Source organism: Mycetomoellerius zeteki, unplaced genomic scaffold (assembly GCF_001594055.1).
Source record: "Mycetomoellerius zeteki isolate Tzet28-1 unplaced genomic scaffold, Tzet1.0 scaffold85, whole genome shotgun sequence".
NCBI classification, from domain to species: Eukaryota; Metazoa; Arthropoda; class Insecta; order Hymenoptera; family Formicidae; genus Mycetomoellerius; species Mycetomoellerius zeteki.
The window spans coordinates 1,644,727-1,706,162 of NW_017257883.1; the positions used below are offsets into that span (position 1 = coordinate 1,644,727).

The 61,436-nt window shown below is 36.0% G+C and overlaps 3 protein-coding genes and 1 long non-coding RNA gene across 4 annotated transcripts; 2 read left to right on the forward strand and 2 right to left on the reverse strand.

The window, feature by feature from the left end:
• Window positions 1–8,833: 8,833 nt before the first annotated feature.
• LOC108730178 (prolactin regulatory element-binding protein) lies at window positions 8,834–12,263 on the reverse strand. Its single transcript, XM_018459716.1, has 4 exons — window positions 11,946–12,263; window positions 11,168–11,550; window positions 10,049–10,743; window positions 8,834–9,966 (listed from the first exon to the last, which is right to left on the reverse strand). The coding sequence occupies exons 1-4, from the start codon at window positions 12,081–12,083 to the stop codon at window positions 9,881–9,883; spliced, it is 1,302 nt and encodes a 433-aa protein (XP_018315218.1). The 5' UTR covers window positions 12,084–12,263; the 3' UTR covers window positions 8,834–9,880.
• Window positions 12,264–12,782: 519 nt separating this feature from the next.
• Window positions 12,783–17,777, forward strand: ND-51 (NADH dehydrogenase (ubiquinone) 51 kDa subunit). The gene is made up of 6 exons (XM_018459715.1): window positions 12,783–12,878; window positions 13,057–13,124; window positions 13,823–14,491; window positions 14,768–15,000; window positions 15,066–15,269; window positions 15,482–17,777. Exons 1-6 carry the CDS (start codon window positions 12,830–12,832, stop codon window positions 15,669–15,671), a joined length of 1,413 nt encoding a protein of 470 aa, XP_018315217.1. The 5' UTR covers window positions 12,783–12,829; the 3' UTR covers window positions 15,672–17,777.
• A 3,986-nt stretch (window positions 17,778–21,763) lies between these two features.
• On the reverse strand, window positions 21,764–27,930 carry LOC108730183 (RNA pseudouridylate synthase domain-containing protein 2). Its single transcript, XM_018459734.1, has 3 exons — window positions 27,752–27,930; window positions 23,148–23,324; window positions 21,764–22,987 (listed from the first exon to the last, which is right to left on the reverse strand). The coding sequence occupies exons 1-3, from the start codon at window positions 27,920–27,922 to the stop codon at window positions 22,193–22,195; spliced, it is 1,143 nt and encodes a 380-aa protein (XP_018315236.1). The 5' UTR covers window positions 27,923–27,930; the 3' UTR covers window positions 21,764–22,192.
• Window positions 27,931–32,784: 4,854 nt separating this feature from the next.
• LOC108730184 (uncharacterized) lies at window positions 32,785–39,086 on the forward strand. Its single transcript, XR_001936967.1, has 3 exons — window positions 32,785–32,861; window positions 38,749–38,751; window positions 39,076–39,086. It is a non-coding gene; the product is annotated as an uncharacterized lncRNA (long non-coding RNA).
• Window positions 39,087–61,436: the final 22,350 nt, after the last annotated feature.

Consider the following 61,436-nt stretch of genomic DNA (forward strand, 5'->3'; position numbering starts at 1 on the left):
TCGGTGCTAGATATGGCAAGAAATGTAAACATTTTTTTTCGATTTCTCTGAAACGGAGCAAAAACGAGCATATGTCTATAGGACTTTTTTTCTTAGTTTTTTACTCCTCTACACGCTCCCGAAGTTTTGCGATTTAATTTGGAAACACCCTGTATATTTGTAGTCCTTTAAACTCAATTTAATTTAATTCGTGATATTATTCCTGTAGTTTAATTGCGTTTATAAGTCTGGAAAACCAATTCGGCGCACAGTTTGAACTACAAATATGTTATATATGCAAGTACATATATAGTATATATATATATATATATAATTCACATTGAATTATTTAAAGCATTAAAAGATCTAGCTTCGACCGGTATAAGCTGTTGAATCTCTATTATTAATTGTATATCTAAGCAGAACACAAATCATCATGACATCGAATTGATGTCAAAATGATTATTAAAAGTCAGTAGTTACGAAATTGAAAAGTAAGTTTTATTTTAACATAATTTTGACGTTATCGTAATTTTTTGTTCCACTTGGGTACTTATCACATTAATTTTATTTCTTTTAAACAACTCGAATCCATATTTTAAATTAAAGTGCCTTATTAAAGTGTGATAATTTGCATATAATAGCTTTATGGTGTCTATACAGATCGATCATTAGTGGAAAAAGAAAATGTATTACAACAAATATGCAACCAAACAAGATAAGCAAGATTGCATAAACTACAAACCAATAAAACAGCAAACGGATAGTCTTACTAATTATTACCATCGAACTCGAAACTACCAGAAACGCGATACTCATATGATGCAATAGTATTTATGACGAAACAACCGGTGTTTTTGCGACAAAAATATCAATGCAAACAGTGTACTTAAAATTTTCTTATCCCTACATTCCAAACTGAAAATCTGTCTTCGACGTTTTTTTAATTTTAAATACCAGCTTTAAATCTTTTTATGATAAATACAAATAAATATTTGATACACGCGCATATTAATTTTCCTATAAATCTATTATATATAAAATACATAATTTTAAGTAACATTAGAGATTAATTTGAATTATAAAGACTGTGAATCACAGTAATTGTGAAACTACACTGAAAAAATGTTGTAATTAAACTAACCACGTACTTTCAAAGAAATAATTATTTTTAATCTCACGTTGACATTTAAACATGATTATAACAGACATTAAAATTAACATTGAATTAAAATTTTAATTAGCATTATTACTTATTATTCCTTGTATGCTTCCTGTCATCTTGGTTGTCGATTATCTTATCCATAGAATTTATTCGTAATTTTATTCTCATATTTTTTTTAAGATAATTATCGCTTTCGGCTATTGCACTTTGAAATGTTGCGACATTGTTGTATTGTATTATCTCTTAAGTATATTTAGTGTTTGACTGGTGTGAAGAACAGTTCCGCAAGTTACCGCATTCGTTTCGGTGTATTAAGACAAATTGCTAGTTGAACCTGCTACTCTGCAAGAACCGTTGCTCTATAATAAGTTACGGTTGATTGCGGATGCATTACTCGCTTTAATGCAGCAGGGGCGAACTACTTTTTCTAGGGCGAATTACTTTTGTAACACAATTTAATCTGGCTCAATACACAATTTAACGTCCAAAGCAGTACGTACTTTTTTAATACCGTAATATTAAGCGAGAATAGCGAATTAATTCCTTCATTTGCAATTTCCTTCTGCGTGTCGTTAAAATCACTCATATATTGCTTGTGATTGTTAATTTACAATTTACGTTAATCTCTCCTAAAAGCAAATCTTGATTGCAAAATATCGAAAACTAATTGCATTTTTACTGCAGTTAGTGCAAATCATAGAAGTTAATCATAAATCATTTGTTTGTAAAAATAAAATGTTAGACAGCTTATTTAAGGATTGTAAAATGGATACAGAAAAGAGATGTCAAAGAAACACAAATTAATGAATTAAAAGACCGATTCATTAATCTTCCTTTCGAAGAGTACATCTTTTCAATATTTAAAACATGTTTATAATATATAACTTCAAGTGATTAATATAGTGGCTGAATTTTTGCAATAATATATCTTGCCATAATCTTTTAAAAAACAATTATGTCGATGCCAATGGTGAGACAATTTTTTAGGAATTATATAGTGGAGTTTTTACAAGCGATTTCAGGTTTGAGATAGTAGAGTGACTAATCTTTTCTCCCTCTACAACTACAATTATATACGCATTCTTTATTTTTTTGCATGATTAAATTAATTTGCTATTATATAGTAAACAATCATCAAAATGAATTTTACATTGAAAAATATGATGGAATTTCCTTTTTTATAATGATTATTTCGACAATGTCTTTTTTTCCATTTTTATGTTTATTTGATTTGTTAGTGTTGTTACATATATGATTTTCAATACGATATTTCTACATTTAATGTAAATTGAGGATCATGTTTATTAATAATATCGAATGCATATCACATATATAAAAAGGTATTTAAAACAATATTTTTTAATATTTTAAAAGTGTTTCACAAAATTCTCTAATAAAAGAGTTCCTAGAACTAAAGTTAACATTTCCTTAAAAGGATATGTGGCTTAAAAAATATAATAAAAAATTCTGGCTACACCATCATTGAGATGGCTTACCTTACACTACATCAGAGTTTCACTGATTCAAATATGTAAGATAACTTCATTGTGAACTTTGATTGCACATTCATTGAAATAATCGATCTTAAAACTATGTCATTGGCTGCGTTCAGCAGAAAAAGCAGCTTTGCAACTGTTGTAAAATTCTTTGATGTGATTGATCTTGCCCTTAGTTCCTTATTGGATCTAAATGTATAAACCAATCATATTAAAGAATTGTACAACAGATGCAAAGCTGCTTTTTCTGCTGAACGCAGTCATTGTTTCACCGACTTATGTTAAATTAATATTCCACCATTTAACTGTTAGCTGAAAAAGGACTGGTGGTCCCGAAACGTACCTATATTTAATTTTTATATTTAATTCATTTTTGTATGTTGATTTAATTTATAAATATTATAATTATTTAAATTGTATTAACTGTCATTAAATTGTGTCAACCGGTTCGATATCTAACCTTTGATACCTGATTGTTTTTATAATAAAAAGTAATATAGTAATATAATAAAAAAATTTAATTGCCTTCTTGATTATATTTTATAAATTTTTAACCATTTTTTTAAAAGAAATATCAATTTCATCAGTTGCTATGAAATATGTGAGCATATAATAGAAGTTGATTAAGGCTCCAGGGTATCGATTAAGTAATTTTTTATCTAGAACGGAAATCTGAGAAGTGAAAATTTTTATGTTACACGCTACATAAAAGATTTTCATTTTTCACGTTACCGTTCTAGAAAAAAAATTATACGATTGAACCCCAATTCACTCAAGAGAAAATACACAATAAAAATTGTTGCAAAATATATTAAAATAAATAAGTAAAATATTATTACAAGGCTCTAAAGCAATAAATGATACAATAAAAGAAGTCAATAACAGCCAACACTGAATGTGCGTGTGTACATTAAATTATTTATTATTAAATATTAACAATAACTTAAACGTTTCGATACTATGATTTGTGTCGCGCGCGCGCCCACACACACACACACACACACACACACACACACACACACACACAGTAAATGTAAATTATTTTATAATAGCTTAAACATTTTGACGCCACGATTTTTGTATCATTCCCAGTAAGTACAAAATAAATTATTTTAATTATGATGAAATATCGAAGTTATTGTTAATATTTAATAAATAATTTATTGTACACACGCACATCTAGTGTCGGTTCTTATTGGCTTCTTTTATTATTTTAAAAAGAAAATATGTTTCAATGAAACAACACTTACAATTGATAGAATTAACTTGTAAAATATATAAAAACGATGAAATAAACTATTTCAAAATTATAACAATTATCAAATTAATAATATATAAAAATAAATATAAATTATAATTCCCCTTCCTAAAAAAAAAAAAGATATTCTCCTCCCGATATATTTTATAAATCTATTCTATTAATTGCAAATATTGTTTTTTATTAAAAAGTATTTGAATATAATTTCCAAGAATTTTTGTATTGCGAATTTTTATCGCTTTTTACAATTTGGGAATAGTAGTGATTGAACAAGAGTCTTTGAAGACCTAATAGTTATTACATATTCATTTCCACAAATAAATGTCAATTTTTTTACGTTTTGCATTTAAATATAAATTATAAGACAAGTTCCCGACCGTATTATAAAATAATTATTTGCATATCGCATATTTCATTTCGTAGTTAATCTTGCAGATCTTTTTGTACCTTTTTCTTATACAAATGACGCAGTCAATATATATTTAAATGATTCTTACCTTTTTATTTTGAAAACGGTAATGTCTCAACTGACACTGCCGTGGCGCTACGCGAGCTACACTGAAAAAAAAAATTGGCTGCTGCAGCAAATTAGATGGTTAAATATGGCATAGCATTTTTAATTGATTGCAGCAGCCAATTAAAAATGCTATGCCATATTTTACCATCTAATTTGCTGCAGCAGTCAATCTTTTTTTCAGTGTAGGGTACGGATGATGCCGATACATATTTAAATGATTCTTAAAACTAAGTTTAAGATGCAAATTAATGCAAAAGTGTGCAAAATGTATAACATTGCAAGTGATCATTGTTCTATCGCATATCGCATGAAAAAATTAAAAGTTCAAAGATAGAAACGATCTACATTATGATAAAGACAAATCTATCTAACAATTTTTGGTTACAGCAGCCAATTTTTGGTTGTGTTAGTCTATCCGCAATGTCAGTATAGGATTTCGATAGGCTAACACAACCAAAAATTGGCTGCTGCAACTAATTAAAAGTGCTATGCCATATTTTATCATCTATTATAATATGCTGCAGTAGCCAATCTTTTTTTTCAGTGTAGTATTGTATTATGATTTCAGTTTCTTACTGTTAATATTAATGAAATTATTGTGAGTTGAATCGATTTGTGATTGTAATAAGTAGCGCCATCATAAATTATAATCTTGACATAAAATGACTGTAAGGCGCATAAAAGATTTATGGCGAATTCTGTTAGAACATTGAAATTATGTATATTGACTGCGTCATTTGTATAAGAAAAAGGTACAAAAAGATCTGCAAGATTAACTACGAAATGAAATATGCGATATGCAAATAATTATTTTATAATACGGTCGGGAACTTGTCTTATAATTTATATTTAAATGCAAAACGTAAAAAAATTGACATTTATTTGTGGAAATGAATATGTAATAACTTCAAAGGCTCTTGTTCAATCACTACTACTCCCAGATTGTAAAAAGCGACAGAAATTCAATTTTTGGTTGTATTAGCCTATCGAAATCCTATACTGAAATTGCAGATAGGCTAACGCAACCCAAAATTGGTTACTGCAACCAATTAAAAATGCTGTGTCATATTTTACCATCTAATTTGCTGCAATAGTCAATCTTTTTTTCAATCAAGCACTAATGCAAGGCCGTTGTACACTAATTTAATTTGAGTATAAAAATGAAATGCAAATATTTCGAATTATGAAATACATATTTTATCTAATAGTACAATAAAATGTATTGAGTATTTCACGATTTAATCAATTTCTATGTTTATTTATAAACATATCTTTACGTTATTTTGTGTACGACGGTTTTAATGTGCATCAGTGCGCACTGAGTGAGTCCAATCGAATTCGCTATTAGTGGTTATTTCGTGATACATAAATATAGAGGAATACTAAAGCATGTTGTATAGCAAAATACAAATGCTTTGCTCTTGTATTCTTTATTTAGTTTGTTGTCTTGTATATTCCACCTGTTTGGGATATACGATACTTTTAGCGGGCGGAATTTATGCCCAAAGCATACAAAGCAGATTGGATTCAGTGCATTAAATGCATATAAACGCATTACATGAAATATATACCTCATGTAATAACACTTATATATGTAGAAAGATTGTAATTATTATCTATTATTTCATATACATATTTATCATTCTTAATAAAACTTTGTGTAAACATATTTTATAAGTTATTATGTCTTATTTATAAGTATTATTTCTAAATTTTTCATGAGTTGTACATATATTGTGTATATATTACTGATTGAAATTGTCAACTTGATACGTATTGAAATTGTCAACTTTATCCTAAAATTTTTAAATTGATTGCGTTAGTCAGTAAAACTAATTTATTTTGAGTGCATTATGTATTACGCTTACAGCGCTTGTAAGCATCACTTGTCCTTATTTAATATTTGATTTACAACGAGGCTGAACTGATGCTTACGGCGAGTGAGCGTGAGAGCGGAACGTATATTTTATGCATCCGCCATTTTCGCAAGTTTCTTTATTATCACCCATCTAATATAAGCAGACATTATTTTAACGTCAAAATGTTATGATAAATGTTTTTTTAACCTAAAAAAAACAACAAATAATATTATTTAGGTAATTTGGCTTTAAAAAAATAGTCTATAATTAGTATAAATATATTAAATAATGACTAAAGTTCTTATCATAAAAGAAACAAAATAACCACGACAGCTTACAAATTATTAAGTCAAATATTTTTACATAATAATAGTTCAAACTTTCTAAACAACATATCCATTATTATTATATCTTCATCTTGATGTCTTTAAACTGGTTGCTTTGATGTAAAAACAAAAATAATTTTTTCTGCATTGATCACTTCCGTAAACTCCTTTCACTCTTAGAATTACCTGCAAAAAATATGTACATGCAGTATATTCTAGTTAGTATAATAAGAATAAAAATAATCAAGTAAAAACAACCAATTTATTATAAATTAGCAAAAAATATAGCAAAATATGATCCCAAATATTTTTGGAGATAATAAATTCGAAGTTCTCTCTTTATAAAATTTAATGTAGTACGTAATCACACACACAATGTATTACGTAAGTTCATGTAAATAAGTAAAAAATAAATAAATATTAGGTGTATAACTTGTAAGTTCTCGCCGTTAATTATCAAAATTCTTTTATTAATGCAAAAGGAACAATACAATTGTTTTAATCAAAATATTTTCCGTTTGCATCTACCACCTTATGCCATCTTTCAGGCAGCATACGAATGCCGTGGCGAAAGAATGTCTCGTCTCTTGACGCAATGAAGTCATCGACCCATTTTTCAACATTTGCTTCAATTTGAAAGTACGTTTCGGAGTCTGTGCTGCATCGATCGAAATAAGTAATATGCAGACGGCGCGATGTCTGGAGAGTACGATGTCTGGGTGAGGAAAGATTTCCCATTCAAGATCATACAGCGCTTGTTTCACTTTATAAGCAACATAAGGCCTTGCATTGTCGTGGAGCAAATTGACTTTGCGTCATTTTGAAGCCAGGTCACTTCTTTTGAATTGCTTCACTCAAATGAGTTTTTAATCAATTGAACGTTTGAGTCAAGCAATTGAAGAGAATGACAGTTGCATCGAAATGAAAAGGTCATTTTGCTCGATAATAATGCGAGACCTCATGTTGCTCATAAGGTCAAACAAACACTGTATCATCTTAAATGGGAAATCCTTTTCCACCCAGCATACTCTCCAGACATTGCGCCATCTAATGATCTTATTCCGGTTAAGCACACCGTCTTCAAAATACACTTACAAAATAAAGCAGATATCAAGAAATGGATCGACAACTTCATCGCATCAAAAGACGAGACATCTTTCGTCGCGGTATTCGTAATTTGTATGCTGCTTGAAAGATGGCAAAAGATGATAAATGCAAATAGTGTTCCTGTAATAGTTATAATAGTGGTCCTGTAATTATTGTAGGAACACTAACTTCGACAAGTACTGCAAAAGCAGATTACACTACTATTTATAATAAAATTTTTGCCTTTTTTAAACGTATACTGTTTTTATCGTGAATGTAATTAAAATAGACTAAATTTAGCTAAACTAACTAAATTTGGAACTTTTCTGATTAATTATTAATTTCGCGAAAACATATTAATAAAATCGTATTATTAAATAAGCAATATATCATATATCTTTTTGTTCGATTCTATGGAAAAATGCATGTCAATTATTCGATACCACCAGCAATATCTGCGCGTAATACTTAATTACGCGCAGTAATTACTATATGTTAATATACATATATTCAGAATTAATAGATCTATTATTTGTACATATATTCTAATTATTTTATCATTTATAGTTGGATGAACGCCAATTATACATATTTTGATTTATGAATTCGTTAATGTTAATTCATCGTCTAAAGCTTTTCGTGCAACTTTGAGTTTTGAAATAAAAATATAATAACTTTGGATTTTAATAGTGCAATTTGATTAACGTGTGCATAATAAGAAATTGAAGAAATTTGATTAATACGTGTTGATTAATGAATTGAAAGTTGATTAATACATGTGTAATATAGAAAATTTTATAATGTATATTAATAAATTTTACACAAATTCTATTTAATTCTTTTTTTCAATAAAAAGATGATTATTGAACTTAAAAAGGATTATTAAATTTATTCTGTATTTTAGCAATAAAATTTAGCTATATTTTAATAAAAAAAGTTTTTATGTCACTAATTTAAATATTTTTCACTTTTAAGTGACACTTTTGAATGATTAAAAACTTACATACAAATACGAAGTTATATTTAAAAAATAGGTATTAAAATTGAAATCTAATTTTATAGATATTAAGTTATATATATAGCCAATATGATAATAAAACTATGTTTAATAGGATATATTAATAATTCTTTCAATCCAGTGATGAAATATATTTAATAGTTTATTATTATTATGAAGTGATCGGGACGCTTACAAATTCATTGCACAATCTTCCGCGAGCAAAAGATTCCACATATATGATATATATATATATACATAATTTTATTCGGATAAATTTCCATTAATAGCCGGATTTGCGATAAAAATACACGTGCTCTAAAAATAAATTAAGAAACTTTAGAAAGTGCCTAAATAAGTAATGGTACTTATAAGTTCACTTCGCAAAATGTAACAATTACTGGTGATTAGTACAGCGTTGATCGTTATGAATATTTATCATTCATGTATATTACATATTTTATGAAGAAAGTAGGGAGGAATATATAATCAAGAAAAAATATACTAGTAGGTGTCAATATACATGATACAACATAAATGCGTTATGGATTTTCGTTTGTGACACGAAAGAGATAAAGAGTATCGTTCGCCGTAAGTACGAGAAACGCATGTCTCGAATTACTTGCCATAAACGAAACCATTTAAGCGTACTCATGCGGAAGAGAAATAATCGCGCTGTTAATCCCTTCTTTTTGCGCTAATAATTGATAAAACATAATATCTATATGTACATCAATGTGCTATTGGTGCAGCCCCGATTTGTTGGAAGCACTCCAACATTTATTTATCACAGTAGCACCCCGACTGACGTCACGTCTACATCTAAATCGCGCAAACGCTTTCTGAAAAAATCTGTATACTCTATCCGATAAATTCAACTATCAAGATCGAATGGTAACCGCTAAATGAACCGAGAATACCTCTTACGCTAAAACTGTGCATATTCACAGTTACGTGTACGTTGTTTCGTAAGCTAATTATATCGTATCGGACGAGATGCCGGTCAGCACCTGCTTTTACGCGAATAATCCTATGACTGTGTATGTAATGTTTTTGAGCAGCCACTGTTTATGAGTGAATCGTGCGTTACGTTTACTTTTAATCTCTCACACGCGAGGACAATTATCGACCTAATATATAATATAATTAGGAAAAGATAATGTCTTGCTTTATTAGCTCGATCGCATATTTCGTGGGTCATATACCAAGATAACTGCAAAAGATAAACGCGCCACATATACATAAGACTATTAATATGATGACAAACCAGAATGGCAGTGTGTCTGAAACGTTAAAAAAACGAAGTTTATTAGCTTTAATAGATCCCAAAGACAACTATCTATTCGTTCGCAATAAGATACTTACGTCTAAATGGTATACTATGTATACAAATCCTGTTATCCACGGAGATACTGACGACCGCGGTTTCCGTGTTACTGGTAATCGCAGGGCCATCTAGTTTCGTTGGTAAGAATTCTAGACCGGTGACGAACATGCTGTGGGCTCCAGGAACATGGAGTGCTTTCCTCAAGCTGAATGCCACGAATATATCAACACTACCGGAGAACATTGTGCCAACGGCCACGAATTTACCATCATCAGAAACGGCTAGTGCTGACAATGCTTCCTTGTAAGAAGCGGATTTGGTGATGGCTCCAGTATGGACGTCCCACAACTGAAGGAAACTAGGATTTTTCGCCGCGACGGCGTTGGAAAGCACGAACAGATCGAGCTTTGTTTTATTCTCTGCCAATTTTCTGAATCGGCATCTTTTGTACATGTACTTCACGCCATCCGGCACTGTCCAAGTGAGTTCTTTGTTCCTTGTGCCATCGTTGAGATTCCACAAGAAGGCCTTTCCGTCCTTAGCGATGCTCACCAGCAGATTACCGTCCGGACTAAAATCTAAGTCGTCTATTTCCTTCCCGTGCGCGTCAAGATCGTACAATTTGTGCAACTGCGGGAACTTCCATAATCTAACTCTACCATCTGTGCTGCCTGTGGCCATAATTGTTCCTTGCAAGCTCACCCTGACAACTCTTTGTAAAGGCTCACCGTTTCTATAAGCGAGAAAGTTCTCGTTAGAAATTAGTGTAATACTTTTCGATGTAATAAATGGGTACAACCCAAGGTTACTGAACTATAAAGGTTACCTCATTGGCAAGTTTGTGAGTAAGGGATATATTAGCAAAACGTTGACCGTGAATCTCAGTCCGTCAATTGAATGACAAAGATATCTATAGCTTTCCCTCTTGCTTTCTCTCCTCGCACAGGGTTCACGGTGACGTTATAAAAGAATGGGGATGAGGTAATCTTCATAGTTTAGTAATCTTGAGTGAATTCAATACTGTAAGTGCAACTGAGTAGCAGTAAAATGTGATTGATTTTTACCTTTAGATCCAATCAATCACATCAAATTACTACTTAGCCAGCTTAGTGATCTGTTATAATACTAAATGCATCCAATGTATCAAACTATCTTACCCAAAAGCTGTCTGCACGCTATCAGCAGGTTTGAGTATTAACTGAAGCTTCTTGCTCTTGACGTTCGAATTGTCATCTTTAATTTCCTCTATCCTTTCCATTGGTGAATGAACATCTTCCACTTTTTCACTGTTTCTTCTATGCCTAAGGCCATCTTTATTAACCACTGCTGTCGGCCCTTTGATCAATTCTCCATTCTCTGAAGTCACCACCTTGGGATTTACATTGTACAGTTGACAATGGCTCTCCTGGCCAGCAACTATCCATGTCTTCTTGCCATTATTATGTGAGGCACAATTCATGACTACGCTGGGACCTGTCTCATGTCTGGTTACTTCTTCGGCAACGAAATGTACTCCGTTATGTAACAATTCAAAAATTTCCTGCAATAACAAACTGGTCTTTAAATAGTCGCATTTAAATGACATGTTATAGTCTCGAATCAAGAAGAAAAAGGAAATTTTATGAAAAAAAACAAAAGGTAAATTTCAGATAGCCAAATAGGAAATAGAGATTACAAAAATGTCTACTGTAAACTTTTTCGGCAGAATTCCAGCAGAAATATAACAGAATCTGTTACGGAGTATGATTACATATAACAGAAATCTGCCATTAAATAATAAATTTAACAGACTTTATTAGCAGAATATGAGGAGATCAAATAGAATCTGTGAGTAAGCCATATTGTAATTACATTAAATGATACATAGTCCATTTAAATGATCACAAACTGACAGATTCAGCTGGCAATCTGCTTGCTAAGCCAGAAGAAACTCACAAATCCATTGGCAATTCCAGTCTTGGAGGAGCCGCCTCCGCCTCCCACTAGAATGTGCCTGCTGGTAAGCATCTGCAGGGTGTAAAGGGGGAAATTCACCCTGGCCAGGAGGCCGCCTTTGTTTCTTCTGGAGGACATGACGCGGCAGATCTCACCGTCTAGTAATCTTCCAGTTGCTCTTGCGTGTCAGGGATGTCAGGTGTACGAACAGCTTCGCCGAGGAATCCTGCGGGATTTGGTGATCCGGGATCAATACTGGTCGGATGAATCGCGCGTACGATGTCCGCGTTCCATCGTCACTCCGGGACGGCCTTTTAAATGAGGACACGCGGTTCACGTGTCACCACCGTAAGACGCAGACGACGACGGACGATCCATATAACTTTGCGCTTTGCGCGACAAAACAGCGGAGGTACACGTATTCACTCAGAACGGCGCGCGGTTGAGGTAGGTTGAGCGCTCCATTGTAAGATCGCGCCACTGCGCTGTTGTCGCAAGTTTTGTTTACGTCGCAGGCTCCAACTCTTACCATAGCTCCAACTCACTCTATCAAAGACTACGTTTATACCGTACGCTTAGTCCGCGACCTATACGATAGATGTCCTTGTGGCTACGTTTACATCGTGTGTTTAGTCCGCAACCTATACGATAGATGTCTTTGTTTGGCTACGTTTACACCGTGCATTTAGTCCGCGGCCTATACAATAGACGTCCTTGTTTATCCTGTATATTAAACAAAGACACCTATCGTATAGTAATTATTCAACGAATTACTATTAAAGACCTTCAATCGGTGGCCCTGATAACAGATACTGCGACCTTATCGATCGAGGAGGCTGAGAAATTTCTCAGTTGCGCCACTGAGGGAATCCGAGTTCCGCAAAATGGCGGGTGCCATAGTGCGTTGTTTTCAGATTCCGAGGAGACAATTAGGTGAGTTTTAAGTATCCCCTTATTATTGCGGCTATACGAATTGTCTTGAATCGCGAATAAATCATCCGCAACGAAACGGCGAACGAACGTTATCTCCTACGTCTTCGAAAATAGTTTCCCCTCGTTGCAATGAATCTACGAGGTTATGTAATTAAATAAAATTGCACTATATTTAAAGGTCTCCTCGGATCGAGTTTGAGCAGTCAGCAGCAGAGAACACTCGCCGATGCCGCCCCGGAAGGAAAGGTGAGTGTTTCTCAACAATCTCAACGTCTATTCATATTTTAATAACCCTCCCTCTCCTTTATTTCAAAGCTTCGACGTGTCTTCATCTTTTTCAAGTACAGTTAAAATGAACAAGATCAATAGGACTGCCTTGAGTAAAAAGAAAGCAACTGTTATAAGATAACTGTTACAAGAGTCTTATTAGAATTGGATCATACATTTACAGTCAGTGAGGAAATAAAAGCAAGAATTATGTTAAAGAATATAATCTTATAATAGTTATAATCAGGGTTGTGCTGTATATTTCAAGATTACATTTACACGGAATTTTTACGTATTATTTACCTTAAGTTTATGAATCTTTTTCATGTAGACGATACAAGCAATGTAAAATATATAAATTATAAATTGGATAATACAATATAGAAAGGAATAATTGAGTTTTATGATTATTAATATATCTGATCAGTATTTTTTAATAAATAATATATAAAATAGAAATTCTAGTGTAATACCAAAGAATGTAGGCTTCGATAATCCATAGATTGTTTATAGATGATATATGAAATAGTTTATATAGTTTACATTATATACATATAGATGTACATTATTATATTTTATGCATAAACGTACAATCCTGGTTCTAGGTGCTTTTTCTACTGAACGCAACCATTAATGCCAAGTTTCTGTATTGTTAGCTTTCTTTCTTTCTTTCTTAGAAACAAGGAAGTCCCCTGGCCGATGAAGACCGCATCTTTACGAATCTGTACGGCAGACATGACTGGCGGCTGAAGGGTGCCATAAGCCGTGGCGATTGGTATAAGACTAAGGAAATAGTAGAAAAGGGCGCCGATTGGATCATCAATGAGATTAAAATTTCCGGCCTGAGAGGCCGTGGTGGAGCCGGCTTTCCCTCTGGAATGAAGTGGTCCTTCATGAACAAACCATCCGATGGTCGGCCCAAATACCTGGTGGTTAACGGCGACGAGGGCGAGCCAGGGACGTGCAAGGATCGCGAGATCCTGCGCCACGATCCACACAAACTTGTGGAGGGCTGCCTAATTGCTGGTCGCGCTATGGGAGCCTGCGCCGCTTACATCTACATACGTGGTGAATTTTACAACGAGGCGTCCAACATGCAAGTTGCTATAGCCGAGGCTTACCAGGCCGGTTTAATCGGAAAGAACGCCTGCAACTCTGGCTACGATTTCGACATTTTTGTGCAACGAGGAGCGGGTGCATACATTTGCGGTGAGGAGACCGCTCTTATAGAATCTATTGAGGGAAAACAGGGGAAACCGAGGCTAAAACCACCATTTCCAGCTGATGTCGGCGTGTTTGGATGTCCCACAACCGTCACCAACGTCGAAACCGTAGCAGTAGCGCCTGTAGGTGTTATTAATATATTTTTTCTTCTATATTTTATTTTTTTATTTTAGTCTATCTTTTATTTTATAAGATTAAAAAGATCAAAATGTAGGAACAAATAAAAAATACAAAATTAATAAAATGTATATTTAATTAATTGTATTAAATATACGTACATTTTATAATATTATATTATATATTAATTTTTTATTTGTTTATTTATTTTAGTCTTGTATTTGTTAATTTAATACAAGGCCATTTTTTGTATTTATTTCTTATTGAAAATATTTATACAGACAATCTGTCGCCGAGGTGGAGCGTGGTTTGCCTCATTTGGACGTCCACGCAATCACGGAACCAAGCTCTATAACATCTCTGGGCATGTGAACAATCCATGTACCGTCGAAGAAGAAATGTCCATTCCTCTGAAAGAGCTGATTGAGAGGCACGCGGGAGGTGTAATCGGAGGATGGGATAATTTGTTAGGTGTTATTCCCGGTGGCTCTTCGACTCCAGTCATTCCTAAGAGGTAAATAAAGAGATTGTCGTCCAATGATTCGATTTCGTTCCAAAAGTCACAGTCAAAAATTTTAGCGCGTGCGACACCGTTTTGCTGGACTTTGATGATCTCATCAGAGTACAAAGCTCGTTTGGCACGGCCGCAGTAATCGTGATGAATAAACAGACGGATATAATCAAGGCCATCACTCGTTTGATAAGTTTCTACAAGCACGAATCCTGCGGTCAGTGCACGCCTTGCCGCGAGGGTATCAGTTGGATGTATAAAATACTAAAAAGGTAAGAATTAACATTTTATCTCGTATATAAAAAATTATTATCCGCGCGGGTAATACTTTTGAGATTTCCATGGGTACTTTTTGCATAGAAGCTATGTGGGTTATCTCCGTATATATATCCGTTCTTGGAATGCCAATGTTTAATGAACTACAATGTTCATGAAACGTTGCTTTTATATTATTATTCGGTTTTATAATAATTTTTTTTCGTAGATTTGTAGAAGGTAACGCCGAGGTACACGAGATAGACATGCTGTGGGAACTTACGAAACAAATAGAACTGCACACGATATGCGCTTTAGCGGACGGCGCCGCGTGGCCTGTACAGGGTCTGATCAGGCATTTTAGGCCAGAAATCGAAGCGCGTTTGAATGAACAGAAAAGAGCGACATCGAAAAGTTGAGATAAAACTGGAGATTAGAGAGAATATAACGGGAAGAGATATTTAGAACAATCCCTGTAAAATTTTATATTTATTTTCAGTGTATATAAATGAATATAAACACGATAGTCACGATTCCTCTGTAATAATGTTTCTTCGAACCCGGGTTGACATCCATCCTGGAAGTTCGACTAATAAAGGAAACATATAGAGAAAAACCTTATTATATACGTGCAGATTTTAAGTGTTCCTTAGAAAGATCATGCGTTAAACAAAATTAAATCGAAACTCTCGTAATGTTTAACATTTATGAAGAAAAGTAAAACCAACGAAGCAAAGTGCTTTGAAGCGAAAATTCGTCTAACGATGGCCATTCACCGCTAGAAATTAGAAGGAATAATTATATGTGGAGTACGAAAGAAAAATTGATAAAATTAAAGTTGATTCAATATGGTAGACTTCTATTATATTAAGGAATTTATAAGTTCTACATGTGTGTGCGTGAATCACACAAACGATCCTATCTTACCTTTTCAAAAATAATACTCTGGAAGAGATGGCGACATGAAAATATGCAACAAGCCACTGTGAGATTTTCAGTAAAGTAAACGACATCGGAGAGAAAGGATCGTGTGCGCGAAAAAATATGAGAAAATTCGATTTATATCCTCGAATATTGGCCGAGTTTACTTAGAGTCATGTAAGACTAATATTTACCTCCCACGTTTTCTTATGCAAATAGTATGCTCTCAGTTACGCGGTTTTCGTAGAAATTACGTTACAATTCACATTGCGGGCTCTCGAAAAGCTCGTGAATTATAGTAATGGTAACGATATCGACGATGTATTACGCGAAATAAATGAGATGGCTATTGAATGGAATATTTTTGCCGAACGTCACGGCGTTCGAAGTGAAACGAGTGTCGAACCTCTCGTTCATGAATCATGCATACGATTCAAATAACGCAAACCGTGCTACTTGCAAGCTCGAAGTGAAACGTAAGACTGGGTACATCTGAAGAGAATATTCGCCGCAGTTTTATCGAACGATACTTTGCATTTATTCGTTCATCATACAAGAGAATTCGCTAGCACTAAATGTTCCGCCGGCTACAGTACGGATAATAATGTGACTTTAGGATATACGGTACAATGTGCGTATACAATACATATATACAAAAGCACGTTCGCTCGTTCCGCAGACCGGTTGCGTCTGCTTTCCCTGTCTCTCGTTCTCTCGCACTCTTTCGTTCTCTCCCGCTCTCTCGCTCCCTTCTCTCTCTCTCTCTCTCTCTTAGCGCCACTAAAGTCGGAACTGTCTTTTTCGCGGTTTCTCGAATTATCGTTAGTTACTTAAATAATAGATTTAAGCTAGCGCCATTACATTCTCGGGGTAGTTCGCCGTAGGAGGCGAGCTGTCCCGGTTGTGTTAGTAAGCGCACACACTGTCTTTTATGATAGGTCCGTTGTGTTACGTTACCTCCATTCTCTTATTTTCATCTTATGTATACATATATTTATATTATCTATACCAAATCCACATTTCATTCCGTTGCGCATCCAATATTACATTCCTTTTTATTTTCGCTTCTCCTTTATTCTTAACTCGCGGGCAGTGATGGCAGGATCGATTCATCCCAAGTGCTCGCTCCAGATTGAAAAAATATCTAGGCACCATACTAACGACGCACATTTTTCTCGAACATTTTTAGGCACTAATATATCGCACAATATTATATAGCATTCAGCGTTAAGCCTTAAGTACTTCGAAAAAGGATAACTCTTTCAATGGTCGTATCTTGATCCCATCGAGTGTCCAGTTTGTTAAAAAGGATCTATCAAGTTAATAGCTCGCCAGTTCTAAAAGCAGTCGTTCCTAAGGCTCTCACGCTCTCGTTTCTAAACTAAAATGGGAAGCTATTCTAAAGATATACTTAGCAAACACACAATTTCCGACCGTACTAAATGTAAATTAAGTATACGTCGCGGCAGTACGAACTTAATTTAATTTAAATCTTGTTGTTACGGCATATCGTAACATAATAATCGTAGGTCGTAGCACTTGTGTCGTCGGAAATCATCCCTCGGCAAACTCCAGACACGGTCGCACGTGAATTGGCCCCGTTAGAAAAAGAGATGTATGTTGGATTATGACATTAAGAGTCAAAAAGTCGCTAATTTCATCGGAAGGCATAGTAATCTGATGCATCCGCCGCGTCTGTAACTTCGCCCAATTGTTTCTGGATCACTTCCCATCACTGCTCACGACGACTTAACGGTCTCTCGACGCTGAAATACAGGCTCTGCAGCCCGCGTAACACGCGAAACGTGTTTTTGCTACTCGCCCGTCGCTGTCCGCCGCTCTTGTGCACACGTTTGTGCCGCGCGTTATCGCGCCGAATGACGCAAAACAGACCCCGTATGCGTGTACGAGGACTTCGACATCGCACAGAACAAGCGCGTATGCAGCACGATCGTTCGGAAATAAAAAGTTCATGAAACAACAGCAACAACAATAGTTACTATCCATTTTTACGCAAGTGACACTAACAATGAGTCTAAAGTCATGTGAGTACTTTTTATTCGTATACAGATAATGACGTTTACTACATGCTTACTTCGGTGACAAAGTTATTTCAAAGTTAACAATACAAGTTATCTCATTTTTAATGTGAATTAACAAGACTCACATGTCCGTTTCTACCTATGCAGTTTAATTTTAATCTTGGTTTAATTAACTCTTCATCTTTTTCTAGTTCTTGGAATTAAAAAAAAATATAAAGAGTGAGTTGAGTCGAGATTAAAGTTGATCTACGTTGGTAGAAATGGACATCAGTAAAGAGCACACGGTTTCGAGCTTGCATAGATTGTAGGTAAAAACTCGCAATCAGTTGAACATCACTTGTTAGAACGAAAAGGAACGCGCATTCAACTAAGTTACGACGTTATAAATGAGAATTATCTGAGTTTTGATGTAAATGGAAACTAATTTCTGCGATAGCGAATGGAATAACGGCGGACAGGAGAAGCCTGCAACTTGCAAGCTGATGGAAGTTGAAAACACACACGCTTCGCGTGCTTTTCGCAGACTCTCGAAGACTCACGGAGACGAGAGAACGCGACGACTTGTAATAAAATAAAATTGTAGCACGTTTTGCTCTCGCATTTTTCACTCTCGCTCCTCGGATTGTACTTGTTGCGAAACACCTTGCACACAGAAAAATACTTACTGTACAAGCTAGTAATAATTATTTGTGTTTCAAGTATTTCAAATATTCATATATCCGCAAATCTATCATAGTTCATCACAAGCGTCAAATTTATATTCAAAATATATTCTAAGTCCTATTAAGTTTAATATTCAATCAAGATTGAATAAAGTCACTTCTTCGATCAATTTTATAATATTCTTCAAAAGAAAATAAATTCTTGTTTCGATTACATAATAATGAGAGTTTTTCTAAATTTATAAGTACATTTTTAAGTTTATTATCAAGAAAATATTCTTTGTTAGAGATAATCGTTGCTTAAAAGGAAGAAAATTAATTGTGTATATAATCACTTTTCTTAACAACAGAGTGATATTTTTCTGTGTGTGTTCTCCCCTTCGACCCGACCGCGCGGTAGGACCACGCTCATCTCGAGATATCTCGTCGACCTCGAGAAAAGGTACGTTATGCACGATATGATTGAAAGCTCGCTGGTCGCACGCTCTTTGGCATGATCATTGGCTGTCTTCCGGCAAGATCACGCTTATTGTTGGAGAAATCTGCCGCTGGACTCACGCCACCGCACATGGATTCCCCACTTTAAATATCTGCCATAAAAATAGACGCACCTCTATCGCAGTTTCCGTACGTCAGCCCCCTACCTATGCCACTTCGGAGGATACAATTCTACCTCCTTCTATTCCTCCTCTTTCTCCCTGTCGTTCTGAATTCAAGGAGTCTATTCTCGAAACAGTGCGAAACGTTTCGTGCACGTGTGAATGGAAATCGGACCACTGTCTTCAACGAGAACGCGGTCTCGTCGTCGTAGGAAATAATGCCGATTACCATACGTGGTGTCCACAGTTTCGAGAATTGCACTCGATATCCTACGAAGAACTTGGCGAACTTGGCGCGTTAGGAGACTGACGAGTAATTTCCCGTTTCTACCAATGTAGATTAACTTTAATCTCGGTTCAACTTATTCTTCATTTTTTTTTCTAATTCTTAGAACTAGAAAAAGTTGAAGAGTTAGTTGAACCGAAATTAAAATTGAACTACAGAAATAAAAACGGCCATAATAGAGACAGGGCCGGCGAAGTAAATTTTTCACATGTGTGGAATAGTCAACGGGCGAGAGGATCTGATTAGAGCTAAATTTAAATATTTTAATAATAGATTTATATATATATATATATCATCTACTCTCCTATCATCAAATGTAGCCCTTTGCCACATTTTATTGGTCGCCCAAAGGAAGGAAGATTCTGCCATGAGCCAATGGAGCGCGCAGCATTGTTCATTAAAATATCGCCAATAAAAATCCAATAAATTACTTGTTAAAAATTTATATTACATGTAGCTCGACATGTGTGAAAATTCAACACGTGCCAAATTCACATGTGTAGAGTATTTCACCACTCTATACACAGTTCGTCGGCCCTGAACAAAGATACCACATCATAGAGTTTCCTACTAGCATTGATACCGATGTATATATTTTTCTCTTTAAAGTATATTAGCGATATAACCACTATACGATAATACGGAAATCGCAGGACTTCGTTGAAATTGTTCCAAAGCCGGAGCCGTCGAGGATAAATTTATCTCCCAGTTATAGCTGACTTCTGTCAAGCCAAAGTACTGAGGTGGATTTGATGCCAAAAGCAACACTGTTGCCGAATATAATCGATATCGTCTGTTCACTTCCGTCCGATTTGAAGTCAATTTTAAAGTCAAATTCGAAGTCACGACGGTGATTTACCGAGAACGTCTCCCGAGAACGCTGATCGAGTGCGAAACGTCACATACTACCGCTACTTCGCGCGCCGTCGTTTATTCTTAGATGATAAGACATTGCTTCTGCAAAGTGCTGGAATTTTGAGAAATGGATCAAGCGGTATCTCTCGTGAATCAATGAATTCCGTAAGATTGGAGAGTAACAGTCGCGCCCGGACCGGACGACTTCTTGCGGCCATAGAAAATAGACGAGAGACGCGTGGCTTTCCACGTTTCTATGTACGTCATAAATCAAGATGAATGATACGATCCATCGGAATACCACCTCCGACAGATGCATCAATCTTCTCTAACATGTTAGGGGTACCTCGCTCCAGTGGCAGTGACTTTTTGACCGCTGCTGCTCATAAAAGCGACCGAGACTATCGCGTTTTCCAGAACATACATTTGTCTCAGTCTGCTAGAGCGTTTGCACAAATGATTTTTATATACAAATTTCTGCGCGTGAAATATCATTCGTATTACAATTGAACGAAAATTATTCAGTTAATCGTATCTTTCCACATCACAATTTAAAATAAAATTATCTTTCATCTTTGCCGCTTCGCTGTGCGGCTGCATCTTTATTGTTAAATATTTTGATCGATAAATATCGCGGTAATATAATCACAGATCGTCTATGTTTGTCACAATATATCTTTCTGATAGCAAAAAAAATCAATATTCATCATTGATTCGGAAGCTACAACGAAGTCCTGCGACTTACAAGATCCACATCGATCAACCGACCATGCAAGAACATTCTTACGGCTGTTACGCGGAGAGAAACGATTGTAGGAACAATCACATTGCATCTTATTACGACATCTCGGCGCAACTTTACTGCGTAACTGTACAAAGCGCTCCAGGTTTGCTCGAAGGAAACATGATTGAGAAAATTGCTGCGGTGAGACAAAAATAACAATAATGATAATCTGATTTATTAACTGTCTCCCGAAATCGGGACAGCTTTGCGGTAATAGGATCGGTAACAACGGTTGTCTTTTGTCGCTATGATTAATCCGCATAATAGCGTCGCGTCTCGGATCGTTTCCCGCGTAAAATCGTCGCATGAGGGATTTGTGCGAGACTTTGCCAGAAATATAACGAAACGAGAACGCACGCGACGGGCAAATTTGTCGCGAGAGAACGAGCGTGAATTTCTGCGCATAAACGGTGACCCGTCGGAATCGCTTCATTATAACGCCAAGTTGTCGCTTACGTATCGACAACGAGTTTGCAGAAATGTACATATCGAGCGACGTGAGATTGTTCCAGCAATCTCCATTTCTCTCGGATCGCAGCATCCCGGAAAGTCCGACGGCCAAGTTGTAAGGGGATGCACGTTTGTGTCTACTGTGTGTATATGTCTGCATGTATGCGTATTCGTCTACATGTACTTGTTTGCGTACGATGGTCAAGATCGCTCATTGGCGGATGGAAGGCACGGGGTAAGGATATCAAAAAAGAGGGTTGAGACTCGATGACGACAACGACAACGACGACGACTGCTCGCCAAGGAATCCGTGCGGATCGTCTTCGATCACGGTGTCTGAACTATCGATCGTCGCCGGTCCAATCGCTCGCCGCCCACGCGGGTAGCGGCGTTTCGTACTCCCATCCCGGACCGCAGTAACGCCACGCGTGCAGATACATCACCAGATCTGACGGCTTCGGGTCCCTATACTTGACTTTGCACTCGTAACAGTGCGGGTCAACAGTGACCTTGTCGTTGGCGAAAGTGGAATCTGGCGGTTCCGAGCCTGTCTGCGTTCCCACGGTGACTTTGAGGGATTCCTGTTGCGGCTGCTGCTGTTGCTGCTGCTGTTGCTGCGGTTGTTGCTGCTGTTCGTCCTCGACCAAACCCGGGGTGGATGATGGCGAGGAGCCGTTGTCCTTGTCATTGCCGGAGCCCAGCATGCGTTCCTCCAATTCCAGTTTCGGCTTGAACAGGCTCATATCAGAATCGCCGTCCATACCGAGCCAATTCTCGGCGTTATGAATGCTGATGAGATCTCGGACGAGTTCCTCATCGGTCTTGCCAATATTACCGCCCTTTCCCTTATGCGGCCCAAAGACCACGTGATTGTAAAGAGGATCGTTCACCACGGGATAGCCGAGGTACTGCAGGTGGACGCGGATCTGGTGCATGCGTCCGGTCTGTGGCTTGCACAGCACCACCGACGATTTGCCATTGTAGCTGAGACGCTTAAAGCGGGTGACGCAATCTTTGCCTTTCTCGGAGACCTTGCAGACACCGATCTTGTAGGAGACGACTTCGATTGGCTCCGAACAGATCACCTCCTCCTCAGGAAACTCACCCTCCACTCGGCACACGTACTGTTTGTGAACCTGGAATGTGAAGACATACAACATATACGAAACGATTACAGTTGTCGTATTCGTACGCCAATGTAAGCGTCTCCGTCATTTAACGATGGACGAGCGACGCCAGCTGCATCTATATGTTTTTCTTTCTCGCATACCCGAGACGTACGCTTATGCAACCAACCTGTCGATTTCTTATTTGGTGCTCCATCTGCCTTGCCTTCTTCGGCGTTCTACCGAATAGGAGAATGCCGCTGGTCAACCGGTCCAGCCTGTGAATAGTTCTGAGATTCTTCAAATTGTATTCCTTCGCCAGGATGAAAACCACGGTGTTGTGCCGATAACGACCGCATGGATGAACCTGCAAACACAGACACGATCAAATGATTTTATTTTCGCTTCTTCGCGCTTCGCTTACGTCTGATACTTGAAGTGCTAAGAGAAGATATAATCTAAGAATCCAAGAATTGTATAAATACTATGAAAAGGAAAAATCGAGACAATCTATGTAGTTTCGTCCTACTCTGAAAAAAATTTTTATATTTGTAATCAGAGTTGGCAAACGTTATTTTTCAGTTATTTTGTCGTTACTTTTTATAGTAAACAATTTGATGACGATGTTGCAATTTTTTATGACGGTAACGCTAACTAACTGAACACTAAGGTTGTATTAAGGTTAGAAAAGTCACTTTGAAAAGTAACTTGTCACTATTACGCGTTACACTGAAAAAGTATAACGAGTAACGCATAACGTTACGCGTAACGTTACTCGTTATTAAAAAGTAACGCGTTACAAATTAGGAATTATTTTTTTTTCAGTATTTTTTTCAGAGTTAGTTTTTTCAACGAATGACTTTTTCAATTCATTACAAGTAACGATTAAAACTTTTCTAACTTTGATGTTAGCATTACCATCATAAAAAATTCACAATGTCATTACCAAATCGTTATTATATACAAAGTAACGTGTTACTTGCCTCTGTGTTACAACTCTGTTTGTAACTATATTATTTGTATTGTGACTATAATTATACATGTTACTATAATTATGATTATTACTGCTGTTAGTAATAATAACTATATGTGTAATTCTATCAACAAATATGTAGAGTTAGTACCCAAAAGTATAGTTATTATTACCATAAAAATGATAATAATAAATATATGAAAAGTTTATGAAATACGAAAGTAATCCTAGATGCCTCGCAAACTTACACTGAAATTATAGTTAAACTATAATAATTGCAATTATAGTTATTATTATCATAAAAATGTAGTTATCATCATTTTTACGATAATAATAGCTGTAATTACAATTGTATTACAATTTAACTATAATTTCAGTATAAGTTCGCAAGGCATCTAAAATTACTTCTGTATTTCACGCTTTTCATAAAGTGATGTTAAACCAGAATATCTTCAGGAAATGAGATGTGAACGATAAATTTACGGAGCTTACACTACTTAATGAATGTACTCAGTGCCTATCGGCATGTGGCCAATGTAAATTCGATGTAGGCACAGAAACACACGATGTATGTCACATACACACAACACACACACTCATACGTGTACGCATTCACGCAAGAGCGATCGACCCATTTCTCCTGGCAAATTCGGGACAAAAAGCACTCAGGTCTACAAAGGAAGGTCGATTCATCGTTTTGAATCGTTATGGCAGTATGGCACAGGAACGACGAGCTTTATGCATTCCGGCCGACAATGCGGATTTGTAGGTACAACGACCGGCTGGCTGACTAGCTGGTGGATCGTATCGGACTCTTCCTGGCTCGATAAGTCCGCGCGTCTATCAGCACCAAAGTACACGTATGCACAATAATGTACGTCGGCTATCAAACGCCCCCAGCGACTCGGCGAACCGCTACAATAATCCGGGGATCGAAGGCACTTTTCTATTCGCCACCGCTAGGATTTCACACCTTCCGTGTATTCCTCTCTCTCTCTCCGCTATAAAATGAATTTCAAGAATTTCGAGCAAGCGAACGAATTCCGAATTTTTTTATAATTTTATCGTACGCACGAGTTTTCCCGGCGTAAAACTTTGTTATGTAAAATCTAAAAATGTATAACTGAATCTGTTTTCTTCGTCATTGCATTGTTAAATTCATAATATCAAATTATACTCATTTTCGCTACTACTCTTATTCAATACGCCGTTAATTTAATAACTAAAGTAGGAACTAAACAATTTTACTCAAACAAATATATTAAATCGCACTAATTATGTGCACTCAGAAAAAAATGTTTATTTGACTAAATTAATTTCGTTAATATGAATAATTTTTTCTCAGTGTGGAAAATTGGGTTCCAGTCGACTTAATGTGGCGAATGAAGATGTTAATAGATATAAGATAATGGATAGCTTTTAAGATATATCAAAGCTGCTTTGTGAGCACAAGTTTACACATTTGATACATCGTAGCTTAAAAACAATCCATTATTGTTCATGACATCTTTTATTCACCACATTATAAGCCTACATTACATGTGAAAATTAATTCCTTTTTGCCCAAACCCAATTTCCCACATAATTAGTGAGTCGTTTTAACCAGCTTTAACTCAAATTTAGTTTATTATTTACTAAATGCATTCATATATGTGAACGTTGTTTATTTCGAAATTAGCCACAGAGATGGATTGATTTACATTTTGACATACGTAGAAGTTAAAAATAATAAAATATCATATTAACTCGAAGAATTGAGTTATCATTGCTCCTTTGGTAACTAATAATGCATGGTTTTCTAATAAATATAATATTACATGAATGTAAATATATTAATGAATTATTATTATAATATTATATTACTAATATAAATATATTAATCTGAATACAATTATATTAACACAAATACATTAATGTAATTAAAATTTTATAAATTAAATCATAACATAATGCGGTACTGTTAAAGTGATCTAAATGCGATACGAAAAAGTTGAATAATTTTGCTATTGTCACAATTCACGCAGAGCGAAGAGAGAGAAACAAGGAAGCGAAAGCGACACGACAAAGTCGTGGTGCGCCACAATTGCATAACGGTTTTAACGATGTCTGCGCGCGAAAATTAATTCAATTGTCGGGCGGTCGAGATCTCTTCGCGGCAGGGCAAGGATGGAAAAAGGTACTTGAGAAAACGGGGATGGATGCGAAAGCGAACCATTAAATCGTGCATCGCGCTCGTGCTTCGCCGAGTACCTACTTGCGCGTCGGATTATTTTTGCATTAATGCCCGGCTGTTTTGTTGCGCAAGCTCTTGTTAACGATCCCTCTCCGAGGACGCAGCCACCGGTGCATTCGGTGACATTTGAGAGGAAAAGTGGCCGAGCTTAGTTCTCCGAGCTCGTATTTATCACCGAGCAAAGCCTCGCGGCCCGTCGCGTAGGAGAATAAAACTTGCAACCACTGCGGTGGCGCACAACTAACGGTCCCGACAGCGAAAACGAGAAAAGAGAACAGAGGGTAAAAAGATATATAGAGAAAGAAAAAGGGTGCGTTAAAGTCTCATAAGCTGGTCTCGCGAGCCATCTTCTTTTTGGACACTTTGGGACGCTTTATTTTCTCGGCAGGTGTATACGTCGTCGCGCGTTTATTATCGTTTGCGAATTGAAATAACTGAGATGAAAATTGCTGCGAAGTGGAAAACGAAAGGGTGTTAAACTCGTTCCGAGGAAACCACCGTAACCGTTAATTTACGCCAATGAATCACCGATATCATCGGTTTAATGCATCGGACTCGCGGTATTGCATTTTATACTCGCCGAGAAACGCTCCTGTCCTTTACCTATGTATTTTACTATTTTTACAGCGGAGTCCGCAAAGTCCGACATTATCGCGGAGCGGCAATAATAGCGCGCGGAGTAAATTATTCGTGATTTGCGAGCGCCGTAATGCGCACGATTAACATTTTAATAGTGAGTTTTATTCGCGCGGTTGCGGCCGTAGTGCATCGCGACCGCGGGACATTTATGCGAGTCGCCTGCGTGTGCGCGTAAATTCTAAATTCCCTTTTTTTCTACACGGTTTTTTTTTTTTTTTTTTAGTCATAACTGTGTCGTATCCCGAAGTATACCAGGAGAGACCGAGGTCGCCCATAGGTGATGTCGAAACATTGCATTTTAAAAAGGCAAAGCTCGTCAGAGGCCCTTGACATTTGACGCATAACATCTGTAAACCGCGTTGTTTTGTTAGTCACCGTCTGAAAAACGACTCGTTAGCGGTGATTTAGTCGCCTTCCACACGTCGAGAAAGAAAGAAAGAAAGAAAGAGAGAGAGAGAGAGAGAAGGAAATAAAAGAACGTTAACGAAATCAGAAGGTCGACATTGAAGGAGCGGAAGTTTGCGCACCCCGGTTGAGACACGCTAGAATTTAATTTATGGGGTACACTCAAGTATGTATATTTAGACAAAGCGATAGAAAATTTCATTAGTGAGAATGCAAAAGAATAGAGTCTGGAAATTCTAAATTTTAACAGCGATGGGACTTTAACCCCGTGAAAACATGCTCTAGGAATAATTTTCAATAAAGCTCTGCGGTTGTATACATTATATTTGTAAAGGCAGCTTTTGGAATTTTTCAGATGGGCTGAAACGCGAACGGACTTCGAGTGTCAAGCGATTTGGTTGCGTGGAAAGTGTCGAGGAACATGCAAAAGAGTACTTGTGTATATGCGTATATGTGTATATATATGCGTATGTGATGTTTTCGTGGCTTGGACAATACGACAAACAATTTTTTGGCAGTACAGTTCTGGCAGTACACCACTTACAGGGATGGAGGCGGGCTTGTTGACCACGACGACGTCCTCGTCCATGTGTATCACCGTGATCGGCTCCGAGGTGACAGGCACCTCGTGTCTGCAACACACCAATCGCAACCAGCTTAACGTGGCTTTGTTCCGTTTGCGCTTACACATCTCGCACACGCGTACGTAGTGCATGTATGTAGACGTACACGTAACACACAAACGCACGCACGCGCACACGCACACGCACAAAACACATACACATACACACACACACACACATTCGTACGTACACGCGATAGACGGTATCGAAATGTCAAGTAGTTTTCGCACAAATAGACAGTACCAAAGCATGGACCGCATTCGTATCCAAGTAGCCCATATATATCTATAAATGCATTGAGAGAAATATTTTGGTACATATAACCATTTATCTTGTTGATATGTGACTAACAAAACTTTCTTTTTCATTAAAAAATTGTGTTCTAATTAAAATTTGATTATTGTAATCAAATTTTGATTAGAACACCAAATTTGATTAGAATAATAAAAATTGTATTGTTCTAATCAAAATTTGATTATTCTAATCAAATTTTCATTAGAATAACACAATTTTTAAGTGAAAAAATAAGAAGTTTTTGTTAGTCACATATCAACAAAGTAAATATACATACCAAACATTTTTCTGTGTGGTGAACAAAAATGAGAGAGAAGGAGTGAAGACGACCAATTTCCCTCTCTTTCTAACAACATTACATCGACATCACTAAACGCTCAGTGATTAAGAAAGGAATTAATATGTTTATTTATTATAATATTATAATATTTATTATAATATAATATCATAATGTAGAATAACTTATCTATTATAGATAATTTTTAATATTATATTTCTTACTTGTTATTGATTATTATTTCTCTAAGGCCATGTGAGTGACATACTATAAGATTACGCTCACATCGCTCACATTCTCACAATCTTAGAGAAGTAATAAACAGTAATAAGTAAGTAAGAAATATAATATTAAAGATTATTTATAATAAATAAAAGTTTTTATTCTACATTATAAATATTATAATAAATAAACATATTCCTTTCTCGCTCACTGAGCATTCAGTGAGTGGTACTAAATGCCCCCAATATCTTTGGACAATATACCCGTGGGAAGTACTGTCAACCGCTTCAGATTGTTAACCGGTAATCAAGTTTGATATTGTAGATAATTACCATGATATCGAGGAGAAACGGTGATCGCCAATTAGTAATCGCAAGCGACCGGTTTATCGCGATTCATTGTTGGCAATCGGCAGTCAACGCCACGCCCGCACGCATGCTACGCTTTTTCGCGATTCTATTCACGTGCGAATTGATTGCATACATCGTCCGACCGCAAGAGGCGGAAAAATCATGCCGTCGTGCCGACTGCATTCCTACGCATACATGCGCGCAAAAATACTCGCGCGAGGAGCCAACAGGTCGAGAACAGCGTCGCGAAAACTGCGCTTTTATCTAACGTTAAGGTAAACGTATGAAGGGCGTTCCGCGAAGCTAGATGAAGAAACAGAACGAAGGCGGGAGTGAGGAAAAAACGAAAAAAAAAAAGAAATAAATATAGCAGGTGGATGCACGTGCATGCGGCGGCTCCAATTATGAGTTCCATCTACCTAATGCATTTCCACTCCGCAAAACTACGGTCGCACCCACTACGTGTCCTATGCACGTGCGTTCTCTCTACGCGAACAATAAGGAAATCTCGACAAAGAGAAAAAACAAATACGATGGCGAGGGGGAGAGAGAGAGAGAGAAAGGGAAGAAGGAAGAGAGAGAAAAGGAGAGCTTTCGGCGCATCGAGATTGGATTTGCAAAATCTTTTCCCGTCTTTGCAAAGTGCCTCGTTCACGATAAATGGCGTTTGTGATGAAGGCCGGATAGCTGCGAATATCGGATAAAACACGTGACAAACAGAATTCAATTCGGCGAGCAAGACGTTCGTAAACTTTATAAATTGCGACACCACCTGCACCGCGGTGAAAATCCCGGAGGGCCGACGCGCACCTCTCGAAAACTCTCGAAATCGCGAATCGATGTGTCGTTAGGTCCATTCTCACGCGAATCGCATCAGAATAGATCCGGCGAAATTGTGTAGACGTAGTGACGTTCTAAGATCACGGAAGATGTTATTAAATTATCAAAGTAGATCGAAGGCGAATTTATATAATGGCATTTCACAACTGAGCGGAAAAGTTCATTCCTCGGAAACATGAAATTGTACTTCTTCAGCGATTATTAATCTAATCATCCAGAGTTTAAATAATGGAACGCGATTACTCTTTAACTTCTCGTTATATCTCTTGTCATTATTGCGTGCATTACATTTACAAAAAAAACCACGTGTGTTAGTCACGCACTATACTAATCTTTTAGCATTGCTCTATCGGTTACGCACAAATATCTATTGTTCCATTTTCCTTTTCAAGCGCACACGGAAAGAACGGTTTTTCTGAAGTATTTAAAAATTCTTATAGCTAAATAATTCAGCTGAATAATTCAGCTAAATAATTCAGAAAATAATTTGATCGGAGTATCAAAGTTATGTAGGGTGCTTAAGTTGATTGCTACAATGTTAAAAATTTTTTACAGCATTTCTCATGCTCGCATTTCCTACACTGTTACACTGTTAAATCTATAGTGTAACTATAAATGGATTGATTTACATTTTAACACACATGGAGATTAAAAATAACAAAATGTTATTTAAGTCAAAAGATTGGGTTATCATTGTTTCTTTGATATCTACATTGTTAAATCTAGTGTCAAATTTAACCTAATTTAAGTTGCCACTACTTCTACCTAATATAATTTAATATAAAATAATGATATGTATATTGAGAGTAGGCTGTAGGAGTAGTGAAGATTTAAATTATAGGTTAAATTTGATATTAAATTTAACAGTGTAGATGTCAAAGGAACAATGGTAACTCAATCCCATGACTTAAACAACAATTTTTATTTTTAACCTCCATATGTGTTAAAATGTAAATCAATTCATATCTGTAATTAATTTTAAAATAAACATCGTTCACATTAACGTACGTATTCAGTAAATAATAAAATAAATTTGAGCGAAATTTAATACATTTTCTTGAGTTAAATTGTTTAACTCCATTGTTTCAGTCAAATGAACGATATATTAGGAGGGAACAATAGCGATTTATAGAAACGATTAAAAGTAACTCAGATTGAGTAGAACTTGACATTATAAATTTAACAGTGTGCATAATTATTTTATTTGTTCAACAAAATTACTTTCATCTATTTGTATCTAGCTAAATTTTTAGATACTTCTTTTAGGTACAGCAAAATCGTTCTTTCCGTGCAAGGTAGAAATCATTGAAAACTATCACGATATATACACATGTATACTTATCCTGAGGCACATAATCGAATGCCTCTTACAGTTTCATTCGACATATTCTTCCGTGTCCTCGGGTTTTCTTAAGGGAAAATAATTCATGTTTCGCGCAGGAGAGAGCCGAAATACATATACTATGTATACCGAAACCGAGAATAAGTAACTTCTATCTTCCAATTGGCTGACACGATATTATGCAACCTCACAACGAAATGCAATAAATCGCTTCCGTCTCGTAAATCACATTTCCGCTCTAACATTTCGGGTTCGCCACTCTCAAAGTATCTTCGTTGTGCATACATACACAACGCGCGCGCGTCATAGAATCTTCAAAGTTCACGACGGAATTTCGAAGCGTGTCACATGAAGGGAACATTACATCATATATATTCCGTTCCGTCGAGATGGCGTCGGATAACACACGATGCGCTCGCGAAGTGTAACGATTCTCTTATCCTATCTTTAGTAACACTAGCAACTATTTCAGGTGCTCTGCCACTTTCAGATTCTACTCTGTCGCTCGTTTTCCATTAATTTTAACAAACTCGAATTTCCTTTATTTGTCAAACTGAATACCTAACCAAAATAACAATGTGTAGTATTACGAAAAGTAGAATCAACATAACAGTTAATGTAATGTAGAATACATAAACATTCGTCTTTTGTATCTCGCACTAAATTATTTGATACAAATCACATAGACCACCGTCTTTTTTTTTATTTGAAATTCTATCATTTTTCTAAAAGCCTTCTCGAGTTAACTATACTATATATCTATTAAAATGTCGCGTGCCACAGTTTTTCACCTATCCGTCTCGCCGTCGTTCTTCGCGTGACATTCGAAAGGTGCGACGACGTAACAATCGGTTTGCGTGCCGCTCATCGGTAGAGAACGGCGACGTCCTGAGTGTACCTTCCAAATTTAACGCAGGTCACATGCCGCAGTGACACACACACGTCTCCGCGCGACCGCAAGTTATACGCGAGCTGAGAACACCACTGGTACAGATAGCACCGAACGGCGATGCAAAAGCGCGGCGATAAATTATTGCAGGTCCAAAGAGCGCAAGGGATTATTTGTTGTTTCGTTAGTCGACAAGGGAGACAGCGGTGACGCGAAACGGTCTACCGAATTTATTTTCGGTCGGCCGTAGTAAACAAAATTGCGAAAACGCTTGCGGTTTAATCCGCAGATCCAAGAATGATCGATGATGGATAGTGATTTAGGTCTTTTTGACATCGACGCATTTTTCTGCGTTAAATAATTCTCTAATGGCAAAGTTGTGAGGTCGAATGTGACCCACGGCTTCATCAATTAAAAAATTGATTGTTTTAAATAGTTAGATATCAAAAGGGTATAATTACTCCAGTTCTGTTCATGCATTTCAAGACTAAAAAAGATTCCGGCACGCGGTTTGCAGAATTGAATACATATATAAATTCACTCTAAACTTAATCATATCGTTATTTTATACTAAAACAATAGTTATATTTGACACGATATAGTGTCAAATTTAACTATCATTTTGGTAAAAAATAATGATATATTTAGTAGGAGTAGTGGCGACTCACGTTAGGTTAAATTTGACACTATAGATTTAACAGTGTATTTCTCTCAATTGATTTACCAAAAGAGCTCTTGAGTTAAATAACATTTTGTTATTTTTAATTTCCACGTATGTCAAAATGTAAGTCAATTCCTTTCTGTGATTAGTTTCAGAGTTCGTATTAATATGTGCACTTAGTACATAATAAATTAAATTTAAAATCAAATTAATACAATTTTTTGAATTGTTACACAATAGTTGTAATTAAATTAACGAGTGGCAGCCTGAGAAATAATTGAAAATAACTCAAATTGGGTACAATTTAACATAATAAATTTAATGTACTGCAAATATTTAAAATCAGTTAATAACTTGATTATACTTTTTCCATTTACAAATAAAACAGAGGTTGAAGTTTTATGTGTTATTATTTAGTTTTTTATCCATTTTGTATACTAATTAGAGGAAAAAGAATAGATCCAGATTCAACCCCAATTTTCTGAAAATCCATTTTGCCATTAGAAAATTAATTTACACACGCGATCGATCGCGACTGAAAAGTTGCGAACAAAAAGATCGCATGCACTGAATCGATCTCGTTACACATAGAATCATTAGACGAGGTTTTGAACAATTAACCAGAATGCATGTGGCACACGATGCGTTATCGCACGCGTGTTGCCTTTCCCACCGCTTCGTCACGGACGAGAGATATAGACGCGTTAATTGTACCGTCGGGTCACGCGGGAAAGCCTGCTGGATGATTATTACAGCGCTTACGCTCTCATGCGTTTTCGTCGGGCATTTTCCATGGCTGCAACACGCCCGGTTGCGAATAAATCGTAAACTCGACGAAATCGAGGGAGCGTACAGAAAATTATTTGGTAATGAATGAATTTTGGGAAATTTCGGTACTCCGCGCACGGTTGTGTAGATAGTTCTATATATGAATCGAATAATATTGACTCTGTTCGCGCGCATGGCCGACGTTGATGCACGGGCGTCCGATATTTTCTGCTTAAAACGAATGTTTATTTTGCCGATTTTTAATTTTATGCGAATCATATGCAACGTCGGTTTACTTAAATACATATTTCAAACGTGTCAGATAGCTCCATTACGTTTTATTTTTCCCCACAATGTAAAATAGTGTATAGAAATTTACATTATTGTAAATAGAAATGCATATACAATATTATAGAACTATATGCGGTATGTAATGTACATATATTTTTTTTATATATATAAATATTTCTGTTTATAGTCCTAATATTATGACCGAATAATATTGACTTTACTTTCGCAATCACATATTGATACATTTTGCTATGCAATTTATTTGCGTAAGTCTATTTCATAATGCGGAAGGATACAAAATTTTTTAGTTACACTAAGAGAAAAACTTCATTTGACTAAATTAATTTATTTGTTTTTATTTCTTTCGTTACAGAATGTATAATGTATTTAAAAACTTTTTTCTCAGTGTATTTAGTTTCGATTTTGCGCATCCACATTCTTGTCAAAAAAAATTTGTGATAGAGCTCGTGCATGCAATCTGCACACACAGGGGTGTGGCAAACTGGAAAGCTTACGACATTAAAATTTCAGGACGCATAATTTCAGTGTAACAGCATCAATGATACATAACATTGTGCGAGAGAATGCTACGCGTCATGTTACGTGATCGTGATACGCAGTCACCGTGGACCTTCCGTGCATTCTAATTAATACATATATAATTCACGTAATTAATATATGAATGTAATCGTGTTCCACTGTTGACCCTGTCGCGACCGATCATAAGGACAAACAGCGAAGGGAAGCAACATCTGGCCTGTAATTGTATCACTCTATGTTTCGGAACGGAGCCGCTTCTCTCCGAGGAGATTTCGCCGACTAAATTTATGGTAACTATATTCTAACGAAATCAGCACGAGTCACCGTGGGAATTCACCGACGATCAACTTTTACGTAACGAGTCATCGTTGGTCGCGTCGCCAGATTACCCTTCGATAAAACATCGGTCGGACTAATCTGTCGATTTTTGCTACAAACTCGATTTCCATCTTGTAATACAAAGAATTTTAAAAAAGCTACAAAAGAAATATCTATTCAATGCTAATGCCAGACAGTTGTATATTAATTTCCAAACAATTACATATTAATTATCCCACTTTCATTACAATTTTAATGTCTCTATCATAAAATTGCTTCTCAGTTGTCATTTCAGTTGTGTATGTGTATATAACAATGTATTCAATAAAATCGCAACCTTTTATCGAGAATCGATGTAACTGGTACATACTTCTATCTTCAATTGTGTCGAGCCAGTAATAGCTTCATACATGAAACATCGATTCGGTCCAATACGCTTTAATGTGTCAAAGCGATCTCTGCTTATCGTAGAAACCGCAGCTAGCGACTATTCGAAATCAACCACACGAACTATCAAGTCCTATCAAGATGAATGCTCATGTAATGAATAACGTGATTATCGAGAAACAGATTGGCCAACTAGATGAACTAATGTCGGTTATAGTTAATTGTCTAGTCGGCGACATTGACTTCCTGCAAGATCTTCCAACCAGCTATTCAGATCCATTGTGTTCAGTTCTATTATCTCGGTTAATATTAATGCTTCATATTACAATTCAACTATCCGAAACTATAACCATTATCTGTACCCAATAATCGATTCGACCAGAAATATTTTATTCAAAAAACGTGAGTATAATACTTCAATTACTATTATACACGAAAAGAAAAATAGTTTTAGTGAAGTATCTAAAAAAAGTTAGATATATAAATCTAAAAATAATATTTTATTGGACCATCAAAATAATTTCGCTTAAGCTGGTTGCTGAAATACTAAAACTTTTTGCAGCGTTGCTCATTATGCTTGAATTTCCTACATAATTATTTTGGTGGTCTAACAAAATTATTTTTAGATTAGTATCTATCTAAATTTTCAGATATTTCAGCAAAATCGTTCTTTCAAAATCGTCCTGGATATAGATATATTAAAAATAAATCTATTAAAGAGAGAGTTGAACAACATTACCTGTTTGCACATGGTTGGACATAATTATTGTAACGACAGCTTTTATTTGACAATTGTTAATACTTTATTTTTTGTATTTTGTTAAATTTTAGCGCATATTCCGCATAGAATTTTTCTCTCACTCGCTCTCTTATTGAATATTTACTTGCTGCTCAAATTTCGAGGGTGCAATTAATCTTTATTTTTCGTTGTTATTAAACTTGATATATATATTGATACAATTTTATTTTATCGCACGATCTACGGCTCCTCTTTATTTCCACAATTCCTACAATTCCCGATTATCCGCGGAATCGTTCGATTATCTCTTGAGAAATGATTTTTCCCAGGACTCATTAGCTACTTTCTGAAGTAGCATCGCGCGATTTCGCTTCGTTAGGCCCAAACAGACAGGTCGATTCCGAGCAGCGGTTAAATTTCCCAAAGGCACAAAGGACCGCGCGGACATAAAACGATTATCGAGCGATATCAGACCGCAAGATAGACTTCGCCCGGCAAAGTTCAGCGGCAAGCAGGTAGATCGTTAATTCCGCCGGATTGCAGGCGAATCCCGGGGTCTTGTCACGACGGAATGCGCTCTCGAGACACACCCCGGGAACACTTGGAATTTAGACACGAGCTCGACCCGAGTCCGACATGAGCGGCCTCACTACGTAAGGAACAAGGCCGATTGACATAAAGGACCGTAGGGGAACGTGGCAGAGTTAATTGCAGTTAGAAATTGTTAAGTTCCGAGAGTTAGGCTACTTGACCTAGATCGTTCTCGAAAAACATTATAATATCGCGTTAAACATTGATTTAAACTTCGTGTAATAGTCGTTAATCTGTTTCTCTATTAGCATTGTTAGCAATAACAATAACAATAACAATAACCTAAATATATTTGATTGTATTTTACGCGTAAATTGATAAGATTTATCCTATTGTCATAGAATTTGATGGCATAATATTCATAAAGAAAAAATCCTATTTTCAAGATCCCTATTCAAAACGGATCTTGATACCTATAAACTATTAGTAAGGCAGATCCAGAAATTAGTCAAGGGGAGGGACATTGACGCGCCGTAAGTAAAATTTTTTTAAAGTCAAACATGACAAGATAGAATATTAAATTATTATTTAAATTATTACATTGAAAAAATATTATTAAAATGTACAAAATTAATACAAAAGAAGAATAACATAATAGAATCTATGTTTTTATATTTAAGAGTTTCTTAAATTAAACTATATTTTTGAAATATAAAAATTGTAATTAAGCATTTCAAAAATATTAAAAATATATGTAACACTTTGTGCTATAAATATTTTTAAAAAGGAGACTTCAGGAGTGGTCATGGTTCCCCCCGTAAATTCGCCAGTATACATGTGATGATTTTCCAGTCCTTTACAACACGATGAATTCCGAGTCAAATTTTATTATTTTACTATTTTAACAAATATACAAAAACTATTGAGTAATTCTTATGTGTACTTTAACAACTTTGTAAAGTACCTATTAAAGTTGTATATTTAAAAAATTATATATAAATGTTATGACAAATTCTATTTGATGCTCCTAATTTTTCAAAGAAAAAAATGAGCAAGACACAAACGACTAAATCGTGTGTACTAAGGGTAAATAATATTCGCATATAAATTTACAAATACAGTTTTTAGTTCTATAAACTGCGATTCGATTTATTAGACTTGAGACAATTATAAAATGAAGCTAGAAATAACCTCATAAATTATATTAATCGTTCATTTAACTCTCCGTCTGTAATCTGGATTTCTTTTTGGTATAAATGAAATTTCACCCTTAAATTTTAATTTCTGTTAAATAGAAGTTTTAACATTTAAATTATTTCAAAAACTATTTGGTAATGTAATATAATAGAGGTATTAAAAAGTAACCCTATATTTTTTCACATTTTTTGAAAGCATAGAACAACAAAAAACTTAAGGACTATTTTTTATTCTTGCAAACAAGATTGTATTAGAACTCTCGCCAAATATCATATATTTATCTCACTTTCCAAAAGTGTACTAATTCAGGTGCAAAAACAGACCTTTTATCTGGACAAAAAGTACCAGACGGAAAGAGTAAAAATATAGTTGCAGACAGAGAGTTAATAATGATGCTAATAAGTATTTTAAAAGATTCCACTTATATAATAATAACATTAAATTGCAACTCTAAAGATTCCACTTATGATAAATAACATTGTAATCATTTCTAATTACTTAAAATATCCAAAATGTCAGACGGTATTTTTATTCAATGCTTCAAATATTCAATAAACCGATATCCACCGATTGTTCAACGTCACCAAACGAAAGTGCTTTTGACATATCGTTGGAAAAACGTAGAGACGGCACAAATATAAAAGCGCAAACAGATTACATCAACCCGGTCGGTCAACATCACGGATTCCTTCGCGACGTGGCGGCAGCGTTGAATTAGAATTTCATGAGAATTCTCAATTAGTTTGAGCGTGCATAGGTAGCTTGTCGCGCACTCCTAGGCACACAGATCGTAAGACGAGCCGGTGACTTCCTCCGGTAATAGATGGCGACTCCTAGCCAATTTCAAATTACGTCGTGACCGCTAAATCTACCGAGAGATTAATCCATCGTAAATTATACGTTAACTGAGAACGCGATTAGCCACCGTGAGAAAAAAAAGCACTTCGCGGTCGTTCCACGAAGGAAGGCGGTAATCTTCTCTCTCCACTTAATCTTTAAAAAAGAACGTCTTATCGCGTTTTCTCACGATCCTCGCGAGAATTGGTATATAATGAGATACGCCTCGCGATCGCGATATAATTGATAGATCGCTACGAGAGTAGAATTCAGGTATTTCTTTTTATTGCATTTGCAGAAATACGCCTCCCCTGATTGCATTCTGCAGGTAAGCAGTTTATCTGTTCTACCATCGCGTAAAATTATTCAATTTTCGCGCGAATTAGCCGGAAGGGAGCGGGTGCTTTTAGCGAAACCAAAGGCTTATGAGAGTAGGTAGTGCGGTAAAGATCGCGGGTGATGCACAGGAGCGATAGAGAAGCGTGTCGCGGGTCGAGGGCGCGACTGGAGGTCCGGCGACAGGTTGATTTATTAGCATGGACCGGGTGCACGATGGTATCGGGACGGAGGTTGGAGGTCGGGCACCTCCTTCTGCGTTTCACCCTCGTGTCCGCAACACGTAAGCAGAGTGCCCGCAGGTGTCCTGCCTTATCGTTCGCTGATCTCGCATGGATTTCCATGCTTTGAGCCCAGGGGTGCGCGATGCTCGACATTTTCCTCGAGTCATCTGTTAATTCTGGTTTATACACTGAGAAAACTGAGAAAAATGTCTGATTGGATTATTCGGAATTCTGGTTGAAAAATGCAATCTGAATAGAAAAATTTGAATTTTTTAATGGAATCTACTATTCCAGTTGAGATAACTGGAATTCTGATTTATATAATTAGAATCTTCTGATTCGTCCAACCAGACATTTTTTTCAGAGTATCCATTCGACCAGCGTGAATAAAATTCGAATAAGATCCCCGCCTTCTTCTTTCATCGCATTGTATTATTACACTGTATTATTACGTACACTGAAAAGGAATTTATTAAATTTTAATAAGTATTTGTTCAAGTAGTACTAATATAAATATTTGCTTATAGTACATAAATATTTATTCAATAAAAAAATGAAACATCGAATTAATGGTTCTTATATCAAATAAATATATGTTTACATTTAGTAAATATTTAGGATAACTGTACCTATTGGTGTGCCTTTAAACCAACTTGCTCATTACTGAATTAATTATTAAGTATCGTAGTTTTAATTTTGTTTGTTTAAAATCAATATCGGTTTTTCAATTATAATTCTTTTTCTTATAATATTTTTTTAATTTAGAAATGTTAATGTTTTAAAATGTTTTCGATAAAAATAAAAAAAAATGTTTTGTCCTAATGTTTTGTTCAACAAAGGGCGATGGATCCCTATTAATGTACCCCCAATTTATGTGTCTATCCACATTTGAATTATTTTAACATACAATTATTAAAAAAAGATAATCGATGTAAGCTATTAATTGTTTAAGTTACTAGTGCTTAAATCATTATTTTAATTATACTTACAATTTCAATGTACACTCATAACACAATGTTCTCAGCTCCAATACGGAGCACACTAACAGGGACAAGCTTAAAATCTTGCGGTATTACTGGATTCACATAAATTCTAAATTGTGATATGTATCTTTCGAAAAATGTTTACTATACTTTAATAGTTAAAAATAAAATATTATCTTTAATAACATATACATTAATAATTTGATTTAATAAAAAAGATATCTTTTCTTATTTGATTCTTCTGGTTTTCTTTATGGTTAATTTAAATATAAAGGCATAATAATAGCGACAAACGAAGTAATGGACAGTTACTACTGTTCAAACATAACCCTAATTAATACTATTCAAATATATTTATTAACATTTAGTACATTTTTCTCAATACTGCGTTATGTTGCTTTAACATATTTCGATTGCGCACCCCTGCTTCTCTAGCTCCTTGCACCGCCACGGCGTCACGCGTCTTCGCGATCGATCTTCACGCTGATTACTCTCCATTCGTGACTTGGCCGAATCCGTCGAGAGTCGATCAGAAAGCGGATATTAACCGGATTACTTCTTCAACAAACGTTACGACCGGCCTGACGCATTCCGCAAGACATTTTGTAAAACGTTCCGCGAGACGTTTTGCGTTGGAGAAGACGGTGACATGATCGATATTGCGAGAAGAAGCTCGGGAAGATTAATCGTTCAGAAGGCAGCGAAATGAAGGTGAAGAGACGCATATCCTATTCAATGCGCCGCATTCTACGGCCATTGCCGATGCATCGACGAGGACCAATTCTCTTTCGAAATTACACGGTGCTGACGGTAAAGCGAATCGTTCGCCTACGGAGGGGCTCTTCCGGCTAATTGAATCATCCTACCTAATTTCCCGCATCACCGGAAGAGACGCGAGAGAGCACCCGTAACAACGTAGGTAGACCGGGACGATCCCGAGGAACGATCCTGAAATGAAGGCTAGCAACGAGCGGACTCGACACTCGTCACGCCCACGAGTTTTCTCCAAAGACCCTTTTGAGAGGCTATTCTGGACCATCGATCGCGGGTACCACGAACATCAGGACATTAATTGAAAAATGGCAACGGAAAATGACGCGTCTCTGCCACTGAAACTCTCGACATACTCCACTCAGTGGAGCTATTATTTCTGACAATACATCGAAAGCATTCGATGTGCTTGGCGAGACCTTCAGATCTCTATCTCTAGTTTACGAGTTAATAATCAGCTATTCGCTCACGGCCATATTCTACAGATAATGATTGAATTTCCATTTTACTTAACATAGATTTTCTGCTTCTTGTAACTAAGATAAGAAAGAAAAACTTTTACCTTATTGCTCGGAGCGAATCAGGGACGCGTTTTTCTAATTTCTGCGAATGCCTGAAGAAACGCGATAAGAAGCGCTATGACGCCTGTCTCGTTACATTAATTACCATGACAAGATATTCACGGCGATCAAGTATTCACGGAATCGATTAATTCGCATTCTCGAGAAAGAAGGACTCCCATCGGCGATTCAGCATCACAAACATCGCGTTGTTTACCAGGTGATTCATGATCTGCTTTAGGAAACGATTTCCTGGATTCATGCAATCGAAATCAGCACGTCGCACCGGTGCCGACAAGGTGATGGATGTCCGAATAGAGCCGATTGCGAAAGGTTTCGCGTGTGTCGAAGCGTAATTGCGACATCGACAATTGTGTCCTTCGCGTATCTCCACCGTCGAATGTGCGAACGACGTTGTGTCCTTCGAAACATCGGTCGCTGTTTTAACTTTCTCGCCCTCGAGGCGAGATTACCGAAGTCGTTTCTTCGCCGTGTTTCCTTTCCTCTCAACCGACATGAATTCTCCCAAGGGAAACACCGAAACCTTTTCTTCGTTCTCGGACATTTCTGAGGAATTCTATGATCACGAAAGTGATCAAACGGATTTAAGTACATGATGATAACATAAAAGTTTTCGAAAAAAAAAATCGGTGCGATAAATGTTTACAGCTAAGTGGTGTAACGTTTTCGAAAGGAAGAAATTAGAACAGCGAGAAACAATCTATACAGCCCCCCATCGTCTTTTATTCTTCATATAATTAAAAAAATAGTTAATTTAGAACACTCACAAGTCAACCTCAGGAAAAACGTCAGATTTTTCTCAAATTTTTTACGTTTTATATATCAAAGTATGAAGAAATCTGTTATTAATTGTAACTCAAAATTGAGTCTTTCAATAAAAAAATATTTTTTTTATTTTATACACATATTTAAAGCAGTATTTCTTAAGAATAAATCTACAACCAAAACATTAAAATAATAATTAATAATATGCAGTTAAGAAACGGTTCCACTCGTAAAAAACTTTATTGTTAGCTCACTCAAGTCTTTGTTAAAATTTTGTGTTGAATTTTTAACATATTCGAGTGTTAATTTAATTTGATAATGTGATTATGTTATTTAAGTATTTCATATTAAATTGATATTCAACATTCCTTAGTGTGAAAGTAACACAATTTATGAATAAATGAATCAATAACATAAAAATACTGTGTTTTAAAACGTAAGATAAATGAACAAAATAATAATTTATAAAATTAATTTATAATAAATGTTAATTTTACTAAAAAAGTATGTTTCCACAGTTCACTTACCAATTATGTCATTTTTGTGTTAATTTATTTTACACCATATTTGTGTTACTTTATAATATTCATCTTGTGTTAAATTAACATATACCTATAAAAAATTAAGTAGATCGTTTGAAATTTGTGAAATGTGTTAACTTTAACATAAATTTTCCAACTGTGAAGATACAATTATTTTTGCAAGAACAATATAAGAGTACTTATTGGTAACGAGAAATGCCGCAGTGGGGTATTTCTTCGACGCGAAAATTCGCAGTGCGTTTCCTCAAGCGTATTCTCGCCAGAAAATATTCTTTTTCCGCAAGCGCCACGCGCTCGCGAAATTTGCGCATCACATCTACGCCGTAACGATCGCGAATGCATATTCGAAACATGACAACAACGACGTAACGTCACCAACGACACAGGTGGTGTTGCAGCCTGCCAATTTACTTTCCATCCATCTCCGCAATTGTTCGGCTATCGTAACAATCCACGGACGGTTCGGCGATGTTTCTCCTCCCCATATTTGTATTCCGTCTTTATACAACACGCGCGTAACGTAATTGTTCCGATAACGTAAATACGAACGGGAGATATCGTTGCTGGTCGCATCATGCCGATGCACATCGCGAACTCCCACAGCTGACCTAGATTATATTTGCGATGCCATTTTAATTGTGGAGTCCCGTGTTCTCAAGTGCAGGAAAGATAACGTGTCTCGCGGTATCGCGCGACAATCGACGACGTTTCGACACTCGAACGATCAAGCGTTTTAAGCTGTTTTTCTTTTTAAAAGACAGATAGGTAACGCAAGTGTCGTTCTAGCTTTGTTATTCATTAAAGAAAAATAGAACGATATTTGTACCAATTTGTACCAATTTGTATTTTTTAAAAGGAAAGCAGTTTTAATTGCGAAGAATCACCCGATTGTTCACATCCTCGACGAGGTCCGGGTTTCCGCGTGATCGAGTTTTCCCACCTTATCTTAGAAATACGCCTTTTTCTGGATTTCCTAATGACATTACGCCTTACGGGAAAATTTTTACTGGAGTATCTAAAAATTTAGATAAATTGTAGATATGAAAATAATTTTATTGAACTACCAAAAGATTATGTAGCTCAAACTGATTGCTCGAATGTCAAAATTTTTTGTGGCATTATGAGTTTCTTATATAATTAATTTGATGGTTCAACAAAACTATTTTCGAATCTGTACACTGTTAGATATTAAAGGAACAATGGTAATCCTTTAAGATGAATAACATTTTTGTTATTTTTAATTTCCATTTGTGTCCCAATATAACACACACAATTCATTTCTGTTAGTTCAAAGTAAACATCGTTCATATTAGATAACGTATGTACTTAGCAAATAATAAATTTAATTTGAATCAAATTTAATTCACCTTCTTGAGTTAAATCGTTTAAGTTCATTGTTTTAGTCAAATTAATAATATATTGAGTAGGAACAGTGGCGATATAGATACAATTAAAAATAACTCAAATTGGGTCAAATTTGACATTACTCTTTAAATCTGAATCAGTGAATAATCATTGATCAGTCCTAATTAATCCCACTCGTAATTACTGAATTCACAATAAAATTCAATTAAAAAATTAATGAAATATGGAATCTCTAACTAACCTTGCTTTAATATACAAGGTGTTTGATAAGTAACGATAAATCTTTCGCATAGGAGTAGAATGGACTAAACTGAGAAGAAACGTCCTGTACCATTTTGCAATTTTTGCAATAGTTAATAAGATATTAATTGCTAAAAATTGCCGAAAATTGATCTTCAACAATTTTTTATTCAAATATTTTTTCAGAATTTTTTAATACCATATTTTCTCATGTTGATAAAAATAAGAAAATGCAGTACTAAAAAATTGATAAAAAATTCTGGAAAAATTCTTACAGTTCTATGAGAACAAAATAAATAATTTTTGTCTCTTGCAGTTTTTCTGTAAAGTTGATAGTATTTGAGTAAAAAAATATTGAAGACCAATTTTCGACAATTTTTAGTAATCAATATCTTGTTAGTTAAAAATTGTAAACTGATAGAGGACTTTTCTTTTCAGTTTAGTCAATTCTGCCCCTGTGCGAAAAATTTATCGTTTACTTATCAAACACCCTGTATATAAATTTAATGTATATGCAATAAAGCATATACATTTGAAAGTAACGTGTAAATATCGCGACATTTATAATTACATAATGTTCAAACATCCTTTCTTTTTCAGTTAAATTTCACTAATTACTCAATGGCATACTTGAGACTAATATTATATAATTTGATATCCATTGATTCACAGATTTAGAAAGTATGAACTTAACTTTAAATTTTAAAGAGAGCTAAATTTTTATCTAGTTAAATTTTGTATCTAAATTTTTAGATACCTCAGAAAAATCGTCTTTTCCATACATGAATCTCATTGTTTATTACTGGCGACTAGGCGACTATCCTATACTCCAGCCTTCACCCGGTTAACTTCGCTTGCCCATCGGAAATTCAATCGACGCGCAAAAACTCTGTACGGAGATACATTTTAGCGTTGTCAGCTTGGACGTCGACATGAAAAATCGACGTGGAGAAAAAAATATCGTTCTCGTGAGCTACGAATTAACTCTGGAATTTGCTATTATAACGACGATGGAGACACGCGGCGAAATGTAGGACATGAGCAGTCCGCGTGTCGCAAACGCGCGCCTGAAAAGTACAATTGCCAGGATAATTGCTGGAATTAGCATGCAAGCGGGCAGACCGTATTAGCGGCGTGCGAGACGTGAAATAATTTAATCTAGCTTCAGTACGTCAGCGTCAACAAGAACTGCTGCACTCGCGACGAAATGATGACCGAGGAAAGAGGGAGAGAGGGGTTTATTTCATTCGCATTTTTTTCTCCATTCAAAATATGACGTATTCATCTTTGCGAGACGTTCGCAGAATCTTGAGGCTCCTTCGCGCGCTTATCTTGGAACGACGAAGCAGAAGCTACTCGACGCATCCACGTTCTTACGATAACCACGCTGATACCTCGTTGAGCGTTGGTGCGTTTAAAAACGCGCTCGAGAGCGAGAGAGCGCGGCGTGTGCACTCGCGGCATATTAGATTCTTATATATCCGTGCCAAGGATAATCACATGAGTCCCGGCCATGTGGTTCTCGGCCTCGTACGCATGAGGAGGATCCACCGAGCTCTTATCTACACCGCTTCGAGTAAGGAGAAGCGGATGATTTACGAGATCGTTGGACCTACCGCCGCGCCTTTCGACCGCACGCCATCGTTGCGCGCATTTCCTGCGCGTTACATCGTCCTGGACCTTCCTCGACTGCATCCTGTTTTACTTTACAAAGCCAAAAGGAACGGCTTGCCAAGAGGTCAAACATGTAACTTTTTCTCTAACGCGGAAAAATGAAAATTTTTATATGTGCACACAGAAAAATATTCTACTGCTAAAAAAATGATTACTCAATTTATTTTCTTCCTTTTAAGTAACTGTTATTATTAATAAATAATATTTCTTTGATAATTTTAAAATATACTTATTACTTACAAATTAAGAAAAAACACATTATTATCAAAATGAAATTTTTTTTGAAAAATATAAAATTGATCGAAGAAGCGACTTTACATAATAACCAAATTCAATTTGTTTTTATTTAATAATCTTGATTGAAATATTAAACTTATCAGAATTCAAAATAAATTTGAATAAATTTGATGCTTGTGATAGATTTGCGGATATATGGACATTTGAAATACTTGAAATAAGTAACTATTGCGTACAGTAAGTATTTTTCTGCGTGTGCTTTTGAGGCTTCCACGGTTATTTACTTCAAAGATGCCAGAGGGTTTACGGTTTATCGGCGTGTCGCGATCCATTGCTAACGACATTAACAATGGATTACGACACGGCGATAACCTGCAAACTCTCTGGCACTTTTATGTACACGGAAAAAAAAATTTGCAGATTCTAAATAAATATTTACTCCAATAGTATGAAATATTTACTAAATGTAAACATATATTTATTCGATTTAAATATAACTGTTTTGTTTTGAATAAATATTTATTTACCTATAAATAAATATTTCGTTAGTACATACGCATACATATAAAAAATTTTCACTTTTCACGTTTCCGCTCAAGATAAAAAAAATTGAATGACTCCCTGGTCTACTTGAGGCATCCCGAAATATTACATACAGTTACGATAGGAAAATGCGAATACTCTCGGCTTCCGTCCATCTTCTCGCATTACGAATAACGGATGTGCTCTGGCGTGAGCGAATTAAACCGTTTATATACGGATTATGCATTTTAGACTTCTGTTTCAAGCACCAATGTAATCCCGGCACTAATCCGATGTTGCCCGCTTTAGTCGAGCCGCTTTCCACGCATGCGTTTCCGTCTCGTGTAAATCAACTAAATTTGATCCGCATTAGATACCTCCCCACATAATATAACGTAACGCGCAAACACAGCTCGCACCGGGCTGGCTGTCGATCGCATTTCGTTACGTCATACCTCCAGTCTCGCGGATATAATCATTAGACGAGAACATAGCTAAAAATCTATGTGTAAGCTAAGGATAATCCTTCTCAGTGCGATATAACTTGTCGATCACAATGATAAATTACGTTTTGCGCGGATGAAACAAGCTTTAACCGGATAACCCAGAAATTCCCGAAATTAAACCCGATCTCATTTGCGCGCGCCTGACAAGATTCGCCAAATTCCCGGGGCTCTTCTGAAATCAAAGTAAATTCCTGCGGAAGCTAACCTGGATTTATACGGGGCCAATAGGCTTCGTTAAATATGTACGCCGGAGTTTGCCCAACGTCGGCCGAAATTCCCGCGTCGACCGATAAACAAGATTCCAACCAAGAAAAAGTGGATTTAAACCGAGTACTCGAAGTTATACATAGCGTGCGCCCTGTTTAAATGGATAAAGGTACGTGCCTTTTATCGAATAATAAGTACAACACTTTGGTATTATGAAATGCCATTTTAAATATGCACCTGAAATTTACTTAACTTTGTTTAAAAAAAGAAAAAAAATATTGAATAGCATCTACTTTTAGGTGTCGTAATTTATTGCATATTCCCGACCAAATATAAGTACATAACGAACAACTAAATATATGAAAAAGTGATTTGTTGAAGTATTTAAAAAAGCCATATATAAATCTAAAAACAATTTTGTTTAGACTATCAAAAGAATTATGTAGGACGTTCGAATCATTCAAAACTCATTAATAGAATGTTTTTGCAGCATTCATCAATGTTTAACTCTATAACAATATTGTTATTAAGTAATACAATATTGCTATCGAGACGTAAATTTTACGTATAAAGAAATAAACTTCTTTTAATTAATGTAACGTACAAGTTTTTCATATATTTCACACTATGGTTATCACAAATTTCTTATCCTAAAATTCCATAATTAGCCTTTTCCTAATTTGCTGATCAAAATAATGGAAGAGATTGCTAGAATGTCAAAACTTTTTACAGCATCATGCTTGAAAGTCCTACACAATTATTTTGATGGTGCAATAAAATTATTTTCAAATCTATATCTAGCTAACGATGCGATTCCCTTAAGACTGCAAATGCTTTGAAGCATTCTTTGATTGATCAATTCGTAAAAGTCTTTCTTTTGATTGATCAACGAAGCATTTGCAACGAAGTGAATCGCATCTAAATTTTTAAAGACTTCGGTTCTTTCTTTAGCAAAATCATTCTTTCCGTGTAGTTTAGTGCTCAATGCTCTCGCTCTCTCTCATTTGTATATAAAATTTACGCGTTGATATAGCATTCTAGGATTAAACGTTCTACATAATTGTTTGGATGATTCAACAAAATTATTTTCAGATCTAGTTAAATTTTTAAATACTTTAGCAAATCCATTCTTTCCGTGAAGGAACGAAACGCAAAGTTTCTAGCGTAGTTTCTTAGCGAAAGCAAAGTTTTCGCAGCTCGACGTGTCCTTGTCGATTTTCGCGATTCAATCAAACTTTCGAGAATCGACGATGCTTTTCTCAACAATAGTTGTTTGACATTTGCCGTGAGAAATCGCGAGGAACAGACTATCGTGTTGGCGGCGGCGACGTCGACGACGGTAACAAACGCTCGCAAAAATGAAATTAAAAAGCGATATGGCCGGCTACTTCCAACGGAATGTTCACATACCTGTGGACAACGTTAGCCAGGAGATCGTTGTGTCGTAACCTGTAATCGACGTCCACCTTTTGATAGTTGACCGTCAGGGTGCCGGCGCGAATACATCTCTCGTATTCCTCGGCTGGATGGGCACGGAATTCCCTCGCGAAGACTTCCAGGATCTTCTCGCCGACCCATCGACCTTTCGTGAATGTCGTGAAGGTAAAGTAATAAGGATATACCTTACGGAGACCTGAAACACACAACGCCAGGAACGACCATGAAGACCGATAAGAGAGAGAGAACGATAATTACTTCGAATTCCGTAAGCCGTCTTTAAATGTCACGAGGTTTAACAGCTTATATTAGTTACGTTACGAAATGATTCGCGCGATTGCCGCAGGCACTCGCCCGCAATTAATCGGAGATTAGCATCCAAGTTGGCGCCTGAGTGTATTCCAAGGCGAACAGACAAACGTGAATTACGAGAATATAATGTCTTCGAAGCGGAATCACATAATAAATCACACTGCGACGGATACGTAAAAATGTCGCTGTTATTTGCGAATCTATTATCGTCGTACCGCTCCAAAGATGATTGCTTTTACGGGCGAAATTTACGTCAAAATTAACATAAAATCGATCACATCTTTCTCTTTCATATCTTTCCCGGATAAAAAGAAGAAGAAAAGGGCATATTTAAATTTCTGGGACATCCTGTTACTCTGATAACGATTGACTTGGAGATTCGTGCTTCAAACGTTTCTTCTGCGGACGCGTTATTTCCTGATTTCGCTTTTTCCTCTCTCTTTCTACATTAAGTGGAAATTAATTCGTCGGTTCGAATCTTCGTTACGTGTCACCTTCAAATGAAATTTTCGCCCAGAGAGAAAAGCGAAGCTAGTTGGGAAGTTGATTAATAAGCCCGGATAAGGGGAATAATTTTCTCAGTTTCCTCGCGAGAGAGAAAGATCATCGGTGCGAGGTTAATGAAAGATAAACAGTACTTTATAAATTCAGGTGCGCGCCATATCACTCTCGCTTGATTAAATAATTTGATATCATTAAAAATTATTCCCTGATACAGACTCATCCCGTGCGCGTTCTTCCGTCATTCTCGAGTATAATTTTATTACTCCCGTCGATACTGAAACAGTTAAATCGAATGGCTGAACAGACATAAACGTTCTGTTCGTCGTTACCGGCTTAAGAAAGACACTTCTGAGAATTTTACGACCTCGAAATAGCTTCCTTCACCGTTCATCGGCCCTGAAGATAGTTCGTCACGTTTCAGAACGTGCCGCGTCTCACTTGGACAAGTCTTTCGCTTTAGGATTCGTGTCCAGCAATTTTGCTGTTATTTTCCAGCGAAAAGAAAATAAATATCAAAAGAAGACTTGATTAATGTCCCGCCGCGCGTTCAATCGCGTTAAAGGCATTTTTCTCATAAATATCTACTAGAAAACTGTTGTTTAAAAGACGACCTGCCTATAGGGAATTAACGAATGTCTGACATTTGAAATGAAAAGAGCATGGAATTATTCCGCGTTTCAAATTACGTTATTTAGTATAAATGTTTTGTTAAAAAAAAGAGGAGATATTTTTATTCGGTATTCCTTGACAAGGAATCGCTTCGGTGCTGCCGCAACTTTCAATCGTATATCCAAGATGGAAGGATTAATTTATTCCAGCTAGAGTCGAGTCCTTGCGGAAACAGAAATAACGGGAGTTGTGCGAGCATTACACAAAGACTTTGCAAGTGGTCGACGAAGGAAAATTGGAGGCAGAGAACAAAAACGCATTCGTGTCAAAGAGACCGCACGCAGTTGTATTCCACAGGATGAGCTGGCAAGGGTTGACCTTTGTGTGAGATCGAATCGGAGAACATCCTGAATAAACAGAAACAGTTCGCGAAGAAAAAGAGAAAGCTCTCGTATTCTCGCCTAACTGAAGTTACTTTAATTAAATTGCCCTCAGAATGTCGACGACGGTACTCGTGCAGCACTCTTCGCCGGAAGTAAAAGAGGCGAAGGTCATTTGACAATCGAAATGTCTCGAAAGAGCTAGCCATGTTCTCTCAGGACGTACGGCAAGGATCCAACGATTGATCCCTCTCGGGCTTTCGAGCTTTCGAGAAATAGAACCATTGGGACGCGGTCGTTTAGCCAAGAGCTTCTCGAGAAACGGAAGGAAATCGTCTTCGCGCATACGAGGGAAAAAGGGACGAGAGAGAGGGGGGAGAGGGGGGGGAGAGAGAGAGAGAGAAGGGAAACGAGCAAAAGAGAGGAAAAAAAGAATAGGCAGTCTGCTTATAGACCGTAAAGGAAAAAGCTTTTCCTCGACATCGTCGCGCTGAAATAAATCATCTTCAGTGAAGAATTCGCATTATGGACACGTCAAAAATGCACGTTGATACGAATTGGCAATAAAAAAAGATCTGCTACTAAACATTGTCGATAAACGCTGCATGCACAGAGAAAAAAATTTATTAAATTTTAATAAATATTTCTCTTTGAATAGTTTTAGCGGAATATTTATCTACGATAAATAAATATTTAGATAAATGCAAAAATATGATAGTTAAATCAAACTAATGGTTCTCGTATTTTATATATATATATATATATAGATTAATAAATATGTGTTTACATTTAGTAAATATTCCGTTAGGACTATTCAAAAAAATATTTATTAAAATTTAGTAAATTTTTTTTCAGTGTGGAACATATCCTTCTTATAATCGTACAACGAAATCTTTGATTTAATAAGAACGTATAACAATTACTGAAAAGTATCGTACAGTAACGCCGCAATTAACCGTAAAAAGTTGCTTTTTCCTCTCGGCTCGTTTATTCTCAGACGATCGTAGATTCTATTGAATCGTCCGTACAATCATAGCTTAAAGTAATTACGACGCTATTACACACCAATGGGACACGAACCGTCGTATTCATTGCAGCGGGCCAGTAATTGCCCCCGATGTCGAGGTTGTTCCCGAGGCCCCTCGACATCTTATCCCTGACAACCGCAATACTTTCTTACTCCTTTTGTTTCTCCCCGTTTGCAATATCTCCGTCCTCTCCGTTTTGCTCTGTAACATTATCCGGCGCTCTCTCGATTTCCTCGTCGATACTCTGTGCACGGAAAATAAGTCGGCACGCCCGCAGAATTTCGCCACAGAAATCTCTTCCCCCGACGGCGAGATATCCTCTCGGCCCTTGTATCCTGCCGACGTACGTAGGAGTTGATTTTCGAAAAACACTGAGCCGGAAAAATGAAAATGTCTGACGTAAGTAATTTGAGAAGGGAGCGTTTTTCGAGAGCTTTGTTGTAAAATTCATCATAATCAGTAAAATCGTTCTATTCTGTTATTCAATGCCATTTTAATGATATCATTCATATCCCATATTTTGGCTAATTTTAAGTTGAACTTTAATAAAATTAATCATCGAGATATTTGGCGAATAAAACATATAACGAATATATAAGCCAAGTTAAATTATACAATAGTTAACCGAGCTATAATATCAATTTTTAAATTCCCGAATAATGTCATTTCTTAACTTCCATAAAAACGTTTTTAACTCAAATTTCATTGTTTTATTTCTAATATTTATTAAAATATGTAATTACTTCTATATATGTATAATTAGATTTAATAAGAAATTAAATAAGAAAATTGTCATTAAAAGTTAAATCAATCTCAAATTTCCAAAATAGCATCTATTCTGCATTTTATTCAAACTCTACTAATTTTGTACAAAACAGAGTGATTCCTGATATCGATTATCGACCACATCAAGCTGTGCTTTCAGAAAGTCAGGGGAGAAGCCACGTCTCGTCGTGAGTCAGCTCACGGGTTACGGAGGGCTCGAGGGTGACCCCGAACCTAAACGTCCCGCCCGTCTGGAACGACGCCTTGTTTTACGAGTAGCAAACCAATGGCGGTGTCGTCGTAGGCCGCTTTGGGTTTCATTCGCTATCGATCGTGCCCACACACAACCTAGCACTCTGCGGCTTGTGTATACGCACGGCCGCTTTTACAACGAGAGTAAACACCCTCTGTTGCAATTCGACTCGCCCGCATTTTTGTGACGACCCTTTTCACTCGTCCTCCGTTCAAATGCTTTGCGCACAGCTGATCGACAACACGACACTCTCGTGACATCATTAACCCTACGTTACTCGTGTGGTTTTTTTTTAACGTAATTACTCGCGTGAGGTGTTTCTGACATCCTAACATTATATCTCAATTTTCATTGGTGTCTTTGATTTACAATTAAATAGAGATTGATAATATTCTACAAAGAACGCTATTGCTAAAGTTGTGTTGCTTATAAATTGTGTCAATATTACATTCTTTGTTATTAATATTTTACATAATATTTGTGTTTCCTTCTAACATATTCTTGTGTCAAATTAACACAAAAATTTGAGTGGACCATTTCGAACGTAAAATGTGTTAAATTTAATACAAATTTTCTAACTGTGTATTTCAAAACCGGTTTTTCTTTTAGATAAAGATAAACATAACAAAATTTTGTTTAATTGTGAAAAAAATTGCGCTAAATACGATAATGTATATAAATAGCATTCATACATTTAGAAAATTTACTTAAGAACAGGCTATCTTGGATACTCCATGAAAGTAATGAAGATTTAATCGAGTTATACTATATACAAAGTAAAGATTTCTCAGAAGTTATGAAAAAAAATAGCATTTTACTCTCTTCTTGAAAAATACTATCGCTTTTTTATTACAATATTAATGTAACAGCGATATTTCGAGAGCACTTTAATTTAAGTAATTCAATAATCAATTGAGTCTATTTATCTATTTATTTCTGGGTAGAGATTTCATTTATTTATCCACTATCGGATATAATTCACGGTCGGACGAAACAAGATCGAAGAGGACCTCGGCAGTACAGGAGAAGGTCCCGCGGGAGAAATCCAGCGAAAATAATCGCACGTCTCTGTAAAATTCATGGGCGGTGTACTACGAGCGGTACCGTGGATATCACTAAATATTTGACACCGAGTTTTCTGGAGAAGATTGTAAATACCGTTTCACGACCGGAAAAGTCCTTAATGGCGTTACGCACGATATGTAAATGTATGGTAAACTTGACGTATATACGTAACACAGTCACAAAAATGCATCGCCACGGGCTGTAAAATGTGTTCGAGCGGAATCTATACATGTAAACAGAAACAATCTTCAAATCAGAGTACAATCCATGCTCGTAATGTATTCCATTCCGCGCTTCAACCATGTGCCCACATCGGAGGATTTTCCTATCTTTAAATATCGTAAAACTCATTCCACTTTTTCCTTTTGCTAATCAAGTCGCCCATATAAATTTTGCACCCATCAGGCGCATGTACCGATTTACTTGCTTATTTCTCGTATAGCATGGATCCGTGCATTTAATATCTCTCGGAAATCGGCCATCTTGTTATACACATCAATCCGTTACATTTTATTTCCTGATATCCGTGCATTCGAACAAACGGCAATAATAAAATATAGCTTAAACCGGTCGCGATCCTACTCTCGAAATACCGTATCGATCTCCACCCGTACATGTATAATTCATAACACCCTGGCGCGTTTCGCCTTCCACACAAGAGGGAGAGAGAGCTTCGCTTCGCGTATTTTCGAGAAATGTGTATTTCCATGCGCATACGTATACATATAAATATTTTATCATTTTAAATTCTTAACTGCTCTGTCATCAATCGTCAAGCAAAAACCATCAGCTATTCATTTCGCATAACATGCGTAAAGCACGTATCTCCATGTGGATGGTATACAAGAGCGTCCTCACGGCTGAAATGCGATGCCTAGATACAGAGAATATTATATATCTGACATATACAGGGTGATCGCAAATCCGCGTATAAGATCTGCGTGACGGATCAAGTCTATTGAAGGAGACGCGTTCCTACTATAGGAAAATAAGAGAATCATATAGAATCATTTAGAATACATACAACTGGAATAATTATGAGTAATAATGAAGTGTCGATGCAGCACGTTAAGTGCTAAGATTGAAAACGAAGGATTCCGTTAATTCAAGGGGATACTGTTAATTTTTCTGCCAGTCTCTATACTTAAAGTGCGTTCCATTTGGCAAATAATTTCACAACGCTTGCGAGCATTGTCTTATTTAACATTTGATAAACAACGAGGATGAAATAATTCCATGGTGAGCAATGATTCTTTTAGTGTCAATAGAAACTCTCAAGTAAGAGATCTAGATGCTCAGTAGTCTTTTAAAGACAAATATGGCGGCGTTGCAGAAGGTGGAGACTACGTAAAGTTTATGGAAGTTTATATACTCTGCAATAAAGAGTCAAATATTACTATCACGTTTGTCTCGAGTGTCTGGACTTTTACTTGAGGATCTCTACGCTGTTAAAGTCATAATGTCAACTTAGATGTACGTAATTTTAGTTACTTTTTAATCATTTTCTCAATCATTTCTACAGGTTGCCAATATTTCTAGGTCATTAACTAAAAAAATAATGAAGTTAAACAATTTAATTTAAAAAAATGTATTAAATTTGACTTAAACTTAGTTTATTATTTACTAAGAGTATACGTTAATATAAATGTTATTTACTTTAGAACCAAGTAATTCTACCACGGAAATAGATAGATTTACATTTTGATATTCATCAAGTTAAAAATAACAAAATATTATTTAACTTAAGGGATTGGGTTACCATTGCTTCTTTAATATCTATAAGTGTAAGAAGTAGAATCATACCTACAAATCATCAAAGGAAAGACAGTGTGTGTGTGTGTGTGTGTATATATATATATATATATATAATAAGTATACGCTCCATATTTACATATCGTAGTGAGAACTTTAGTCACTTCCGATATTATTCTCAATTTTTATCATTCCCGATCATAAATTAAATCCTACACTACATAACGAGAACTTGGTTGAGCATTAATCAATTAGTTATGCAAATCTCTTCAAAAAATTCTTTTTTAAATGTACCGTTCAATATCGTACATTTTCGTGACTAAGACGTTATCGGGAGAGCACTTGTGCGAATTTACGATCACGCTGTATGCAAAACACGCGCACGATGCTCAATGTGTGTTGTCCCGCGGATCATCGCACTGCACGCGAATTTCGTGTAATCTCGATATCCCGCCGACGTTCGCCAGTAAATTCGGAGCTTGTATTACCGTCTACAGGCGAGCATATATAATTCGTGCGGAGATAAGATTAGACGAGTGAATGTGAATTGCGGTGTGTAAGACGTAGAGATACAGGGAGAATTTATCGTTGTGAAATCGGATAATAAGGTATTGTAAAAATTAATCGCGAGATCGACGCACGTTTTCCGCGATGGCAGAACGAGATTTGCACGCTTATGAGAGGGATAATAATTACACGCCAATTTTCACTCACGAGTCGACAAATCATCACTTATACTGTAGGAAAATCAAAACAAGAAAAATCATTAAAACTGCTGATCGAAAATATTAAAGATATCAGTTGTATGATCTCTACAAAAAAATGACTGAAATTGGAAATTTATACTTTTCATATAAAAATAAATGTTATGTTATATACATATAAAATAGTTCAATATTTATTTTTAACAATACAAGTTTTGTAGTGTTGAATATAACAATACAAAAACAAAAATTATAGTTTTGAATAAAAATTTTCTCTTAATTATTTTTTTTAAATATATTTACTTCTCGTTAAAATTTTTTATTCGGGTTCTAAATCGTCACCAAACTTTTTTATATTACTTTTTTATATTACTTTCAAATACAGTATTTAAAGAACCTGTAATTTTTCATAATATTTTATTAAAAAATACGTGTAATATTATACATGTTTATTCGTATTTTCAATCATTGCGATGTCTATGCGCGCAGAATTTTCTAGCACAGGCTGGCCTCCGATCGAGCATTACTACTTACAGAGGAGTAATATACCGTTACGGACCAACCATGAGTGTTTATCTTCCAACAGATCTTGCATAATGATTCTCCAACGTAATAAACAATCATGTGTTATTTTTGTCGAAACGAGAAATTCCGCGCTGCCTGATATATCACGAGTAATATCGACCGGTGAATGAAATAAAAAATAGGTTGTACCATTAACACTTTCGCGCGTTAACGTCCGTTCTCTGGTTGATCAAAAAGAGAGAAGCTTGTCAACTGCTATTTTTTAAATCGTGAAACTCCCAGAATAACGTTCAAGCCATTACAGTACAGCCACTGAGTGAGCGAAGCTCTGCAGATTTTAAAACGTTAGCCGTGTAGAATGTGTAGAATAACGACCGATTTTTTTTCTTTTTTGCGCGCGCTACATTGCCCAGGCATTTAATCCGTGTTCTAAATCTGTCGTTCAATGAGTCGATCTAACGATTGCGCCACGTAAGGATCTATAAGCGAATCATTACGGCCAAGTAGTTCATCGTTATACTTAGTCAATCAACGTACAGGATCTAGCTTAGGCTGACGTTTGATATATCGCGCACACGATCTCTGTTTGTCCTCCGCTAAGTACAGGATGAAGCACGAACTACCGTGAACCAACACAAGCCACGCGGTTACGAAGTTGGACAAATTCTTCGTCACGCACAGCTTGTTTTCGTTAGTTCTACATGAATTAAATATGCAGAACAAGATGCGAAGAGTATATATATATATGAATATGAATCAGGTCGCCTTTAATACGACGACCTTTTGCAGGTAGCTTTCCTTCGAAAGAAGACCTGTTTTATTTTTTTCTTTTCCTTTTTCAACTAGAGATCTCTAGAATTATATATATTTGATTCATTTAGAATAATATTTGTATATCGATTCATAGTCCAGAAAAGAAAAATTTACTTCTAGAAATAACGTACACATTTCATTTCCTGTTCCCCTTTCCTATTTTTCCGCGATCGGGAAAGTTCGCAGGCATCAAAGTAGGAAGCTCGTAAAACACCGAGCAAACTTACGGTCCTATATCTCGATTCGACGGCAGCCTGACTTCTATTACAGTTACTATCTTCCTTCAAGTATATTACATCGCGAGTTACACAAAATCTCGAGTCACATCGCGCCGTAGGTACCTTCGCAAGCGTCGTTTCTCGACACGTTCCCCGTGACGTTTTAAATTTTCATTTCTGCTATTTCGTTAATTAATCAATTAAGCGATTCAGCCGAGCATTAATTCGCTCACGTTAATTTCCGATATCCATCATCGAATTCTTCCGTCCCGTGCGGCGCAACGTCGAGATCCAATATTGTAAAATAAATTGAATAGACGAGCGAATGAAATAGATGTGTCACTTTCCCAGAAGAGTCAACGAATAATTGGATATATGTATAATCATACATAGAAGAGTCACCTTTTAACTTAACAAAGCTATCTATAAAACGATTCACTATAATAATTAAATAAATTAACCATTTAGTAGCACTCTTTTTTGTAACTTATAGCGAATTCAATTGGATGCTCATTCAATGCGCACTGGTGCACATTAAAGCTGTCGTACAAATTAAACATGACGTAAATATATGTGTGTTTAATATAAATATAAAAACGAATTAAACCATAAAATCATCATGAGACGAGGATAAAACGAAATGTGTATTCTGTGGAAAAGATAGGGATAATATAGTACACTATGTAGGGGAATGCGAAGAAGTGAGTGGGAGGTTTAAGAAATTAGGGGAAGCGAATGAAAAAGTTATAGATAGATTATGGGAAGAGAAATTGGACGAGAGAAATTGTAAGGACAAGATAATGAAGAAATTGTGGAAAGAGAGATAAAAAAATAATACTGAGAAGAGGAAAAGGGAAGAGAGATAGAGAGTAGAGTGGGGATAAGTACTGTGTAGGATAAGAAAGGCTGTGAAAGGCTGTGAAATAGGATATAAGTTATAGAAAATAGAATAAGTAGTACAAGAACATAGTAAGATAATATAAAACTTAGATAGGCGTAAGGTGATAAATATGTCATAATCGGAAAGCGGCAATGATAAAGATAAAGATAGAGGTAGAAAGTAAAAGTAAATAGTTAAACAGTAAAATAGTTAAATAAGAGCGCGTATGAAGTATGGAAGGATGGATGAGATAAAAATTTATTGTAAACCTAGTCCCCTTCTTGGCTATGTAAATGCTGAAGTGTAATAAATTCTATTCTAACCAATAAAATCCTCAATACATTTTACTGTGCTGTTAAGTAAAATCTATATTTTATAATTCGAAATATTTGCATTTGACATTAACACATTTACACATTATAGATTAAATCAGTGGACAATGGCTTTAATACGCGTCCAACCGAATTATTCGCTAATTAATATTCAACTCGCATTAAAATTTTGACTCATAGTCCTTTAATTTCATTGTCTAAATAAATTACATTAAAAGGAAGTTAAGAAACTAGGTAAGTTAGAAGGAAATATTGAGGAAACTATGTTTGTAAATAAAAAATATTGCGCGTCATTAATTTTTTTTTTACACAGGATTGGCAAAGTTACTTTATAAGTTACATTTTAGATTACTTTATATATGTTTGTTAGAAATTGAGTACGAAAAGTAATACAAAATTAGAGCAAATGATAAAATATAATACAAAAGAATAAAATATCCGAATTTATTGTACTCAATTTCTATAATGAAAAATAACTCATAAGAAATTTGTAAAGTAATTTTCCCAAGTATACATATATATAATATAACGAAACTAATTTCAGAGATGATATATATTTCACGTTAACCGTCCTCCAATTCGAGAGTCTCCAATGTCTGCCAGAGATAGGACTGTAGAAAATCACACAAGAGCTTTCAGTGAGCAGGTGGGCGTCGAAGGAGCTCGTGTTCTCGCAGTCGCGAAGGGCTGCCAGCATATTCTACCTTCGTGAAAAACGTTGGCGAGTGCCAAGATTCGACTTCGGGGCGGGCTCAAAGCAGAAAGGAGTGTCTTCATAACCAATTAGAGCGACGTTTGTTGGCAGATAGTGACACAAGGAGATACAATGTTTCTCAAAAAGTCTCCGTTGTGTAAATAAAGTAAATAAAGATCACACGATTTTTGAATAAATCGCAGTGACGATTCATATAATTTCAGGATATCCAGCGATATCTGGCTAGTCAATTCAAGGTAAATAATTCCAGGTAAAAATCCTGATTTTTCCAGGTCGATTAATTTTCTTTCATTATTTCGATTCATTATTTAATTAATTTTTACTGATTTATTATATGTTTTGTGTTCAAATTAAGACTGTTCTAAGTTCTGTATATGACGAATTAATTAAAACATAAATGAATTTGGAACAATATTATTTAATGTTTTAAAATATTAAATAAATATTCAACACAAACAAGCCTTTTGCAATATTTTATTTTACAATTGTAGACATTAAATCTAAGTTTTCTATTAGTAACTTGTCTTAATGCATCTTTAAGAGAGAACTTGTACAAACGCAACTTTTCTTTTCATTAGTATATCAAATATTACCTTATAAAATTATTAATTTATTGGTTCTTTATTCAATTATTAACATAATTTTTATCTGCACTTGCTTTTAAAGTTCCATCTAAAATCATCATAAAATTTATAGTTACTTACATAGTTCTTACGCACGCGCGGAAAATATTTCTTATTTCTTCCTTTTTTTCACCATTCAATTTTTTTTGGAAGGAAAGAAAAACAAAAAATCCAAGTCCTAAAATTTCAGGAGTTTTACAGGATACATTAAATTCCAGGATAATATCAGGGATCTTCAAGGATATTCAAGGATCGATGTGTGTGGATACCCTGAATTTTATTATTGAGATAATAAAACGTAATGCGTATCTCAAATCTCATATCAAATTCGTTTATCCAACAAATTCCTTCAGTCAATTTCTCCGGGACGATTTTTCGTCGTGAATAAACAACTTCGAAACTTCATGAACGAAGAGAGCTCACGGGCGAGAGGAAGAAAAAGAGAAGAAAAGGTGACTAGTTAGCCGAGATCGAATTACCAAGATCCAAGATTTCTTGGCTCGATAACGTACGCCGGATTTCCTAACTCGGGGGATAGGACCGGGATCTAGATTTGAATCACGTAGAAACCCGCGTCGCGGTACCTCGCCCGCAAATCGTGCACACGTGCGTTTACCGGGCTGATCGCAGATGGCGGAGATCCCAACGTGTACCACGCGCGACGGTAAGCCGACATTTCGGATTTCAGGGCTTCCAAATCCGGCGTTTGTGGCGTTACGACGTGCCATCCACTACCGTGAGTACGGTCAAAGCCGCCATTTCGCCGAACAAGATCCTCCAGAATGGGAGCTCGTAATTTCAATCAGCTTCTAAATAATATCGTCGCCTGAAAATCCTAACACCCTCCTAACGTCCTCCTTTCGAAAATATAAATAATCTCGTACTACAACTCTCGCGCGTCTTTTTTTAGAAATCTAACCCAAAGCTCTTCCCTACAGGGAGAAAAAGGAAAATCGAAAACTATTTTACTCGAGAGCGTGACTCGAAAACCCTTGTGACCTAGTCTGGACAATGCGCTGCTCTTAATTCTCACAACGAGTTTGCGCCCGCGAGCATACCTAGAGCATACCCGCGCGACGTCTTCGGGTTCGATCGAGCATGGTGCATTTAAGGGCAAGATGCACGGGGGATGGGGATGCGCGGGGGACATGGAGAACATATGTGCAGCAGCTGTCTGTCTTCCGAGTGGCATTAATAGGTCTTTGTTTTGCTGCACGGATGGGAAGGGAAGAGAGAGAGAGGTAGAAGGGAAAGA

What these genes read in the sequence shown, in the direction of transcription:
- ND-51 (XM_018459715.1), top strand. Translation starts at nt 12,830, where the DNA reads ATGGCGGGTGCCATAGTGCGTTGTTTTCAGATTCCGAGGAGACAATTA. An exon ending in GATTCCGAGGAGACAATTAG is followed by an intron (nt 12,879 to 13,056) that starts GTGAGTTTTAAG and finishes CTATATTTAAAG; the next exon opens with GTCTCCTCGGATCGAGTTTG. An exon ending in ACTCCAGTCATTCCTAAGAG is followed by an intron (nt 15,001 to 15,065) that starts GTAAATAAAGAG and finishes CAAAAATTTTAG; the next exon opens with CGCGTGCGACACCGTTTTGC.
- LOC108730183 (XM_018459734.1), bottom strand. Translation starts at nt 27,922, where the DNA reads ATGCACTACGTACGCGTGTGCGAGATGTGTAAGCGCAAACGGAACAAA. An exon ending in ACAAGCCCGCCTCCATCCCT is followed by an intron (nt 23,325 to 27,751) that starts GTAAGTGGTGTA and finishes CTGTGTTTGCAG; the next exon opens with GTTCATCCATGCGGTCGTTA. An exon ending in ACCAAATAAGAAATCGACAG is followed by an intron (nt 22,988 to 23,147) that starts GTTGGTTGCATA and finishes TTCACATTCCAG; the next exon opens with GTTCACAAACAGTACGTGTG.
- LOC108730178 (XM_018459716.1), bottom strand. Translation starts at nt 12,083, where the DNA reads ATGTCCTCCAGAAGAAACAAAGGCGGCCTCCTGGCCAGGGTGAATTTC. An exon ending in CTGGAATTGCCAATGGATTT is followed by an intron (nt 11,551 to 11,945) that starts GTGAGTTTCTTC and finishes TTGTTATTGCAG; the next exon opens with GAAATTTTTGAATTGTTACA. An exon ending in ACATAGTATACCATTTAGAC is followed by an intron (nt 9,967 to 10,048) that starts GTAAGTATCTTA and finishes TTAACGTTTCAG; the next exon opens with ACACACTGCCATTCTGGTTT.